The sequence below is a fragment of the Dipodomys merriami genome, unplaced genomic scaffold (assembly GCF_024711535.1).
Source record: "Dipodomys merriami isolate MVZ:Mamm:240054 unplaced genomic scaffold, mDipMer1.0.p SCAF_1115, whole genome shotgun sequence".
Classification (NCBI taxonomy): Eukaryota; Metazoa; Chordata; class Mammalia; order Rodentia; family Heteromyidae; genus Dipodomys; species Dipodomys merriami.
The window spans coordinates 90,469-162,557 of NW_027202400.1; the positions used below are offsets into that span (position 1 = coordinate 90,469).

General features: G+C 40.1%; 2 long non-coding RNA genes across 2 annotated transcripts; both read right to left on the minus strand.

Moving 5' to 3' along the window:
- Positions 1-10,053: 10,053 nt before the first annotated feature.
- On the minus strand, positions 10,054-48,691 carry LOC138822513 (uncharacterized). The gene is made up of 3 exons (XR_011370535.1): positions 48,462-48,691; positions 15,251-15,338; positions 10,054-10,506 (listed from the first exon to the last, which is right to left on the minus strand). It is a non-coding gene; the product is annotated as an uncharacterized lncRNA (long non-coding RNA).
- A 123-nt stretch (positions 48,692-48,814) lies between these two features.
- Positions 48,815-52,370, minus strand: LOC138822514 (uncharacterized). Its single transcript, XR_011370536.1, has 3 exons — positions 52,337-52,370; positions 49,015-49,315; positions 48,815-48,907 (listed from the first exon to the last, which is right to left on the minus strand). It is a non-coding gene; the product is annotated as an uncharacterized lncRNA (long non-coding RNA).
- Between the last annotated feature and the right edge of the window lie 19,719 nt (positions 52,371-72,089).

Sequence of the window (72,089 nt, forward strand, 5' to 3'; positions counted from 1 at the left end):
GTCACTCTGGTGTCAGCAAGTGACAGAGGTCAGTGCGTGCTGACAGAGTTGTGACTCCAGGCTTAGATCCTTCTCCAGAAAACTTTTCTTTTTGTCGGTTGTGGGGCTTGAACTCTGGGCCTGAGCACTGTCCTTCAGCTCTTCAGCTCAAGGCACAAAAACAAGTACAAGAGAAGAAAGTTAGGAAGTTAGGAAGTTGGAAAGAGGGAAGGAAAACTCTCGAAAGAAGATCAATCATACAGTACCTTAGAATGCTCATACAAAATATTGCAAAAATAGCAGGATACATCACCAAGAGCCGTAAAAAAGTCCTCTCAGTTAATAATTTATTATTCTGTAATTACACAGATTGTGTTTTCAAATAATCCGCTTTTCAAATATAATGCAGCCACAGAGGGCCATGACTTCATTTGTTTAAGACTAAAACGTCTGATTCATGTATAATGTCCCATTCATAAATGAGTGGAATCAAAGTCTCTAGTGCCCCTGATGATGAGGCCCTCCCTTGCCAACCACTGGGAAAAATAAATACTACAAAATTCAGTAGGAAGCCACCTTGTTTGGCCAGCTTCACTCTTCCTAGCTCTAAATTTCCCAGGATTTTCCATTTCATGAATCTCGTATTTTCTCCCATAAGCCCAGCCAGGATGGTTACAGCTTCTCAATTCTTCTTTGCCCACATCCTTATAAAAACAAGTCGTTTAAGGATACAGGTGGACCCGTTGCAACAATGAGAAGTACAAGTGGTCATGTTGAAAACGAACTTTATAACTTTGGTGGGGGGGAGGATTGGGTGGGGGGCAGAGGGAGACTGGGAAGGGATGTGAAGGGTAAACAAAGGAGGAGACTGCAATGCTTGATAAGAAATGTATTCATTATCTTGCCCATGTAATTGTAACTCCTCTGTACAGTGTGTTCACAATTTTAAAAAAAGATTTTTAGAATACGTTTCCCTGAAGTATCTACATCATAGGAAATCTCTGTGTGTGTGTGTGTGTGTGTGTGTGTGTGTCTGTGGGTGGGTGGGTGAGAGAGAGAGAGAGAGAGAGAGAGAGAGAGAGAGAGAGAGAGAGAGAGAGAGAGAGAGAGAGAGAGAGAGAGAGAGAGAGCACCATTCCAGCATTAAAAATCAGTCATAGATGCTGGGTGCCAAAGGCTCATACCTGTACTCCTAGCTAATCAGGAGGCTGAGATGTGAGGGCCACAGTAAGAAGCCAGCCCAGGCAAGCAAGTCCATGAGGCTCTCCAATAAACTACTCAGAGAAGGCCAGAAGTGGCACTATGGATTAGGTGGTAGAATGCTAGCCTTGAACACAAAGAAACTCAGGGACAGTGCCCAGGCCCTGAGTTCAAACCCCACAACTTGCAAAATATGTCATACAAAAGTCATACAAATTCAGTAGTCATACAAATTCACTGAACACTATGTTGAAAATGAACTATACAATTTGTTGGTGAGATGGGAGAGAAAAACAGAGAAAGTAAGGGAAGGGGAGATATTGTCCAAAAAATGTATTCATTACCTGACTTATACATCTGTAGCTTTTCTGTACATCACCATTATAATGATAATTTTAAAAAGGCATAGACCTAAAGATATAGAAATTATGTCTCAGTTAAATAGAATCAATAACTTCTGGCATCAATGAGAACATATAAAATCCATATTACAGTTTCACAAACTGTTTTTTTAATGGGGGAGAGCCAGACTCCTTGTAGAAATGACTAGGTCTAGGGCTGGGACAAAACACACAAACACACACACACACACACACACACACACACACACGATCTTAGCAAAATAATAGAAAACTCCAGGAAGTCAGTGGGACACAGGACCCAATACACAGACTTGCTACTGACCAATAGACAGAATTTTCTAGTGATAAATAAAAAAGACAGCAATGTCAGGTTATAACCCACAGCATTTCCAATACATAGGTATAAATACAAAGAAATAAGTAATGGAATAGCTAAGTAATGAGGGAGAAAAACCTATCTACATATAGAAGAATCCCTCCTAGCTCTGCACCTTGAGTAGTGGGATTACAGTTATGCCCCACCACGCCGACTCCCTGGGTTCATGATACAATGGATGCTGAAAATAAGTATTGCTGTGACTTTTTTACCCAACACACAAACTCAATCAGATTGTAACAAGAATATTGGATAAATTCTAATTGAGGGCAGTGCTATAAAACCCATGACAAATATGCCTCCGAACTGTCAAAGTTACCAAAAGCAAGGAAAGTCTAGGAGACTGTCAAATCAAGAAAGCACGATGCTGAACATAATGTAGTCACCTAGATGGGTGCTGGAGTGGAAAAGAATCAAGGAAAATGTGAACTATGGAACTTAGTTAATTAATAAAATAGGTTTTCAGCATTCTGGTTCTTCAGCCAAAGACACAGAAGCATTTTCTAACTAAAAACATTTCAAGATACTGTGATATAAATGACCAAGATGGCATGTGTGTGTGTTTTGTACTAATGTCGTTAGGAGAGACAGCCCAAGAGTGCACTGTTAACTTGGAGGGAGATTCAGACACTCACCCTCTCCCAGAAAGCTTCAAAAATCATTTCTCAAGTGATTTGCCTTTGCACTTCTGTGCTTTATTACCTTTTAGTGCAAAGTACCTTTCAAAGTTTGAACATTACATTTCTTAAGAGTTTCTGCACATTGAGATATTTATTTCACCCAAAGTGAGCAAGCTAATTAGTCCCTGTTCCAGCAATGCTATGACTAATGCAGAAACATTAATGCAGCCAACAATGTGCAGGAGACAGCAGGAAAGATTAACTGACAATCTTCAGTTGGAACAACAAACATGTTTGCATATACATCTATGAATATGCATAAATAATGACATGTATGTGAAAACACAGGAATATATAACCGAACCACAATCATGGTGATGCATTCACTCACATGGTATGTATGTGTGCATAATAATAATTTATACACACAAACGCATATAAATACTGACACACAACCATGTATGAACCATGAATGAGCCACACATATACAAATTCATACTCACACACAATGTATACATAGTCCTATGGGTCATGTGTGCATCACTTGTGTCATGTAGGTCTGAAACAGACAAGCCTTGAGGATACTTTGTCAATGTACTAAGCTTGAGTTACTGTATGATTTCACTCACATATGGTAACTAGCATTGAAAAATTCTTAGAAAGTGAAATGGTAACTGTCAAGGGCTGGGGAAAGGGCAGGAGGTATCATTATTTAGTGAATTTTGATTTTCTGTTTAGGGGTAGAGGAGAAGATGGGAAGGGAGGAGAGAGGGAGAAGAAGAAAAAGAAGGGAACAGTAAAGAAAGGGAGTGGAAGGAAGAGAAAGAAAAGGTCAGGGCAGCACAGGGCAGGGGAGGGAAGGGAAGCAGAAAGCCAACATCTGGGAAGTCCACTGGCGCGGATCCCTAGCCTTTCTTCATGGAACATACCAAGTTCCAGACTCCAGACTCATGGCCACATTCTTTGGACATTCAATTAAAAACATGGTGAGCTATGCTACAAGCGAATGACTACTAGGAAGACATAGTTCCCTGGAGAATTGGACAAAGCTCTCCCAAGATCCAGGATCCCAGATTATAGCCAATGCTGAGCCTGCAGTAGGCCTGCTTTGTTAGCTCTTCCTTGCTGGCAGCAGCCTTGCTAAAAGGCTCCACTGTTTCTCTGAAGCTCACTTCATACCAGAGATAGGTGTGATCTATAGATTTGGTCTGCAGAAGGGTAATGCTTGGTGTATCCTGTAGAGGTGGGACCTCGATGGACTGTTAACCATCAGTTCACCTGCACACACCTTGCCAATCACAGGTGGCATAAGTACAAAAATATCTACAAGCAAAGGTAATGTTGAAGGGGATAATGCTGTATAACCTGATGAGTATCCCTGCTGGTAATTAATCAGAAATTTATGTTATAATTAAGGCCCAAACTGACTTGAATAAGCAATCATTACATTATTACGTGAAAAATCATTACATTACACACAATGAAAAACCGCTTCCAGATGATTTGCCTAATTGAGAAATGATTTGCTCTGTGTGTCTATTCCCTATGGATGGCCAATCATCATCCAGTGTGGGGGCTGGTTACACTGAACACAATCCAGGAGTGCCAGCTTTGTGTCTCTGGTGCCTCCTTCATTCCACCTGCCTCATTCAGTCCAGCAGAGGCCTGTAGTGTTCACTGGGTTCCTAGGCAGGCAACATGGAGGGAAATGGTTTCCATTTTGCGTAGACCAGGCCTTTCCACTTAGTGAGCAGACAGATGGAAAAAGCCTGCCACTGATTGGGCAGAGAGGAATGGCTATCCCCTAGAGGAAAAAGCATGGTTCTCTTTAGAGATAACAAATAATAAAGAAGGCCAGAAAGAATATGCCTGGGATTAGGAGTAGACAAGTAGGAGCTTTAGGCAGAGTAGCGTGAGTCCCTACAGGTCTGAGCCACTCAATTATAATAGGGGCAGAAGAGCAGAGAGAAGTTGGGGCAGGCCTCTTGCCCGTGGTGGAGCACACACTGGGAGCAGATCCCCCAAAACCCAAGGACAGAAGGACACTAGACAATTTAGGAGGTATCCCTTGCCCTATGGGGTCCCACTGGAACCAACCTCAGCTACCCATGTTCGTCTTAACCTCACCTTTAGCTTGCTCCTTTTGCTCCTTCTGTCTGCTTGGAGGCTCTAGCAGAGCTCTTCAGGGATGTGTCTAACACAACGTGGGCAGCCATTGCTCCTCCCATGACCCTCCCTGCCTGATCCCATCCAGCTTTTCTCCAGTTCCCCCAGGTAACCTATCAGGATCAGGGAGGACAGCAACAAATCCATTTCATTGTTACGTGCATGATGCACCACGTGAACTGAGGCAATAGATTTGTATTTTACCCTAGTTAAGGAAATCAAGTGATTTTCAGCTTTTCAATTCCAGACAACTTGAGTGGGTATGTGAGGTTAGGAGATTGTGGGAGAAGTCAGCCTGTAAATACCCAGAATCCACCAAAGCCAACACCAGGAAATTTTGTACACAAACTTGCAAGAACCTGTGCTAATGTCCACTAAAAATGGCAAAGGAGGGCTTGACCTTTACACAGCATGGTTTCCTGGCAGACAGTTGGCACTGTGCTTCCCAAAGTTCTACATATATATGTATAAAGCGTATATAAAGTATATAAATAAATCTGTATAAAATGTGTATATATTATATATATATGTAAAATATAGAGTAGATCTGAAACATTTTAATACATATATTTTATAATATATAACTAGTATAATAAAATATATGTTATATAATATATAAACATATTTTCTACTATTTATTTTTCTAAATTTTTTATTGTAAAAATGTACAGAAGGGTTACAGTTACATGAGTAGGGTACAGAAGGGTTACAGTTACATGAGTAGGGTAATGAGCACTTTTCATAGTAAGCATTGTTACCTCCTCCTTTATTTTCCCCCTACTATTACTTCCCTCCCCGCCTTCCCAACTCATCCAGCCCCCCCACCCTGACCTTGTAATGTTCATTTTCAGTATAGTGTCCTATACATCTCATTGTCACAATGGGTCAGCCTGCATCCCCATTTTAAGCGGTTCTGTAATATCCCTTCCCCTCCCCAAATTACAAAAATGTTTATACAAGGTGCAGAACACCAGCATAAAATCCAGTGGAAACAGAGGTTATACCATCGGGAAAGGACGTACAATAGAAACTAAAGAATCACATAGTGCATTGTAAGTACATTAATAACACTTGCAAGAAAGGAAAACAAACCTCTTGACCCCATCTTAGGGTTCATTTTGCTTAACATTATCTCATGTGGTCTTATGTATATAGCCTTCGATTTTCTCTGCTTGTCCTAGATATGTACTAGTCACTGCAAATAAGGGAAACCTTGGGATGTATATTTCTTTGGGCCTAGCTTACTTCAGTTAATACAATTTTTTTCAAGTCTTTCCATTTCCTAATGAAAGAGGCAATGTTATTCTTTCTGACGGAGACATAGAATAACATTTTATATAATTATATCTATCTATATGTATGTATGTATCTATCTATATATATCTATGTAAATATCTATGTATCTATGTATCTATCTATCTAGATAGATAGATAGATAGATAGATAGATAGAGATAGATAGATCTATATCTATAGATAGATAGATATATAGATAGAGATATATCACATTTTTATTGTGAAAATGCCATACAGAGGTGTTACAATTACTTGGACAAGATAATGAGTACATTTCTTATCAAGCATTGTTGCCTCCTCCTTTGTTTACCCTTCCCATCCCTTCCCATACCCCACCAACCCCCATACCAGATCCTGCCCCCACCCCTGACCGAAATTTTAAAATTCGTTTTTCGACATAATGACTTGTACATCTCATTGTTGCAATGGGTCTACCTGTATCCCTAGTTAAACGATTTATTTTTCCCCTTACCCTCTACAAATTAAACCAACATCAAATACAGTGAAAGCAGGGTTTATAGCGTGAGGGAGGTACATACAAAGCAACAAAGAAATCATCTTATAAATATGTTAGAAACAATCACATTTTAAAAAACATTTGAATACTTATTTTGGGGTTCATTTCCCTAATATCAACTTGTCTGACCTTTTCTTATTGACACAGACATATACTAGATATTGCAAATAAGGGAAACAATGGGACCTATGTTTCTTTGGGCCTGGCTTACTTCACTTAATATAATTTTTCCCAAGTCTTTCTATTTCCTAACAAATGGGGCAATATCATTCTTTTTTTCTTGATCAATTCATCTACTGAAGGGCATCTGTGTTGGTTCCATATCTATGGTGATTAATGCTGCAATAAACATGGCTGTGCTGGTAGCTTTGGTATGACCTTGTCTTTGATCGTTTGGGTTAATGCCCAAAAGTGGGATTACTGGGTCATAAGGGAGCTGTATGTGGAATCTTTTGAGGAACCTCCATACTACTTTCCAGAGTGGTTGAACAAGTTTACACTCCCACCATCAATGCAGTAGGGTTCCCTGTTATTACAAGACTTCTTGATTATAGTCATTCTAGCTGGGGTGGATGGAATCTTAGCGTTGTCTTGATTGGCATTTCTTGAATGGCTAGAGAGGTTGAGTATTTCTTGATGTCTATTGGCCATTCGTATTTCCTCTTCAGAGAAGTCTCTCTTTATGTCTGTAGCCCATTTGTTAATCAGACAGTTGTTTCTTTGAGGATTTGTTGTTGGGGGATTTAGTTTTTTGAGTTCTATGTATATTTCAGATATGAGATCCTTGTCCTTTGTATGGCTAGTGAAAATATTCTCCCAGTCCTTGGGCTTTCTGTTGATCTTGCTAGTTATGTCCTTTGCCTTGCAGAAGCTCTGCAGTTTCATGCTATCCCATTTGTCCAAACTTTTTTTGATTTGTTGTGCTTCTGGATCTCTATTAGGGTTCCTGTGCCAAGGAACCCTAAAGTTTCTCCTATTCCTTTCAGTAATGTTTTCAGGGAGTCTGCTTTTATTTTGAGATATTAGATCCATTTTGGAGTTGATTCTGGTGCGGGTGATATATATGGATCTAGTTTTAGTTTTCTACAAGTGTTTAACCAATTTTGCAAACACCATTTACTGAGAAGGTTATCTTTTTTCCAATATAGTTCTTTAGCTCAATTACTGAAAATTAGGTGGCTATAGGTCGGTGGGATCATTTCTGGGTCTTCAGTCCTATTCCATTGGTCCTCAGGTCGGTTCTTGTGCCAGTACAAGCTGTTTGGATTTCTATGGTAGAGTAGAATTTGAGTAGAGTAGAGTTTGAGTAGAGGAGAGTTTTCTATGGTAGTTGAGTTTGAATTTTGGTATTGATCTTCCTCCAGCACTGCTCTTTCTACTCAGGATTTTTTTTTTGCTATTCGGGGTCTTTTATTCTTTTTTTATATTTTTATTTTTTTATTGTGAAAATACTGTACAGAGGGATTACCATTACATGGGCAAGATAGTGAGTACATTTCTTATCAAGCGTTGTAGCCTCCTCCTTTTTTTACCCTTCCTATCCCTTCCCAGCCTCCCCCGCCCCCCCCACCCAAACCTCCCCCACCACCAAAGTTGTAAAGTTCGTTTTCGACATGAGAATGTGTACTTCTCATTGTTGCAACGGGTCCACCTGTATCCTTATTTAAATGACTTGTTTTTCCCCTTCCCCTCCACAAATTATACTGACATCGGGGTCTTTTATTGTTCCATATGAATTTTTGGATTGCCTGTTCTATTTCATTGGAGAATGAGGTTGGAATATTCATAGGTATCTCATTTAATTTATACTTAGCCTTTGACAGTATTGTCATTTTCACGATGTTAATCCTCCCAATCCAGGAGCATGGGAGGTTTTTCCCTTTGCTTAGTTCTGCTTTAATTTCCTTTCTCAGGTTTTAAAGATTTTGTCATAGAGTTCCTGTGAAGGTGACTCTTTTGTTAAGTTCACTCCTAGTATTTTATTTTTTGTGGAACTATTACAAAAGGGGGTGCTTTCCTAATTTCAGCCGTGCTCTTCTCTTACTGCTGTAGCTAGGCATTCTAATACTAGTTTAAAGAGGAGTGGGGAGAGTGGACACCCTTGTCTCATTCCTGAATTTAGAGGAAATGGCTTTAACTTTTCACCATTAAGTATAATGCTGGCTGCAGGTTTGTCATATATAGCCTTTATTATATTGATGAATGTTCCATGGATTCCTAGTTTTCGAAAGCCTTCATCATAAAGGGGTGTTGGATCTTGTCAAATGTTTCTTTTTTTGCATCTATTGAGATAACTATGTTGTTCTCATCCTTGCTCTTGTTAATGTGATGAATTATATTGTTTTGCATATATTGAACCAGCTTTGCATCCCTGAAATGAATCCTGTTTGATAATGGTGTATGATTCTTTTCATGACTTGTTGAAGTCGATTGGCCAACATTTTGTTGAGAAGTTTTCTGTCAATAATCATCAAAAAATAGGTCTATAATTCTCTTTTTTGATGAGTCCCTGCCTGGTTTGGGGATGAGGGTTATGCTGGTTTCATAAAAAGAGTGTGATAGTGAATTTTTGCTCTGCATTTCATTAAAGAGATGGAGAAGTATTGGTGTGAGTTTTGCTTTGAAGGCCTTGTAGAATTGAGCTGTAAATCCATCCAGTCCTGGACTTTTCTTGGGTGGGAGGTCTCTTATTGCTGCTCTATTTCGATGCTTCATATGGGTCTGTGGTTTTAAATCATCTTGGTTAAGTTTGGGCATGTCAATATTTGCTAGAAACTAGTCCGTATCTTTTAGATTCTCAAACTTATTAGTATAAAGGTTTGAGAAGTATCCCCTTATATATTATGAATCTTGGCTGTTTCTGTAGTTATATTTCCATTGTACTCTCTTGAGTTTGTTTATGTGGGTGTGTTCTCTTTTTTCCATTCCATAGGATTTGTTAAGGGTCTGTCAATTTTATTTTTTTGAAGAGCCATCTCTTTGTTTTGTTAATTCTTTCTATAGTTTTTTTTTGGACTCTAATTCATTTAATTCGGATTTAATTTTATTTGCTTCCATCTACTGGATTGGGGTTTGGCTTGTTGTTCTTTTTTTCAAAAAGCTTTAGTTGCCTCATTAAATTGTTGGTTTCAGATCTTTCCAATTTGATAATGTGCAAACTCAGAGCTATAAACTTGCCTGTGAGTACTGCCTTTGCTGTGTCCTAGAGGAGCTGGTAATTTGTGTGAACATTTTTGTTGAATATCATGAACATTTGATTTTCCTTTCTAATATCTTCCATGACCCACTGGTGGTTCAAAATTGTGTTGTTCAGCCTCTATGTGTTACAGTATTTACTTTGGTGGCTTTTGGTATTGAATTCTAATTTTTTTCCCTTCTGGTCTGAGAGAATGCAGGGTATAATTTCAATGTTTCTGAATTTAGACAGATTTTCTTTGTGGCCTAGAATATGGTCTAATTTGGAGAATGTTCCATGTGCTACTGAGAAAAAGGTGTAATCTGATGGGGCTGGGTCAAATATTTGGTAGATGTGGGTTAAGACTAGTTGATCTATGCAAATTTTAAGATCCGAAGTTTCTCTGGTGACTTTTTGCTGGGTGGATCTATTTAGTGGGGATAGTAGTGTATTAAAGTCCCCCACAATTAATGTCTTTGGATCTATGTGAGATTTGAGAGAAAGTAGCACTTCTTCTGGTGCTCCATTATTTGGTGAGTAGATGTTTTAAATCATAATATCCACCTGAAGGAGAGTTCCCTTAATTAGAATGCAGTGACCTTCTTTGTCAGTTCTCATTGATTTTAATTTAAAGTCTATTTTATCTGACATTAGTATAGTAACTCCCATCTCTTTATGGCGGCCATTTGCTTGATATATTTTATTCCAGCCTTTCACTTTCAGAATGTTCATTTTTGTGGGTAAGTTGTGTCTTTTGAAGAAAGCAGATAGAAGGATATTGCTTTTTGATCCAACTGGACAATCTATGATGCTTAACTGGAGAGTTAAAACCATTAAAATTGTGAGTTAGAACTGAGAGGTGTTTGTCTGTCCCTGCCTTCTTATACATTTTTTGGGGGAGAAGCTGTGCCTTGGCTGTTCTTGTTGTGATTACGTACGTGTTTTGTACTATTTATAATATGTGTATATCATACATAATGTATGTAATACATACTATATCTATAAATATATAAGATATATATATATATATATATATATATATATATGAGGAATTTTGCTGAGTGGCTTCATTCAAATGGAAAAACCGTTAGTGCATTTCATGTGTGCAGCAGCTTGATGAGAGCTGATTTCATTTTACAAATCATTGAGAAGCCAAGGAACCTCCTCTATGCACACAGAATAATAAACAGTAGGGCCAGTTTTCAAGCCCAGAGGCTGGATCCTCAACTACTATACCACCTTGTCAACCAATGCCAATCTAAACAAAGGAGTGGAAAGAAGGGTGCAGCTGTAAGGGATGCAGCTGGTGCTTAATGCAGGTATAAATCAAGGTGTAGACTAAATATGATGCCCTTTTCCACTGTGTTTCTCCTCCTACCAACTCCTACTTTTCAGGAATTAGGTAGTGATTCTTGCATTCAAACCTGCTCTGGAACTGGAGCAAGTGTCAGGCTTGACCACATGCCCAGGAAAAGAATAAAGACTGGACTTTTTTCCCACGCCGCCATCCCCACCCCCTTGCCCTCTGGCTATTACCTTTCATACAGGTAATTTCTGTATGAAAGGTAATTCCTGTATGGATAATTCTCAGCAGCAACGCTAGAGGGTAGTCAAGTTCCTTCTGGCAAACCACCAATGGGCATGTATAGCTTTGAAGCCTCTGACTGGCAAAGAGGTTATGTTTTAGCTTCATGACAAAAATCAGCATGTTAACATTTTGAAGTGTTTGACATTGAGGAAGCACTTACTCCTGCTTAACCCGACGCTTCCCAAAATTATTTGAACACAACACACTCATTTTGTGATTCTTCCTGAATTGGACAGGATTATTCAGGACAGCCTAAGTGGAATGCCCTGAGGAACCCATACTTCCTGCTTCCTGGTGGCCATCCAATGGAATTCCTGGAATTCTGAAGCAGAGAAGCCTCCATTGTGTAATGGACAAACCCTACAGACCCAGCCCACCTCAAGAAAGCAGGTGATCTCCTTTGGTTGACCCTATATCTAGTAACTGGCTCCAAGATGGGCCTCCCCTCCTTCCACCCCACTCTTCCTTTCTTTTTTTATATTTTAAAAGTGCCAAAATACACAGATTATCAATTCAGAACCCATCCATATCCTCCCATATCTAAAGAAGTTAAAATGCTCCATATTATATAAATGCTTCACAAGTAGTATTTTTATTGTTTAGGAAACCCTGAGAAAAAGAAATGCATGTACAGTTTCCTGACAGATCAAATCACTCTCTTAAATCATTGTGATCAAAAGTGAGTTGAATTCATGGATATAGAACGTGTACATGAAGGAGCTAAATGTTTTATCAGAATATTAAAGTCAGATTTATTTTCTATGTATTTGAAACTTATAATGGGACTGTAAGCTGAGTACATCTGACAAATTATACACACCAGGAAAATAAACAGTCTCACAAGAACTACATGACACTGCAAGAGCTGACACCTGAGATTTGCAGAATCAAAGTCTGCAACTTAAATGGCAAGAAATCTTAAAGTTAATTAATTTTCAAAGGTGAGTCTTAAGGTGAGTTTTAGAAGAGAGATTGGAAATGCTTAGCTATGTCCGAGTTCAATATTGAAAGAAGCAAATTCAAAGAGGCACCACCTCTTTCTCATGAGTCATTCAAAAGAAAAGACATATTCAGTTTACAAAATGCAAAAAAAAATCTATTAAAATGGTATAGAATTGTTTGTAATGTCCAGCACACTTGACAATATAAAGAAAATTATTTTAATTCTATAAAGACAGGAGTTCTTATATTAAGCCTAGTGATAAACTCCTGAACTATTAAAGGACTATGATAACTAAATCCAGAGACATTTAAAATGGGCATAATCATATTGCTATTGCTTTCATCAAGAGGAAAGTAAGTCATCTTGAAAACATACATGTGAATTTCTGAAAATTATTTTCCTTTCACATTTTTACACACTGCCAAATTTCCATAATGTGTGTGTGTGTGTGTGTGTGTGTGTGTGTGTGTGTGTGTGTGTGTGTGTGTGTGTGTGTGTGTGTGTGTGTGTACAGAGACTCGAATGCAAAAACACAAGGCCTAAGGTTATCTATTGACTTTTTCCCTCAAGATTTGCACTCTACCCACTTGAACCACATCTCCACTTCTGGCTTTTTGCTGGTTAACTGTAGAAAAGATTATCAGATTTTCCTTTCCAGGCTGACTGAATCTAAATCCTCTGATCATAGCCTCCTTCATAGTTAAGATTAAAGACATGAGCCACTCGTGCCTTGCCATAATCTTTTTATACACAGACACTGAGACATTCGAAATTGTTGAGTAAGAAACTTTACCACAAGGCACTACTTTTCTTGTAACTTTTAAAACTGCAAATGTATCTTGCTGGATTGATTTTTGTTTGAACCTGATATTTTTTACACATTTCACATTGCTTTTGTCAGGGTGAAATAGGAAATAGGCTTGATTAGATACATAAAAAAGTCTTAAAAATCTTATGATCTTTCCTGCCCACCCTGGCTTTGAACCATGATCCTCAGTTCTCAGCCTCCTGAGTAGCTAAGATTACAGGCATGAGCCACTAGCACCCAGCTGAAAATTACTGCTTTAAAAAATGGCAAAACTATTCTTGACAAATATCATGAACAAATGTGGCCCCATTGGGAAGAAGCCCCTTTGCCTCCAACCATTGTCCCATTCGTTGTAAGTGGATCCAACTACAGTATTGAAACCCACCTATGTAGACTAGACTGAAGTGCACAATAATTGCTGTTACTCTAATCAACCATTTTGGGATGCCACAGGCACTCTGCTCTGCCCAGTGCCTTTCTGTTCCCTTCACTCTATATCCTGGGTTTAGGCCCCAGGTCCAATCTTCTCAAAAAGTCATGGACTCTTGTTAAATAAGTCATTACAAGGGATTTCATGCTTTGCTGGCTTTATACTTCATGCCTGGAAAATACACCAATGGTGTATTTGTGGGTGGTCACCTGAATCAAAATTGGAGTACTGTTTCTGTGACAGGTAATAGCAAAATCAACAGTTACCAGAACTTTTCTGCACCCCTCTTCCGGTACCTGATGGAGAACCAAGGCTTCCTCTAACCATCTGGTACTCTTTGGTCTTCAAGATGCTTAAGCAGCCCTCCAGTGCTCCTCCTCTGCTTTCCCAATAGATGTAACCACCATTCTCAGGACTGGAAATGTCTAATGATGAGTATGCCACCAGCTACCCCAAGTGGTATATCCCAAAGCTAAAGGTTTTAAGTCTTGATGTAACTTATTTTCATGTATGGAAACAGAACAATGAAAATTGCTGAATTTTTTGTAAGACAAGGGAATTGAATCTCATGGAATGAGAGTTATATGAGAGAGAGAGAGAGAGAGAGAGAGAGAGAGAGAGAGAGAGAGAGAGAGAGAGAGAGAGAGAGAGAGAGAGAGAGAGAGAGAGAGAGAGAGAGAGAGCTCGGCTAGATGAGGAAGCAAAGGCAAGAAAGGGCAAGGCTCTGATTTCAAAAACTGGTATTTGTGGGGGTGCAAAGAGCTATTTTTGGAGCTGCAAGAATTGTATGCATTGGGTATCATCTCAAATCCAATTCATAATTTAAAAGTTATATTTTATCCAGTATTATGAGCTGTTTTACCTTGTGGGATCAACTTGCAACAAGAAAGTGTGATCTATCATCTTCTATTTATTTGACTGTCTGCCTGGATGTCATCTACATATTTTGCAACCACTTAAACTAAGAACATGAACTCATGTTCTTTAGGATTTGTTTGCTTGCTCACAGCTGACACTCTTCCAACTGAATCAGGCCTCCATTCTGTACTTTGATTAGTTAACTACAGATGGAGTTTTGTGGACTTGTTTTTAGGAGTTTCTTCAAACCATGATTCTCCAGTTCTCATCCTTCTGAGGTAAGATTATAGGAATGGGACAATGGTGGAAAGCAAAGGGGCTTCTTTCTGATGAGGCCACAGTTGTTTACTTGTCAATAATATTTGCTATGTTTAAAAACCCCAGTAATTTCCAGCTGGATGCCAGTGGCTCATGTCTGTAATCCTAGCTACTCAGAAGGCTGAGAACTGAGGATCACGGTTCAAAGCCAGTCTGTGCAGGAAAGTCCGTGTGACTCTTATCTCCATTAAACCACCAGAAAACAGGTGCTGTGGCTCAAGGGACAGAATGCTAATTTTGAGCTGAAGAACTGAGGGACAATGTCAACCCAGAGTTCAAGCCCTATGACAAACAAACATTAATTTTCAAATGCAAGATTATAGTAATGGAGAACTAGTTTTGAAAAGAAAATTCAGGACAGCACCTTGGACCTCAGTTCAAACCTCAGGACATACAAACAGGGACACACAGGCATAACTTCAAAGTCATAAACACTATGCAACCCATCTCAGGACACAAGGCTCTTTTACATAGCTGCTGACTGTTCCTCTCATATACAAGCATCCAAAGAAATTATTTTCTTTTATTATACAGTCTTGGCGGTTTCTTTGAATAATCAATTCAAGGTTGGAAACCATACAACATAGAAGATAAAATAAACAGATGGATACACACCTATAATACTTTCATTCAGGTGTTGGTAGGAAGCTTGGAGGTATGACTCAACTGTGGCTGGCACAGCAAGACCTATGGCAGAACAACACTGAAACATCAAAAATGAATGAATGAATGAATGAATACATTTATTGTCATAGTCTGAAACCTTATGGCCCTCACAATTGTCCTGATCATGATAAGCATCAAAGAAAGTGTTTTTCTTATGGCACACAATGAAACAAGTATACTGATAGCAAGGAGCCTAGCATGGCTGACCTGAGGCTGAGCAATCTGAAATAAGCCAGTACTCTTACCCCTGCAGGAACATTCTGGTGACAAACCAAACCAGTCATTGTTCAAAGTAGCTTGGCCTATAGCTTCTGTAAGCACACTTACCTTGCTGGGCCATTTCCTTCACAGTCTGCAATTGCTGAGAAACTGTCACAAATCTCTAATTTTCTTAGGTTGTTCACTTCCCTGAACATGCCCTTTGCAGAATTACTTCTTCCTAGAAATTTATTCCATACCACTATCTCTCTCCCCATCTAAACTTGCTTACAAATACCATGTACAAGTCTACATTGGGTGATTAGACTTTAGAGGGGGATGCCTCTGTGTAAGAATATTTTACCTTCAATAGCTATATATACAACTACACATCCACATGTGTCTTTCCTCATGGCTATTTCTACTTCCTGTGCAAACCACATGTTTGGGACCAGCCTAGGCAGAAATGTTTGCAGGACCTCAGCTGAGAAATGAGCACATTTGGAGGAATTACTCAAGTGGAGGAACACTAGGAGCACAAGGCCCTGAGTTCTGTCTCCAATATCACACACACAAAAAGGCAGAGGTTTGTTTGGTTTTTTTTTTTTTAGAAAATCGAGGAAATACAGGCTTAAATGACAATATTAAAGAACTGCTATTAACTTAATAGAAAAGATGAAGAATAGTAAAGTTATAAAGAAACGTCCTTATTTCTTGGAGACTTATACTGAAGTGTTAGGAGTGAATTCTTTAATTAAATTTAATTAAATTCTTTAATAGCAACAGTAAAGTGGATAAGAAATAAAACAATAAAATTTGCACAATTTTTAAATGTGCCTGCTGATAGGTAAATATTCCTTATATAATTTTTCTCTACTTCTGCTAGGCTAAATTTTTTTTTTATAATATGTATGTAAACATCTCTAAACATCCAGGAAAGCCAGAGAACACACCAAGAATATTCTTGGTGCAGAGGCACAACACCAAGAATGAGTCTCCACATCTGCAGAACTGGTGTCAAGAAGCTACCGATTGCACAGTGCCAGGGGCAGACACCTCAGCTGGAGCTGCCACCCACATCTGCCATGGTAGCCATCATTAGGAACACTGCCCACTGTCACTGCTGATATCTTTGCCAGGCAAGAGTCTAAATGATCCCTTCCTGAAAAGCCTTTACCTGACATTTCAATTGTGTAGAAAATGAAACAGGCACAGATTTGTTGATGTTAAAATTAAAGTGTATCTTTATCATCAAACACTTTCCAGAGAGCAAAATGCAAAACCATGAGTTAAAAGAATGACCATAAAACATACTTAACTGGTATTGGTATAAGCAATGAAAACATAGATCTAGAAATATAAAACAAAGAATTTAAAAATCTATGTTTGAGAGTAGATTCCTTATATAAGTGCTGAGCTTCTTTGAGAGTGTTATACAACTTGATATATAGCATTATTGGTCAAGAATTAAATTTCACTATTTGAAACAGAACATAAGGACTAACACATGGATACTATTTTATAGCTTATCAAATACTTCTTAAGGTATTAATATTGATCCTTTAATCTCTTTACACAAGTTTAAACAAGAGGTGTGAAGCTTCAACAGTTTTTTGTAAAAGATATAAGAAGATAGCTAAGTGACTAGATATGTTAATCATTAACATTAATAAAATGGCTTTTATCTTAAATAGATACTGCTTTAAAATGTTGATCTTCTCTAAGAATAGGGGACTTGAAAAGCCAAAAAGAATGGCAAATGTAAGACATATATGTACAACAAACACAGACAATTTAGAGACATTGAGCCCTCTGTGGTCTAGTTCTTGCTACTAATAGCCAGGACACAGCCTGCTATAGAACCCACACTCCAAAATGTTACCCCAGTAGTTAAACACTGAGCTGAAGAACAAAATGGCTTCTGACATGGAGCCTCATCATTTTGACCTAGTAAACTCAGACTTCATTCAGAGAAGCTTCCTAGCAATAAGCCACTAAGGACAAGAGAGTCTTGAGCTGAACTAAATAGAAAAGAATGGAGATCAAGGGGAAAAGGGAACAAGAGTGAGATATACCTAAAATGATCATGTGTTCCTGTTCTCTGAGTCCAACCAACTTGTGCCATTGTCCCAGAATAATTATTAATAGGGTCCAATTTTCAGTATTTAAGTAATTCTGATTGGGACAATGAATACCGTGGAGAAAGCCTAGAAACAATGAGAGTCTGAAGATGTGTGCATGTGTGTGTGTGTGTGTGTGTGTGTGTGTGCGCACGTGTGTGCGTGCGTGCTTGTGTGAGTGTGTGTGTGTGAGAGAGTGTGTGTATGTAAAGGCTAACCTTAGCCAAACAGGGCCCAGAAGCCACAGGGAAGAAATTTACTTCATCCCGTGTGTATAAGGGCTCATTGACAATTCATAAGCTCAATAATCACAGGAGTAGGAAATAGTATTTTATAGCTTGTCTTTAAGCAATAAGACAGAAAATGTGAGTAGAACAGGAAAGAATTCAGGTGTCAAAAGGTGTTCTGTCACAGGACTACTAAAGGCAACAGTATCAGATGTAGAGTGAAGGATTGACTCCCACCCTATTGTCCCAGGTCCATACAGATGCCAGACAAATTCCCAGGTATGTTTGTTTGATGTGCCTGAACCCAGCTGTGAACATCCCATGTGAGCTCATTTGAAAGGCACAATTCACTAGACTAGGCCCTTTCATTCATCTCTGCCTCCTTGCTCAGATGAATAGCCAAGCTCCTAAACACAACCTCCAAACTGTAGGAAGGTCTGTGCCCCTCGGTGTTCCTCAATAAAAAGTCCTCACCTATTGACAATTGAGTCAAGCCTATCCCCTTTCAGTCCTCCTCCCTTTTCCCAATATTGAAGGTCTTAATAAGAGCCCGTAGAGGGTCCAATGAGAAGGAAGTTGTACAAACAAATGACTGGGAGTCACCTCTTTGTAAACCAAGTCTGCTGTACTCCTGATTAACTCTACTACTGAGTACTTACATGCTAAGACTTGACATTGAGAGAAGAAAGACAAAAAGCCAACATAACAAAACACTCAGAAAGTGCTCAGAATTGTATGAACATGATCCTGCCCTTAGGAAACTTACAAAATTCACTCCAAAGATTCCCTCAGTAGGTTTATAAGGCACATCTCTAATAACAAGAGGTCTCTGAAAATAGTTGTTCCTTCATAATTACGGGACTGTATCCATTTTGAAGGCTATGGATTATTTTGCTTTTGAGACCTCAATTTATATGCAACATTGATCAGTGACTGACAACAATTTGAACAGAGAAGAATGAGATCTTTAGGAAAAATGAATGTAATACTTTCAGCTTATCACCAGAAGTATGTTGTTAGATCACAGAAAGTGATTTATCGAAGACCACTCTAAAGTCCCAGTAAAATCAAAGGAAATGCATAACAGAATTACCTATTTTGTAATTTCTAATAAAGGAGAGAATTCAAAATTTTAGAAATCCTAGAAACAGGAGACCTGGATGAAATAATTAAGAGTCTGTGGGAAGCTGAAATGCTGAAGATTCTGGACTTCTAAAACCTGCCAGGAAATATGCATACCCAGATTGTCATAGATAAACATTTATTCAAAAAGAATATGGATGGTTTCTCTAAGATATAGCTCTTATTCCTTCAGTAGACATTAATATCCTTTGTTGAAAAGCAGAAACTTTTAACTCCACCCAAGGAAAAGCTAAGCAAAAAAAAAAATCAGACCAATATTAAACACCTATAGACAGGTGAAAATGAAATACTACCCGTTTGTTCATTCCCCCTTAAAAATGTCTGCTGACACCTGGACACTGATGGTTCATGCATATAATCCTAGTTACTCAGGTGGCTGAAACGTGAGGATCATGGTTCAAAGCTAGCATTGACAAAAAAAGTCCATGAGAATCTTATCTTCAATTAACCACCAATAATCCAGAAGTGGGGGTATGGCTCAAGTTGTAGAGTACTAGCCTAGAACAAAAAAGTTCAGGGACAGTACTCAGGTCCTAAGTTCTACCCCAAGGTTGCCACACACAAAAAAGTCTGCTGACATCTTACATGAACCTAACCAGAGAACAAAATGAATAACATCTCTGTTCATTAAGAAATAGGCACGGTGGGGGAAAATGCCCCCAGAAACAGACAATGACCACAAACAATGAAGAAGTTTTTCAAAGCCAAGGATGGGATGGTGCACGTCTGTCCCCCCAAATCCCAGCTACTCAGAAGGTGGAGATCAAGATGATCAAAGTTGGAGGCCATCTTGCACAAAAAATTGAAACATCATCTCAATAAACTGGGTATGATTGTGCATGTATCCCATCTCAAATCCCAGGAAGCTGTGGACAGGAGGATGTTGGTTCTGCCTAGTCAAGACAAAAAACAGGAGGTCCTATATAAAATATAACTGAAGCTAAAAAGGAGTAGAGATGTGTCTCCAGTGGCTGTGTGAGCATGTGCCCGGCAAACTAGTCTTGAGTTCAAACCTAAACAAGATAAACAAGCAAACAAATATGCAGATGGGAAACACATAAAATATTAAATGATTACCTGCTGTAGCATTTGGGAGAAAAACTATCTTCACACTCAGAAGACAAACGTGAAGTAAACACAGATTACAAGGCAAGAGTTTCTATAAGGTCAAAAACAAGAAAGAAAGGAAGGAAGGAAGAAGATAGCGAGAGAGAGAAAGAGAGAGAAGAAGGAAGCAATGAAAGAAAGAGAGGTAGGGAGGGAAGGGGAAAGAGGGAGGGAGGGAGGAAGGAAGGTAGACAAGACTGGGAGCTGGTCACCTCAGCTGCGGAATAAAAAGGTTGACTCTACCATAGCATGGGGTGTGTTTCTGAATGGTTGCTTGCAGTCCTAGGGATTGAACTCAGAGCTCTATAATTGCTGGACGGCCACTCTAACACTTGACTCGTGCCTCCCTATAATCTTAATATGCTTCCCAATTAATGGGATGACAGGCACAATACAAAATTATGAGGTGATCACTGCACACAGCTAAATGTTCTGCCAGCTTCATCATGGGGTGGCCACAAAGTCTATAACACATGGGCCTTTAGGGAACATTTCAGACTCAAACTTCAAAGATATACCACTTGGTATCACAATAGCTGAATATCACCAACATTAAACAAATTAATCATTACTTCTTTACTATCAGAGAAGTAAAAGGACACAGGGAAAATCCTGTTCCTTTTTATGACACTGGGTATATGCCAGTTATTGGCAAACTAGCTGAGCCTCACATTTCCTGCTCAAATCCTTCAAGGGAGAGGTGAGGTGAGCCACAGACTCTCATGCCTTTAACTTGTCAAGATGAACAGGTGGTACCTGGGTCTTGGACTCCCACTAAGAATGGAGTCCTGGGCAGACTTCAAGAACACACTCATCTCCCCCTTCTGGAGTGGCTGGATGTGAGAACCTGGACACTGAGCAAGTATTCTTTTGTAGCAGGAACAAGTTGGAACTTTTTGACACTCATTATGAGAGGCAAAGAGAAAAAAAACTCTAGGTTTTCTTTTTTTTTTTTTTTTTTTGGTCGGTCGTGGGGCTTGAACTCTGGGCCTGGGCGCTGTCCCTCAGCTTTTCAGCTCAAGGCGAGCACTCTACCACTTGAGCTACAGCGCCACTTCCGGTTTTCTGGTGGTTTTATTGGAGATAGGAGTCTCGTGGTCTCTCCTGCCCGGGCTAGCTTTGAACCGCAATCCTCAGATCTCAGCCTCCTGAGTAGCTAGGATTACAGGCGTGAGCCACCAGCACCCGGCTCTAGGTTTTCTTAAAATCAGGAGAAGACACAGTTTTTTCTGGTCCCTTGTTGTGTACTTTTACTTCCCCACACTGACAAGAAGGTCCACAGAGCCAAGCATTTCCCATGCTATTTCCCAAATACTGCATGTTCTGATGAAACTGTTTCTATAAACATCACTGGAGCCATCTGCAAGCAGTGAAAAGCATCTTCAATGACCCACAAAGTGACAAGTGACAGAGCTGGAGACATAGCACAACTCAGTCCTGACTGTCCTAAAAACTTAGGGCAAGCCATAAAGGGGCCTATCCAATACCATTCCACCAAGGACTCAGAGAAACCTGGTATTTCCTAAGTGACAGAGCCATTCCATCTCCTGTCCTGGGACTACTTAGAAACCCTACTCTAAGGGCCACAGAGCTGTAACTCCTGTGATAACCTCACCCCCACAAGTTTTGTGCTCTTAATAAGGCTAAGAATATTTCTTATTGGGAAGGTGATGACAACAGATCAGCTAAGACTCTGGGAGAGTTGTCAAGTCAATGGGAAACCTGGTGAACCAGAGAGAGACCGTGGCTGTGATGAAAATAAAAAGAAAATACACTTTTAATGCCCTTCTTTTAAAGGTGTTAGTAGGTATATGCTAAAGGTAAGATAGACACACATGCTTAGAGACATTTAAAACATTGTACATTAAGGTGTTGGTAGTGTTCCATCCTTTCTGCTGAGATATGGAATTAGTTTTTCATCATGCTTTATCTCTATTACACACATTTTCTACAATGCACAAATTGTATTTATTCTGAGGAATGTACTACTGTTTTACTTATATGAATACAAAAAAGACTCATATCTATGCAAACACTCTCAAGAGTTTGTGCCCTATTTGTAAAGTCTTTGTAGCAGTTTTGATTAAACCCATCACACCCACAGCTAGCTCTGTTTTAGAGCCCCATGGGAACCATGATCCTTCAGAACTAGAGAAGACAATGAGCCATTGTTCCTCCTTTCAGGCCAATACTGTGGCTCCAAAACTGCTATTTATCCCTTTATGAGTAAGCAAAGAAAACAGGCTTCATAAATAATTTGATGTTTCAGCACTTTCTTCCAAGACAAGCATGCAGGCTTCACACAAAAGACAGATTTAGTAACTAACTCAAAGAGCTCGGCTAACTGAACAAGGAGCTTTTGATGCTGGAACTCAAATTGCACTAGTGTAATAGGATCTGATTGGGGCTAACAGGAACCATTTAGTATTAGACAGGCAATTTGGCACCAAGGAACCAAATAGAATAGTGCACAGCTTGCCAGGGCCTCAGACTCTTCCCAGAGACCACCAAAGAAGATCTCATCCCCCAATATTCAGAACCAATATTACCTTCCTGTGAAGACCTAAATATTTTTCATCTATTTTTGGTATGAACTCAAGCTAACCAATCCTTCTTCCATGTGCCCTCTTAACTCACTTATGAATCACCTACAGTAATTGAGCACTATGTCTACTACTGTGAGTACACAGAGCAGTTCTGTACTGGGCGCCATTAGGTACTCACTGAGTACTCACTCTGAAGTCCTCAATGCTCCAGGGTAACAAGGAAGCTGGACTTGTAGGCTCCAGGCACCACATCCACAAGTATGCACAAATGAGCACTAAAGGGCTGATGAGATTGTCAGGCACCCTAATGCAGCAGCTGTGTGCATGCTATGCTCAGGCTTGAGTTCCCTAGTAAATCAAATGCCCAGAGGGGTGACTGGTCTGGAGCTTCTTGGAGATAAGTTTACCCCCAAGTGAGATAGGGTTCTCAGCCATCAATCAGGAGGCCGGGTTAGTATACCAACACACAAGAGACAAGGAACATTCAAGCCGAGCCCATACTCTCTGCAGCCAAGGGTGCCATCCAGTAAAGCCAGAGGCAGGTAGCAGAGGCTCTGACACAAAGCCAGATTGGAAGCACTATCTACCACATAGACAGACCTCCTTAGGACAAGCTTAGAGAAGGATTCTGTTTCTCACACTCTCTTCTCTTCCTCCTGCCTTCCTTGCCCAGATGAGGGAATCACAGCATCACCTTCTCAGCAAGACTTCCAAGTGGATCTCATAGACACAAAGCAAGACCATCAGGAAAGAAAACCATCCCAATTTCTCAGAGGAGGAAATGCAGGCTGAGGCCTGGACATGTTTATAGGAGACACATCTGGTACCTGATGTTGGCCCTGCCTTCAATGCCAATATTCATTGCCCTGCACTGCACTGTAGAAGCTATAGGAGTCTTCTACAATTACAAGGAACATCTGGGATTCTGGCACATGACCTGAGCCACTCCTGCTTGACCTACAGCTTCATATCTCCCCTATTCTCCATCCATCCATTCAAAGCAAGACCTGGGAACTGGGAGAGGTTAGCTCTGTCTTCTATTCTGCCTAGGCTTTAAGAGCTACTGAAATATCAAATCCCCCATGAGGGCTGGGTGCTTCATAGATAAAGTCACAAGAGAGCCAGGCCTCCAGAAAGGACATATCTAGGTGGGCCAGGGGTATGCATATCAGGAGCACAATGTGTCTCAAGCAATGCAGATCTCTCCTGAGACCTTCCTAGAACTAGTTACTCACAGAAGACCAGGGACCTACACTTTGGGGTCACCCAATGCCTTTTAATGGTCCCTAAACACTTCCTTACAACTCTATACATCCACCATCTCATTTGCACTCCAAAACTCCACACGCAACCTCATTAAGAGTCAGTAATTGGTGAGAAATATTGATACTTCAAATTAATTGTGTTATTAATACTATAACCAATCATAGGGTCCTAAAATAACTCTATTTTCTCTATATAAACTATACTATTAGTGCCATTAAAAAACAATTGCAAATAGACTTGTACTATATGTGGGCAAAAAAAGCAATTAAGTGAAACTCTTGAAAACTAAATGTATAACCAACAGCATATTATCAACATTTACATAATTCACATTAAAATAATGACATCCTAAAATATATTACTTTTTTTGAGGGGGGTCCCGTCGTGGGGCCTGAACTCTGGGCCTAGGCGCTGTCCCTCAGCTCTTCAGCTCAAGGCTAGCACTCTACCACTTGAGCCACCACGCCACTTCTGGCTTTTTTCTTTTTGCTTATATGGTGCTGAGGAATCAAACCCAGGGCCTCAGGCATGCAAGGCAAGCGCTCTACCACTGAGCCATGTTCCCAGCCCCAAAATATATTCATTTTAAGGGATAGACTTATCAATAAAATATTACATACCTGGCTGGGAAGTTGGCTCAGTGGTAGAGCGCTTGCCTTGCATGCCCGAGGCTCTGGGTTAGATTTCCTCAGGATCCCATAAGCAAAAATAAAAAAGCTGGAAGTGGCGCTGTGGCTCAAGTGGTAGAGCACTAGCTTTGAGCTGAAGAGCTGAGGGACAGTGCTCAGGCCCAGGTTCAGGCCCCTCGATGGGACCCCCCCAAATATATATATATATATATATTATATATTATATATTATATATATTATAAATTATATAATATATATATATATATTACATTCCTTTTAATACTCTGCTACAGTATCTCAGGGAAATAAAATGTAGGTCTATTCATCAACTAAATACACAATCCTTTCCCATTAGCTTTTATTAATAAAGGAACTACAATTCAGTCATAAATAGGCAAATTATTACATGATTTGAGGATTAGGATGAAAAATTTGATACATAGCAGAGGTATATGATGCAGTAAAACCAGCTGGTTTATATTTTGGTCATGTGTGAACTGCCCATAGAGTAAAAGGAAGAACTTTTAGTGATGGAAGTTAAAATAAACTCTATTTTGGAACTTATTTTTCAAGAGGAAAAAGGGAAAGTATTTCAACAGAATTAAAGAGTACCAGACCCAATGAAAGGCTCCTTAAATCATGGAGGCTCTATGTTTGCTGTGTAGAAACCTCACCCCTACTTTCCCATAATCCCTCTTGTAGAGAGCTGCGAGAGGCCGCACCTGGAAGATGGTGCCGGTTTCCGCCCTCCGCCTTCCCGATGGCGAGTGCTCTCGTGGTAAACAACTCCTGATATGGCTAAGGCAAAGAATCTGGCTTGCTTCCGCGCACCTGAACCTATTGGTGGTTCCCACGTGGCGTATCAGGGTTGGCTACCCAGCGGGTACTTAAGGCTGTGGGGAATTCTCCCCGGGGTTGGGGTCAGAAGAAGATTAAAAAGGTCCTGAATAAACTGCGGAGAGAAGAGTCCGGTGTCGCGTCGTCATTACCGGCCGAGGCGGTAGCGACACGTGGTGGCCCGTACGGGGACTCAGCCACAACCCCAACGAGGACTCAGAACTCTCTGTGGTCAGGGTGGTGCACCGGTAAGTTCCCAGGTAAAAGGGGAATCCGCCACAAGAGCGGGGATAAGTCCCCAGGTAAAAGGGGAATCCGCCACAAGAGCGGGGATAAGTCCCCAGGTAAAAGGGGAATCCGCCACAAGAGCGGGGATAAGTCCCCAGGTAAAAGGGGAATCCGCCACAAGAGCGGGGGGATTTTTGCTCTTCTCGGTAGATAAAGAGAGAGTGAGAACCCGGGGCTAGTCAGTAGAGTAGCCAAACGTGAAAGTAAAAGCTTGTTTACCAGCTTTAAATGTTTGAAACATGGGCGCTTCTTTTTCGCACCCAATTTTTTTGGCTCTCAATGAGCTACTGCACTCAAAAAAGTTAAAAATAAAAAAGAGTACTTTAGAGAGATTTTTGAATGAATGTGACACCGTTGCCCCATGGTTCGCTGTCTCTGGAAGCCTCACGGTGGCCTCTTGGGAGAAACTAGGGAGGGACCTAGATTTTGCCTCTGAACAAGGAACGCTTAAGAGCGGAGTGAGACCAATATGGAAACTGATAAGTGGCTGTCTCGAGGACCAGCGTTGCAGTGAGGCGGTAGAGAATGGTCAGGCCGCCTTAAAAATGCTACAGGAAGAAAGATCAGAAAGGGCAGACAGCGAAAAGGAGGAGAGCAGGGGGGGGTCATGCCCTGATTTTGCCGAACTAGAGACCTCTGAGTCTACAGACTCAGAGGAATTACAATCAATCATAGAACAAATAGAAAAAACAAAGATAAGAAAGAGGAGGAAATGGAAGGAGAGAGAGGACCCAGATAAAGACAAATGCACGCCCTCCGTGCACCGCCCCACACCTTCGGCCCCTCCGCTCTATGCGGAGGACCCTGGAAGTGGCAGCCCCGGCTGTTCTTTCAGCCCAGGAGTGTGGAAAGCGGTCAGAACCGAGTTACATCTAGCCTGTCCAATATTTCAGGATCCACAGGGACAGCGGTATCATGAACCCTTAGATTTTAAGGTGATAAAATCTTTAGCTGAGTCTGTGCGGACATACGGAATCACGGCCTCCTTTACTGTAGCCCAGGTGGAGGCCCTAAACAGACACTGCATGACACCCGGTGATTGGAGTGGGCTCGCACGAGCTTGTTTGAGCCCAGGTCAGTATTTAGATTGGAAGGCCTTTTTGATTGAATTTGCTAGTGAAGAGGCTGCGGCCAATCAGGCTGGGGGAAACCCAGCTTGGGACAGAGATATGCTGCTTGGACAGGGGAGATTCGCCAATCAGCAGATAGGCTACCCGGTTCAAGTTTATGAACAAATCAATAAAATTGGCATAAAGACATGGAAGGCCTTACCAAATAAAGGCGAGGTGAGTGGCAATCTCACCAAAATCCTGCAGGGCTCTATGGAGCCGTTTTCGGACTTTGTTGCTCGTATGGTTGAGGCCGCTGGCAGAATTTTTGGTGACCCAGACGCAGCCATGCCATTAATTAAACAGCTTATTTACGAGCAGTGCACTAAGGAATGCAGAGCCGCCATAACCCCATATAAGAATAGGGGACTAAAAGCATGGATGAAAGTATGCAGAGAGCTGGGCGGACCACTAACTAATGCTGGATTAGCTGCTGCTGTGGTGCAATTAACCCAGAAGAAAGGAGGAGGCTCAGGTGCGTGCTTTAGATGCGGCAAGATGGGACACATAAAGCGTAATTGCCCTGAAAGAGGAAGTGTGATAGAAACAAGAAAGGGACAACAGCCTAAGCGGCTTGGGCTGTGCCCTAGATGTAAAAGGGGGAAGCACTGGGCAGTTGAATGCCGATCTATGAAAGACATCAACGGTCGAACCTTAACGCAGGCCCATTCAAAAAACGGGCAGCAGGGCCCCCGCCCTCAGGGCCCGCAAATATATGGGGCAGTCGAGAACCAGGACAGGAACCCAGAACAGTGGCCGACCCTCCGGCACCCCAAGGACCACGGAGAGCCACTGCGGGCTCAACAGGACTGGACCTCCGTGCCACCACCAGACTCGTATTAACTCCCCGAATGGGGGTCCAGTTAGTTGACACAGACTTCCAAGGACCCCTTGAGCCTGACACGGTGGGATTGTTGATAGGGAGGTCATCCACAATTCTGCGGGGCCTTAAGGTGCATCCTGGTGTGATTGACCCAGACTATACTGGAATTGTAAAGATTATGGTTGAATCTCCTAAGGGAATTTTAGCCATCTCCCCAGGAGACAGAATTGCTCAGCTTTTGATTTTACCCAGTTTACATGACCATTTTGCGGCTCAGCCCAAGCTAAGAGGAAAAGGGAGTTTTGGATCCACGGGAACAGACTTAACATTCCTGTCTCTTGATTTGGACCAAAGACCAGTTCTAGAACTCAATGTTGATAATAAAAAAATTTTGGGCCTTTTGGATACTGGGGCAGACAGGAGCATTATTGCCAGAAAAGATTGGCCATCAGGATGGCCTGTACAAGCGTCCTCCCAAACCTTACAAGGTCTGGGATATGCTAAGGCCCCTGATATGAGTGCGAGACAGCTGCACTGGAGTGATAAAGAAGGACATTCTGGTATAATACAGCCTTATGTGTTAGAGCTCCCGGTTTCCTTATGGGGCAGAGACCTTATGAAAGAAATGGGATTTAAATTAAGTAATGACTATTCCCCTGCATCACAGGACATGATGGTGCGTATGGGTTATCACCCCAGTTTTGGACTGGGTAAATTTCTACGAGGGAACAAGGAGCCTATTAAAGTGTACCAGAGAAACCACAGGCAGGGCTTGGGTTTTTCCTAGGGGCCACTGGGGGAGGGATCCCCATATCCTGGAAAACAGAGGAGCCAGTGTGGGTGCCTCAGTGGCCACTTTCCTCTAAAAAATTAACTGCCGCCAGGACATTAGTACAGGAACAGTTAACCCAAGGACACATTAAACCATCAGTATCCCCGTGGAATACACCCATTTTTGTTATTAAAAAGAAGTCTGGAAAATGGCGTTTATTACACGATTTACGAGCCATCAATAACCAGATACAAATTATGGGCCCCGTGCAACGAGGCCTACCTTTGCTTTCTTCCCTGCCGGCCTTTTGGCCCATTATTGTGATTGATATAAAGGATTGTTTTTTTTCCATTCCCCTGCATGATCAAAACAGTGTGAGGTTTGCTTTTACTATTCCCTCCTGCAATCATGAGGAGCCAGATAAAAGATATGAGTGGGTAGTTTTGCCTCAGGGGATGGCCAATAGTCCTACTATGTGCCAACTTTATGTGGATAAAACTCTTGCCCCTCTTAAACAAAAATATCCCAAATTAAGATACATTCATTATATGGATGATATTTTACTAACAACAAAGAGTAAACATATGCTGGAAAAGGCGTATGTGGATTTAATTGAGATGCTAAAGCACAGAGGACTGTTTATAGCTCCTGAAAAAGTACAGCAGGACCAGGTTATAGATTACTTAGGAGCAAAAATATGTAAAAATTGCGTTACTCCACAAAAGGTAGAGTTGAGAAAAGATAATCTAAAAACCTTAAATGATTTTCAAAAATTGTTAGGAGATATTAATTGGGTTAAAAGCTATTTAAAGCTACCAAATTATGAGTTGAGACCCCTTTATGCTATATTACAAGGAGACTCTGCTTTGGATTCTCCTAGACAGTTAACCAAAGAGGCAAGAGAGACTTTACATAAGATAGAAGAGAGATTACAAAATGCCTGCTTACAGAGAATACAGGAAGACAAGAGTATTACCCTGTGTATACTCCCTACCTTGTCTCAACCTACTGGGTTGTTGTGACAAGAAGGCCCGTTGTTTTGGATTCACCCGAAAATATCACCGGCCAAGTCCATTAAATATTACCCTACTGCTGTGGCTGGTGTTACACTCTCTGGAATTCAACAATGCTTACAGTATTTTGGAATTGCCCCGTCTATCATTATAGTTCCTTACACCAGCCATCAAGTTCAAACTTTGTGTGCTACTATAGATGATTGGGCTATTTTACAATGTAGCTTTACTGGACAAATAGACAACCACTTTCCAAAACATCCCCTTTTGGGGTTTTTCAAGGAACACCCAATTATCTTTCCTAAGGTAACGGCTTCTCAACCTATTGTAAGTGCCCCTAATATATTTACTGATGGCTCAAAAACGGGATGTGGTGTATACATGGTTGAGGCACAACGACCGGTACAACACCAGTTTCAGCCCGGTGCTCCTCAGATGGTAGAGTTAAAAATTGTTATAAAAGTTTTTAAAGCATGCCCGTTTTCTTTTAATTTAATATCTGATTCTGCTTATGTTATTAATGCTCTCAAGGTTTTAGAGGTTGCCGGACCTATTAAGAGTTCCAGTCCGGTTGGTCCATTGTTTCAACAGTTACAACAGTTGATTTGACAGAGAAAATCATGCTTTTATCCCTTACATATTCGGGCTCATACGGGCCTGCCAGGACCCCTGGACAAAGGAAATGATGTAGTGGATCAATGGACCAGACAAGAATGGATATTTATTAACTCTGCCTTAGACAGAGCCAAAACCTTTCATAAAACATTCCATGTTAATACAAAGGCACTACAACAAAAATTTCAAATTTCTCGAGCCGATGCGAGACAGGTGATATTAGACTGTCCTCGATGTGTAATTTATCAGCATCCGCCTAGTGTTGGGGTTAATCCCCGGGGTTTGCTCCCGCTAAAAGTTTGGCAGATGGATGTGACTCACATCTCTGAGTTTGGACACCAAAAATATGTACATGTGTCTGTGGACACCTGTTCAGGTGTTATACATGCCACGCCCTCGGCTGGAAAAAAGGCACGCAATGCTATTGCCCATTGTTTGGAGGCCTGGGCAGCCTGGGGAAAACCTTATCAACTTAAGACTGACAATGGACCTGCGTACACAGGACAACAGTTTGCCTCCTTTTGTCATCAAATGGAGGTGCAGCTTATACATGGTTTGCCTTACAATCCCCAAGGCCAAGGCATTGTAAAACGTGCTCACCGCACGATAAAAGAGTGCCTACAAAAACAAAAGGGGGGAATTGGCCATGGCCGTACCCCAAAGGAAAGACTTTCTCTTGCTTTATTTACTATTAATTTTTTAAATTTGGATGCTCAGAGTCAATCCGCAGCAGATAGACATAATGAACCTTATGGCCCAGCAAAAGGGATGGTAAAATGGAAGGATGTCTTGACAGGGCTCTGGCGTGGGCCCGATCCCGTACTGACATGGGCACGAGGCTCTGTTTGTGTTTTTCCTCAGGACCAACAAGATCCGGTGTGGGTGCCTGAACGCCTCACTAGAAAAGCCCAGTGTGAAGAGGCACGAGATGCGGGGGGTGATGGTCCTCCTGCTCATCTTTGCGATGGTGCAACTGGGAAGACCAGTACCGAGATGGGGAACCCTGTCTGTGTTCCCGAGACCGATGCCCGTATGACATGATGCATAACTGTTTCCTTGATTACAGCCTCTTCGGGTTCTGGTGCCGTGACTGGTGTTGTGGCAACTGCTACGGGTTGCGGCGGCCAAAGTGTTAAACCTAAATCTTCTATTGCTCACAGGCCTACCTCTGTGCGTGTATCCCCCATTTTTGTTCATTGTGAGTATGGAAGAACTTACCTTGTGCATTAACCCAATGCTGGAATGCCTCAAAGTTTAAATATGCTTTAGTTACCCGAATGCCTCGTTGAGTGTCTGTGCCTGAGGATGCTCCTAATGCTATTGACCTAATCATCTTAAGGAGAGGGGCTGGGAAGTTGGCTCAGTGGTAGAGCGCTTGCCTTGCATGCCTGAGGCCCTGAGTTCGATTCCTCAGCACCACATAAGCAAAAAGAAATGAAAAAAGCTGGAAGTGACGCTGTGACTCAAGTGGTAGAGCGCTGGCCTTGAGCTGAAGAGCTGAGGGACAGCGCCCAGGCCCAGAGTTCAGGCCCAAAAAAAAACCTATTTAAAAAACGCTACAAATTTGTCTAAACAGTTGTCTAGTTATCTTTTAGGTAATTGAACTGGGGAGTTCGACAGCCTGATGGAACAGCTCAGGATTGCCATCGTCGTGGTGAACTCGACCCGAGTGGATGCCGGATTGGCGGAGGGGTTATCTTCATGGATCTCCACTGCTATGAATCATCTTACAGAGGGGGCGGGTTTGGGAGCCCTGACAGGCCTCCTGGTGTTAGCCTCCTTGGTATGTCTGTGGTGCATTTACCAAATTAGAGGTTCTCAGCGTCGCAGTACAGCCATGGTTATCCAAGCCTTTACAGTCATTGGAGCAGGTCAGTCCCCCTAAGCGTGGCTTGCCACCCTAAAACAATGAACACAGATTGCAAAGCCAAAGTACTGCAGTCAAGAGGCATGAGTTTTGCCCTCGAGGAGAGCATGTTTGATTGCACACGGGTTCGATTCGCCTTTTCCCGTCCTTGTGAAAAACGAATCAATGGACAGGCTGAGTCATCCCTAGAGAAGGCGCCCTCTGGGAAAAGGCTTGTATACAGTCCTTGCAATTGCACAACAGGGATCAGACCTCTGTTCTCATCTGTGTTCTTTAAACAAAAAAGGGGGAACTGTAGAGAGCTGCGAGAGGCCGCACCTGGAAGATGGTGCCGGTTTCCGCCCTCCGCCTTCCCGATGGCGAGTGCTCTCGTGGTAAACAACTCCTGATATGGCTAAGGCAAAGAATCTGGCTTGCTTCCGCGCACCTAAACCTATTGGTGGTTCCCACGTGGCGTATCAGGGTTGGCTACCCAGCGGGTACTTAAGGCTGTGGGGAATTCTCCCCGGGGTTGGGGTCAGAAAAAGATTAAAAAGGTCCTAAATAAACTGCGGAGAGAAGAGTCCGGTGTCGCGTCGTCATTACCGGCCGAGGCGGTAGCGACACCCTCTTCCTAGAAATGATTCAAGAATTCATAGTACTTTTCCAACTCTCTCTTTCCCAGCTCTCCCTTTCCCAACTCTCTGTCTTTCCCAGCTCTCTCTTTCCCAGCTCTCTCTCTTTTCCAGCTCTCTTTCCCAGCGATCTTTCTCACTTCTCTTTCCCAGCTCTTTCCCAGGTCTTTCCCCGGCCTTTCCCAGCCGCGTGGAGGGCCAAGATGGCCTGGTGCCAGCCAGAACAATGACTAAACCTACCCCTTACCTGAATACCAAGTGCTTGGTGCTGTTCTTACTCAGCTACCTCTTTTTAAAAATCTAACATAAATGGTGTCGTGACTCGGATAAAGGGCTTAAAGTCAGGATAGGTGGGATTCCTCTCTGTTTTTTTTCCTCTTTTTTCTTTTTTTGCTTGTTTTTCCCTTTTTGCTCTGAGGAATACCCACAGTTCTGATGGCCTTTTGCGAATTGGTCTGTCTGCTGTGGACACATCACACCGATACCATTACTGGCCTTCACATCCACGTCCACACCACTTCTCTACTCTGGTGAGTGAAATTACTCTCTACAATTCTCAGTTGCTCAGTCTCTGTCCAGACATGGCACCATGCCAGAGAGCTCCTACAGCCTTTAGCTGAAAGGCCGCTCACCTCTGAAGCCGAGGATGCTTGGTTTTGGGACATGGCCTTTTTTCTCTAGAGGGCTCTTGGGGAAGTCAGGATTCTGCTTCTGCCTGGTGAGCTCTGGGGTGCTGTGAAACCCCTTTGAAATGCCTCCTGCACTCCCTGGAAAGCCAGAGAGCCTAATTTTTTGTCATTCTCAGATGTACACACTTTTTGCTACTTCAATGGTAAATGGTCCGAAGTCAGTTTAATTTCAGGCTCTCTTTGCTCTCTCTCTGCCATTCATGTCCACCTTCCCTATCTCTCCACTTCTCTTTTCTACAACATTTTGGCTTGTGCCCTGAAGAGTGTGATGCAGGCTGGGTCCTGGGGAACCCCTCCTCTAGGTTCCCTCTCAAAGGCTAGCCAATGTAGGCTTGATGTATTTGTTCAGGGTTTCTTTGCATTCTTTCAGAAATTCACCGTCTTTAGTTCGCCATCTTGGCCACATTGTGACCCTTAAACTTCCACCAAGCTTACTACTCCATCCATCTATTCTAAGGTGTCTTGCTAATAAGTTGCTCTTTTTCAGGCCCTGGTAAGTGAGGCCCAACCATCTGATGTGCTTTGTTACCAAAGATGTATACACACTATTGTCAATGCTTGATAGGAAATGTACTCAGTATCTTGCCCATGTAATTGTAACCCCTCTGTACAGTATTTTCACAATTAAAAAAAAATTCAGGTTTTGAGTTTTGCCTTTTTTGTTTTATGTTGAGTATTCTACTACTGACTACGTGGTTTTAAAATACTGGGCCTATCTGTGCTAAAATTTTCATCACATCTAACAAGTTTAGTCATTGCAGAATATTTGTTGGTCAATTCTTGATAAGGACCAGGTAAGCTCTATTCTCTATTCTATTTGATCTCCTTGTTGACTTATTTGAAATAATAAAGGGCCTTTGTGGCAAAGATTGCAGTTCAAAGCCAGCCTGGGCTGAAAAATCCCTAAGACTCCATCTCCCAACTAACCTGCAAAGAGACAGGTTGGAAGCATGGCTCAAGACTCTTATCTCTAACCAGCCAAACACTGGAAATGGTACTGTAACTCAACGTGATAGAGCACTAGCCTTGAGCAGAAGTGCTCAGGGATAGTGCCCAGGCCTTGAGTTCAAACCTCCTTGAATACCAACTGTGACAAGCCATCCCAGCAACGAGCACCTAGACTCAGCCAGTCTGGGGAACAAGGGACCATGGATAGGTGTAAGAGGAGATGTTGTCAAACAGCTGCTTTGTGCCTGCCCTTTCAAAATTAACCACAGTTGGGAGGTCGATAGAAGTAAGAAGCCTGCCCATCCAATGTCTATACCGGTCTACGTATTAACTGAACAGGAATTTATATTCTTGTCTTTGTCACTTGACTTATCCTCTACCTAGTCGCCAGATGTCATAAGTAGCTAGGGACATTTCGACCAACATTTTCAGCCCCAAGTCCTTCCTCTTGCCATTTATTTGCTCTCTAGTATTTTTTTCCAGCCCCTCAATGCGTCATGAGACCTCTCCAGAGTTCACCTAAGAATTCACACCACCAAGGGACAGCAGCTGCTCACTGCCTTCTCTGGGAGGGGACCAAATTTCAGACTTTTATCCCTAATGTCAATGCCCCTTGTCAGCAGGAAGTAGCCAGAGAGAATCCGTGCCCCATTTCATGATTATTAAAAGACTGGAATGTAAGGTCTGCTCCTGGATGGAGAGCAAAGTCTCCACTGAGTACCTGCATTACCTAGGCGCCTGGAACACCTGGAAGAGGTCACATTTGCATTCACTGAGGTCACATCTGAATTTGATGTGGCCACACCTTTCTCCACCCATACCCCAGATAAGGCCTAACCCAGGCCCAGATGCTCTCTTTCCCAACTCTCTCTCTTTCCCAGCTCTCTCTTTCCCAGTTCTCTTTCCCAATTCTTTCCCAACTCTTTCCCAGGCCTTTCCCAGGCCTTTCCCTGCCTTGTGGAGGGCCAAAATGGCCTGGTGCCATCTTGAGTAAACCTACCCCTTACCTGAATACCAAAAAAAAAAAAAAAAGAATTCATAGTAGTTCTTAATCTAAAAACATAATATGGACAGGTTTCTCAGCAGAGGAAGCAGGAAAACCCAGACAGCCCTTCCAATATTCCCATGTGGTGTTTCAAAAATCACTAATGATGAAGGAAATGGTGGCCTTGAATTTCAGGAAGGCCATTCAGTGGGCATGAGGGGTTTATTTAGATTCATTCTCTTAATTTGTGTACTTTTGGCATTATTGGCATCTGACTCAGTGTTTCATTCTTGATAATCAAATGCTCTACCACTGTAGCCCTGCCACATCCCTTTGTGTGATGCTTTATGCCAAGACCAGACATTCTGTTATCCTCCTACTTGCATGTCATGCCACACTGCGATGACAGATGCATGCCACCATCCTCAGCTTTTCAATTTTTTCCCCATGCTATCCTGAAAGGTCAATGCTCCTGATTTTAGCTCTTCCATGCAGCTGGGATGAAATTTTTATTAAAAACAAAATTAAGAGCCTAAATTTGGTTTTTAAAATGTTCAATACATGTGTTACAATTTTCTCCCAAAACATAAAATCCTGTGCTTCTAACTTTAAAATACTTAGCCAGCTAAGGGGTATTATGCATTTTGAATGCCTAACAACCACCCCAAAGTAGGCTGGCTACACACATGCCCATCACATCTATGTTCATGATTTGCCCAATAGTGACTGCTCTGACCCTGAGCCCCTTCACTTTCTCACAGTCCATCTCTAAGCAATTCTCAATAAAATCTGCACGTCAAGTACCCCATTTCCCAAACCCTACCTGCATCATGACATATAGAACCCACCTCACCTGAGAACCTGCAATTGTTCTCACCAAATACCTGGCAGACTCACCTATGAAACCACGAGCCTGGTTTGGTCATTCACTTACATAACAACGTGACAGCTTCCTGGCTTTGTGGAGGGAACCTACACTGAATCATTGTGAAATAGCAGTCAAAACCGTGAAATCAACAACAGATACATGCTTTGTATCTGGTGAAAGACTGTGCTCAGGGAAGACTCAAAACAGTCCCTCCAAACAGACAATTCACTATGACAAGTGTAGTGACCATTGGATTCACAATCCTGTGTGCACATACTGAGTTGGAATCTCCTTCTCTACAGGCTTGATAAGCAAATAGTCACTACACCCCCTAATATGGTGACACCTTCTCTGAAACCATTTGAGGTCTGAGCGACATGGGAAGAATTGGACATGGATCAATGGAAGCCACTGCACAGCCCAAAGTTCCTCAGGGGTCTGGAAAGGGACCTCTCCTGATGGTGAAGGATATCAAGGCCTTTCTTTCAGGAGCCAAGGCAAGATAACCCTGACTTCTCTGCAGGTGCAGACACTTACTTTGAGATACTCTCGCTGAATGACACCACCACACAAGTGGAAGAGTGAGGTCTCCAGAGAATGCACTTAGGGAAGAACAGTTGCAAATCGCACCATAGGTTGGATCTGACAGGAGCCTGCTGTTCACTGGCACCGAGGTGACAGGATAGCATCCCATTTTCCAGGCTCTATGGTAGCACAGGAGGGGGGCTCTGCCTTGGAATGCTCTGTCCCCCATACTTTATTGGTTCAACAGATGTGAAATCCACGAATAGAATTCCTCAGAACCTTCTTGAAGGCCCTTGGTGTCTTTCTCATCCAATCGCTGCCTCCAACAGTGACTGGAAGTAGCCTCAGCTTCTGAAGGACCCCCCAGCTTCTGTCTGACTGGTGGCTTCCAGTCAAGCACACAGGCACTGGTCCTTTTCTTGAATTAGATGGGCCTCACTTGTCTCATCTGAGGGCAAGCCACAGAATTATGGCTTGAGTCTGAAGAAGGTCTAGTCACTGCCACCTTTGAGCTGCCATGTGTTGAGGCCACCAGAGACCATGTATACACGACAGTCTCTGAGGACTCCACACACAGAAGCCCAGTTATTCTAGCATTTCAGGTGCCCTGCCAAACACTTAAGGGAATGGCTACAGGACCAGAAGACCAACTCAACAGAACCAGCTTAGACTAACTTGTGATATTTCAAGATCATGATGTTTCCTTTGCTCTCGACACAAGATAATTATGCCAAATGCAAAAACAGAGCAACTGCTATCCTGTCACAACTAAAAGTGTGGTGTTCCCACTATCTGTTTCAGTGGTGCTGTCCTGGGACTGGTTGCTCTGCCACAAATTGGGTGTCTCATGCAGTCCCTGACATCTGCTCAGGAGGTGGGAAAATACAACCACCTACATAAAAGGGAAACAAATCACACTACTTTGGCTGAATTTGAACCATGATCCCTCACATCTCAGCTTTCTGAGCAGCTAAGAGTATAGCTACGAACCCCAGCTCACCAGAAAACACCAAGTGTTTATTCTTAATAGCAAAGTGTATGCCCTTAGAGCAAGGCATGCAGGCTGGTGGTGAGGGCCTGGCTTTGAATCCTGGCTTGTTTGATCTCATTGGTAGAATATGGTGGTAATGGGATTACCTTCCTTAGCTGGGTACTGAGGGGGAACTGTGGGAAACTTAACATATTAAAGACATTTGGGACAATGACCAATGTCAATGGTCAATAGACAATGGCCAGGGCGTGTGGGCATGATCAGTTTGAAGGGCAAACATTCTGCAAACAATTCTTATTGCAAACACATTGCCTTCAAAGCCGTTGCATGATTTATTAAAAAGGGAGTAAGGGATGCTAGTCTGGTTCTGGAAACAGACATAACCCAAATTGCTGCCAATTCCTCAGTGAGACCTGGGAACGCATGATCAATAGGCAGAAAGTGGACCACAATATGTGGGTATGGACAAAGTTTGTTGACATATCACATGCTGATTTACAGCATACAGACCTAAAAGTAGATCTTCAGACAAAGAGCAGAAAGTTAACTTTACACAATTTCATACGAACACAGACAATTAGAGGTAATTTTAAGTCAGTAAGCAGGAAGAATTAAACCTTGTCAACAAATGTGAAGTAGCTCCAGTGATCAAAGGTTGCAAAGAGTAAGCAAGGCACAGGTGAGCTTCCTTAGACACACAAAGAGAGTCTCCGGGCATTGTTCTATAGAATTACCAGGGGAGAATAATGGCACTTCCTGCAAACTTTCACCTGAGTCTGGCAGCTGGGCATCAGGCCTTTGCCCTGACATGGAGAAAGGGAAGTCCCTCTTATTTCCCCCAGAGGGAATACATGCAGGCATATGCACCCTCATGGCATGTAAGACTTCAGATGGGGTCATGAGAATCAATGCCTCCAACTAACTTGCCTACTTGGTTCCTACAGCTGTAGAGCTCCACCTTCCTCACACCAACATTTTCTCCTTGTGACTGCCCAGAGACAAGAAAGTTTCCAGACAACTGGAAAGGGTTGCCTTCCTGGAGGTCTCTGATTGGAGAAGAGGCTTGGTAATGAGGACTTCCCATTGGTGGGTTCCAGTGCTGATGTTCTGTGACCTTCCCAAAAATCTTACACCTTCCCTCCCCTACCTTTCAGAATGACAGCACAAAAGCCATTGTAAACACCTGTCTCTACTTTACCCTAACCCACTTTCTTATTTCAAAGGGTAGGGGTTGGGGGCATAAGTTTGCATCAGGAAGCTAAGCCAGGAAACAACAAAATAACTTGAGTTTAAAAAGATCTTAACCCCAGGAATACCTCCCTGAGAAGGAGGAGAAGTGCTTTTATGGACTTCTTCAGAACTATGGTATTCAAAATGGAGTGCTACAGACAAACCAATGGGGTAAAGAAGTAAGATGCAGGCTGAGCATCTCTAATCTGAGAATCTTGTGTTGTGATGCTGTCTCAAGTGAGAAGATTCCACATTGGGCTTCATGTGACTGTGGCCATCAAAACAGGAGCACACTGCTACGGGCTCATGCCTGTAATGATAGCTGAGATATAAGGAAGTCTACAGTTCAGAGCCAGTGTAGGTAGAAAAGTCTCTGAGATTCTGATCCCCAATTAACCACAAAAATGTAGACATGGAGCTGTGTCTCAAGTAGTAGAGCACGAGCCTTGAGCAAAAAGCTCAAGGTAAGTGCTCAGTTCCTTAGATCAAGCCTCAGGTACAACACAAAAGGAAATGAAAACAAAAAACATCAAGGCAGAGGGGGGTTCCGGGAAGATGGCGGAGGAGAAGCTGGAATCTGAACAAGCTCTCACATAGAAAGCAGTTTTAGAGTTCCAGTGAACAGTCCTAAGCCAGAGAATCACACCAAGTGTGCCATCACAGGACAGAGAGTTAGACAAGAGAGGGGAAGCCAAGGAAAGAAGACACATCTGAGCGCTTGCCAGCTGCTGCCTCAGCGGCAGCGGCAGGGTCGCGGCGGAGACCACAGCCGGGACCATACCTGAGCGCTCACACAGAGAGTCCGGGACGAAGGAGCCAGACGCAGCGGGCGAGTGGATTCTACTAAACACCAGCAAGAACCGACAAGGAGCGGACATCTTCATCCTGCAGTTTGCAGACCAGAGACGACCCAGGATCCAAGACTTGGCGTGAGTAGAAGCTCGACGTCCTCACTCTTTCTCAGGGAGCAGAGGAGGGAAGGCCACCCCTCCCCCCTTAGCACCAGTGATCTCCATCTTGGATACCGACAAAGTTCGGAGGATCTGCCAGCTCCAACTCAGGCCATGGAATAAAACGAGTCATTTAGCAGGTCACAAGAACTTAATGGTGAAGTAACCTGCCAGACTCAGCTCCATCCAGGGAAAAGTCAACCAGCTCAGGCGCCAGCCATTGGAGTGCCTTGCCTCACTGGGTAACCAGAGCCAGAGGCTGCCCCTCCCTCTAGCAGCCTCCACAATCAATTGAAAAACAGAAACCCTAAGAATGGCTCCAGGCTGGGCTCTGTGAGTTTTTTCACAAAATAGCCCCAGGGAAAAGCTACTGATTGTTGAAAGGCCTAAACTCTACCCAGAAACTAGCCTCACCACTGCATCCCCCTCTTTTGTGATTCTCAAAGCAGATCACCCTCCCATTAAACTAACCTGGGAGGGGGATCTCAAAATCTTGGGTAAAGCAGAGCATTTTTCTGCCTGTTGGAACAAACTGACTTAAGAAACCAATCAAGCCACAGGACCTCAAGCTGACCAGAGACTCCAACAAGAGGCTGGTTACAGACAAAAGGGAGATACAGGATTCTTCCCAACCCTGCCCCCTCCAAAAAAATCAAAGAACTTTTTTTTTTTCTTCTTCTTCTTCTTTTCTTTTTTTTTTTTTGGTACCTTATATATATATATATATATATATATATATATATATATATATATATATATATATATATATATATAAATTTTTTTCCTTTTTTAAAATTTTATTAATCTTTAATTTTTGCCTTTTTTGAAAAAATAATTGTTTTCCAGTAACTTTTTTTTCCTCTTATAATTTTTATTTTAGGAATACGTGAATGTGCATTTTCCTTTCTTTTCTTGTCTTCTTTCTCTTTTTTTTCTTTCTTAACTATCTTTTTGTTTTTTGTCTAGCTCTACTGAACTTCTGATCTTTTTTTCTCCCTTTCTTATTCCTCTCACCTTTTCCTCTCTTTTGATCTTCTTTATGTGACTTAACTCTTGTCCTGCACATCCTCAGATAAACCCGTACTTAACTAGTAGACCCTATCCCCCATTGTGTACACACTTAATCCACAAATTTATTACTCAATTCAAAACCTCTGAGACTTAAGTTCCTTAATAGCAGTACTACCTCTTTATACCGATATAATATTTTAAGCATTTTTTTGAGTTTTTCACTTCTCCTCTATGTCCCTTCCCTTCTGTTAATATACTCACATTCCTCTCTAAATAGATGGTTTTTTGATCTCCATAATAATATTAATTTTTACGTTTCTTTTTTTTTCTGGTCTCTTTTCATTTCCCTTTCCCTTTCTTCTTTTTCTCTCTCTCTCTACTTGCATCCTACCCAACCTATATCCTGCATTGGGATTAGGACATAGTTAACTCTCCCTGTGCCTCCCCACACCAATCTATTCCAATTTTTTACCCACATCTCTCCCTAACCCTAATAATTTCTGGTTTTCCAAATTCTTCTCTGCGGTTTGAAGCCCATTAACATTTGTTGAATAGATGTATCTGTTGAACTAGATTGTATCTGTAGACTATTGACTGTAAAAATGCAAACGTTGGTTGATGGTTGCCTTAAGATAGTGTTCTAGTACAAAACTGGTGCTATTTTCATCTCAAATGGGCAGAGTAAGCCGGAAAAACACAAGAAAAATGGCAAATCTGGGTACCTCAATTCCCAATCTTGATAATGAGGGCTCAGAACAGATAATGAATAATCCAGAGGAGAGTTCCCAAATAGCTCTACAAACACTGCTGGCAAACATGATAAATGAGAAGTTTGACAACTTACAAACGACTCTGTATGAGCGTGATAGGGAGAGAGAGGAGGCATCCCAAAAATTTATACAGGAATATCATAAGCGTGAGGAAGCTACTCAAAAAATGATACAGGATTTGTGTGAACAAATTGAGAATACTCAAAGAGAAATGGAGGAATGGCATGAGCAGGCTGAGAACACTCAAAGAGAACTGCAGGAATCCCATGAATGGGAGGAAAGAGAACTGAAGGAATTCCACGAACGGGAAGAAGCTAATCAAAGAGTAATACAGGAATTGAGAGACCAGGTAGAGAATACACAAAGATCACTAAAGGCATTCATGGAATCCATTAACAAAGAGCTGAAGGAAGTCAGGAAGATCACAAAGGGAATGCTGAATGGAATCCAACAGAAGGAATGGGTGTCCAAAGAAACCATAACCAATCAACTAAGTGATTTGATAACAAACACTGAACACCAAATTAAGGAAGTAAAGAAATTCATACAAGACCTAAAACAAAGCTTCGACAAAGAACTTGAAGCCATCAAAGCTGACCAATTAGAAGGAAAAGAGATTAAAAACAAAGTAGAGAGTCTTGACAGCAGGTTAGACCATGCAGAAGATCGAATCTCAGGGATTGAAGACAGCCTAGATATTATAGAGAAAGAACATACAACCATCCAAGACAAGTCAAAGAAATATGATAGATCTATTCAACACCTGGAAGACACCATCAGAAGGCCTAATCTAAATAATGGGTGTAGAGGAGCATCTAGAAACAGAAGTTAATGGTCTAGGAAATTTGTTTAACAGGATCCCAGCAGAGAACTTCCCAAACATACAAAAAGATAGGCCTATTCAGATACAAGAAGCTTTTAGAACCCCAAATAGACCAGACCAGAATAGGACATCATACCGTCACACTATAATCCACACAGGATCAACTCAGAACAAGGAAAAGATCCTTAAAGCTGTCAGGGAGAAAAGGGTAATCACCTATAAAGGGAAAGCAATTAGAATCACCTCAGATTTCTCAGCAGAGACAATCAAAGCAAGAAGAGCCTGGAATGATGTATGCCATGCCCTAAAAACAAACAACTATTAACCAAGAATACTGTACCCAGCTAAACTCTCCATCATAACTGAAGGCCAAATAAAAACCTTCCATGGCAAAGAAAAATTGAAACAATACATCTCCACCAAACCAGCCCTACAAAAGATTCTTAAAGATGTCCTACACATAGAAAACCAACAAGACCTCAATAAAGGCCAAAAAACTGCACCCTAACTGAGAATCCGAGAACCATAGGAAGAACCCAGTTTTCACAGCCCCCATGAAGGTGGATAACATGGCAGGAACTCCCAAATACCTCTCAGTCTTATCTCTTAATGTTAACGGACTGAACTCTCCAATTAAGCGACATAGACTGTCTAGTTGGATTAAAAAACAAGACCCTTCTTTCTGCTGCCTGCAGGAGTCACATCTTGCCCGTAAAAAAGAACACATTTTCAATGTTAAAGGCTGGAACAAAATCTACCAAGCAAAATGCCCCCATAAACAGGCGGGAGTTGCAATCCTAATATCAGATAAAATAGACTTCAAATTAAAATTCATGAGAAGAGATAAAGAAGGTCGCTACATACTAATTAAAGGATCTCTCCTTCAGGAGGATATTACAATTCAAAATATCTATTCGCCAAACAATGGAGCACCCAAATTTATCAAAGAAACACTACTTTCCCTCAAATCCCATATAGATCCAAAGACATTAATTGTTGGGGATTTTAACACACCACTCTCCCTACTAGGTAGATCAACTTGGCAAAAACTCAACAGAGAAACCGCAGATCTAAACAGCTGCATAGATCAACAAGACTTAACAGAAATCTACCAAACATTTCACCCAGCAGCATCAGAATACACGTTTTTCTCAGCAGCACATGGAACGTTTTCTAAAATAGACCATATTTTACGCCACAAAGCAAACTTGTCTAAATTCAGAAACATTGAAGTTATACCTTGCATCCTCTCTGACCACAATGGAATAAAATTAGAACTCTACACCAAAATCCACCAAAGAAAGTCCAGCATCACACGGAGGCTGAACAACAAACTGCTGAATCATGAGTGGGTCATGGAAGAGATTAGAAAGGAAATTCAAATGTTCATGCTATTCAACAAAAATGAACACACAAATTACCAGCTCCTCTGGGACACAGCAAAGGCAGTACTCAGAGGCAAGTTTATAGCTCTGAGCTCCTACATCAACAAATTGGAGAGATCTGAAACTAACAATTTAATGACACATCTAAACCTCCTTGAAAAAGAACAGCAAGATAAACCCCAATCCAGTAGATGGAAAGAAATAATCAAAATTAAATCAGAATTAAATGAATTAGAATCCAAAAAAACTGTAGAAAGAATCAACAAAACAAAGAGTTGGTTCTTCGAAAAACTTAACAAAATTGACAGACCCTTAGCAAATCTTATCAGAAAAAGAAGAGAACACACCCAAATTAATAAACTCAGAGATGAGAATGGAAACATCACCACGGAAACATCCAAGATTAAGAACATTATAAGGGAATACTTCTCAAAACTTTATGCTAATAAGTTTGAGAACTTGACAGAAATGGACCTTTTCCTAGCAAATATTGACATGCTAAAACTAAACCAAGATGAGTTAAACTATCTTAACAGGCCCATATCAAGCATTGAAATAGAAACAGCAATAAGAGATCTCCCAGTTAAGAAAAGTCCAGGACCAGATGGTTTTACAGCGGAATTTTACAAGGCCTTCAAAGCAGAGCTCACACCAATACTCCTCCAACTCTTCAATGAAATTGAAAGAGAAAGCTCACTACCCAACACATTCTATGAAGCCATCATAACCCTCATCCCAAAACCAGGCAGGGACTCATCAAAGAAAGAGAACTATAGACCCATTTCTTTGATGAACATTGATGCAAAACTTCTCAACAAAATTTTGGCCAATCGACTTCAACAACTCATCCAAAAAATCATACACCACGATCAAACAGGAATCATTTCAGCGATGCAAAGCTAGTTCAATATACGCAAATCAATTAATATTATTCATCACATCAACAGGAGCAAGAATAAGAACCACATGGTTATCTCAATAGATGCAGAAAAAGCATTCGACAAGATCCAACACCCCTTTATGATGAAGGTTTTGGAAAAATTAGGAATCCATGGAACATTCCTCAATACAATAAAGGCTATATATGACAAACCTACAGCCAGCATTATACTCAATGGTGAAAACTAAAGCCATTTTGTCTTAACTCAGGAACAAGACAAGGATGCCCACTCTCTCCACTTCTCTTCAATCTAGTAATAGAATGCCTAGCTACAGCAATAAGACAAGATGCAGACATAAAGGGGATCCAAATAGGGAAAGAAGAAATAAAACTCTCCCTCTTTGCAGATGACATGATCTTGTATTTAAAGAATCCCATAGACTCCACTCCCAAATTACTCAAGCTGATTCAAAACTTTGCAATGTAGCAGGTTATAAAATTAACCCCCCAAAATCAATGGCTTTTCTGTATGTCAACAAGGAGAAACGTGTGGCTGAAATTAGGAAAGCAACTCCATTTGTAATAGCCCCACAAAAAATAAAATACCTAGGAATTAACTTAACTAAAGAAGTGAGAGACCTCTATGATGAAAACTTTAAAATCTTAAAAAAGGAAATCAACACAGAACTTAAAAAATGGCAAAACCTCCCATGCTCCTGGATTGGCAAGATTAACATCGTGAAAATGGCAATACTTCCCAAGGCTATCTACAAATTCAACGCAATACCTATCAAAATTCCAACCTCATTCTTCAAGGAAATAGCAGAGGCAATCCAAAAATTCATATAGAACAATAAAAGACCCTGAATAGCAGAAACGCTCCTCAACGGAAAGAACACTGCTGGAGGAATATCAATACCAAATTTCAAACTCTACTATAAAGCCATAGTAATCAAAACAGCTTGGTATTGGCATAAGAACAGACCTCAGGACCAATGGAATAGAATTGAAAACCCAGAAATGAACCTACAGACCTATAGCCATCTGATCTTCGATAAGGAAGCTAAAACAATAGAAGGGAAGAAAGACAGCCTCTTCAGTAAATGGTGCTGGCAAAATTGGTTAACTACATGTAGAAAACTAAAGCTAGATCCTTATATATCACCCTGCACCAGAATCAACTCCAAATGGATCAAAGACCTTGAAGTCAAAGCAGATACTCTGAAAACATTACAGGATGGAATAGGAGAAACCCTAGGTCTCCTTGGCTCAGGTCGAAATTTTTTTTTTTTTAAGAAGACAACTTAATGTTTATTAAAATTGAGTATTCACAGTACTACTAAAGGCAGCTTTTAAATTGCTCAATATATACAATGAGGTATATGGAAAATGATGTAGGTACAGAAGGCTCTCTAATTCTGCAAATTCTTTTTGCTGTCTTTGGCAAATATATGTAAGAGATGTGCCTATCTTCAGACTCTGATTTGTTAGCACTATATAAATAATCCCCTTATTACGGTATTTGATGGGAAAGACAGTAGAGATAAACAGATAAAAACAATAATTATTTACATAGCCTTATTTAATGATTATTAATATCCCTAGTGAAAACATAGGACTTCTACCAGTTAAACAGCATTCTAGCAAGAACAAATACATCATCACACAGATACTGTTAAACGAAGATCCTCTTTGTACACCCAAATTCATGAACAGGCCTGGATGGCAGTACATATTGCTCATTTATTATGGATGGATTTCCCATTTTACAAACAAAGCTCTCATTGTGGTTTGAGAATATTTTTTGTATGTATTTTCTGACCCCACAGAAGGCCGAAATTTTTTGAATAGAGACCCGGAAACACAACAAATCAAAGTAAGGTTGGACAAATGGTATTGCATAAAGTTGCAGAGCTTCTGCAGGTCAAATGACATAGCTAGCAAGATCAATAGAAAGCCCACAGATTGGGAGAAGATCTTTACTAGCTATACAACGGACAAGGGTCTCATATCTAAAATATACTTGGAACTCAAAAAATTAAATCCCCCAACAACAAATCCTCAAAGAAACAACTGCTCAATAAATAAGTGGGAGAAAGACTTAAAGAGAAACTTCTCTGAAGAAGAAGGAAGGATGGCCAAAAGACACATGAAGAAATGTTCAACATCCCTAGCCATAAAAGAAATGCAAATTCAAACAACATTCAGATATCACCTCACCCCAGTTAGAACGGCAAAAATCAAGAACTCTAACAACAACAGATGCTGTAGGGGATGTATACAGAAAGGAACCTTACTTCATTGTTGGTGGGAATGTAAACTTGTTCAACCACTTTGGAAAGCAGTATGGAGGTTCCTCAAAAGACTTCACATAGAACTCCCCTATGACCCAGCAATCCCACTTTTGGGCATTTACCCAAATGTTTACAAACAAGACCACACTAAAGCTACCAGCACAACAATATTTATTGCAGCATTATTTACCATAGCTAAGATATGGAACCAACCCAGATGCCCCTCAGTAGATGAATGGATCAAGAAAATGTGGTATATGTACACAATGGAATTCTATGCCTCCATCAGAAAGAATGACATTGCCCCATTTGTTAGGAAATGGAAAAACTTGGAAAAAATTATATTCAGTGAAGTAAGCCAGGCCCAAAGAAGCATAGGTCCCATGGTTTCCCTTATTTGCAATATCTAGTATATGTATGAGTCAAGCGGAAAAGTTCAAAAAAGTTGATGTTAGGCGAAATCAACACCTAGAGAACTAGTGAAATAATTTTTCTTTCTTGCGATTGTTTCTAACATATTTATAAGATGATTTCTTTGTTGCTTTGTATGTCCCTCCCTCTCGTTATAACCCCTCTTTTCACTATATTTTTTGTTGTTATAATTTGGGGTGTGGAAGGGAAAAAAGAAATTGTTTAAATAGGGATAAAAGTGGACCCATTGCAACAATGAGATGTACAAGACCTTATGTCGAAAAATGAACTTTACAATATTGGTGGGGGGTTGGGATGGGGGGAAGGGAAATGGGAGGGCAGAGATGGTAAGGGGATACAAAGGAGGAGGTAACAATGCTTGATAAGAAATGTATTCATTACCTTGCTCATGTAATTGTAACCCCTCTGTATGGAATTTTCACAATGAAAAAACATTAATAATAACCAAAAATGAAACAATTACAGGATAAATTATTTTTGAGGCTCTGGCTTCCATTCTCAACATAAATAGAAAATGCAGGAAGTAGCACTGTGTCTCAAGTGGTACAGTTCTACTCTTGAGCTGAATTGCTCAGCGACTATGCCCAGGCCCAGAGTTCAAGTTGCATGACTAAAAAAAAAAAATGGAAAGAACCATTTCTTCCTTAGCCACAAACATAAGGGTGCTCTTTAAAGATTTTTGTAATTGAAAAATTCTCATTGTACAAATGAGTTAATGCAATTTCAAAAGGAAAGTCTAGAAAGTCAAGAAAAGCTCAATAATCAAATTCAAAATCTAGTTCTTACTTTTTAATGCAACAGTCTCTCTCATGTCTCTCATGGGTAGCTTCTATTGTAATTTACTTGGGAGTCCCAAGAGAATATAACTCAGTTTCAAATAACTCAAAGAACATCACTCCTGTTATATTACTAAGCTACATTACATCTGAGGCCTAGTGACCACATGAAATCACCAACTTTACTCGGGATGACTTCTGCCCTTGGGCAATAATAACTAGACTCCTTCACTGGTCTGAGACACCAAGATACTTCAAGAGACATAAGCCCCTCCTCTTATCAGACTTGCCAACCCAGAAAAACACCTGTTCTCAATATATGCTTAGCCATGAGTGGCTCACCCCTCTCATCTCTCAGCAATCTTCTCTTTTCCCTCAGAAAGATGAAAAGTAGTTCGAAAGTCTCTTCAACTCTTGTACAAAACATACCTATAGCATGAGATTCTCAGCATTGAGAAGGATGTCGTAACTACACCTGCCTTCATACTGCTGGTTCACCTTCTGAAACTTCTCAACCCTTTCTTCAATGATACTGCTGTCTGCTGTCTGTAGAACTGTTTTCCATCAGTACCAGCTATCCACACAGCTCCTTATAGTCTTCATTCAACAGGATCCATGAACTGAGTGTCTTCAATCTCCTCTTTTAGTTTTCTTTTTGTCGGTTGTGGGGCTGGAACTCTGACCCTGGGTACTGTCCTTCAATTCTTCAGTTCAAGGCTAGCGCTCTACCACTTGAGCCACAGTGCCAGTTTTTGGCTTTTTCTGTTTATGTGTCTGTGAGGAATTGAACCCTGGGACTCATGCATCTGAAGCAAGTACTATACCACTGAGCCACCTTCTGAGCCCCCTTCAATCTCCTCTTTGCTGATAGTCACCTGCATGGAAAAATGCAATTGGATATTTAAAATTGCCAACAAAAAGTGCCCTTCCCTCCAATTAATGGATTGTGAATTCAGTTTTGTTAGCATCTTGAAGGACTTACATCTTTTTCTTCCTCTTAGAAACCTAAGGTTTAGCATGATCAGATATACTTTTGCTGAAATAACAAATTTAGGTGGCCAACAGATCCTTTACTCATTTCACATCTATTACTAGCAGGTTACATCAAACATAAACAAGAAAGGCTTAATAAATTAAGCACCACATAAAATTCTTCTGCAAATATTCTATCTGTTCCTGTGCCAACATCATGTCCTTCTCTGGAATATGTGGCTCAGGTTGGCCTTCATAGTTGGAAGTTCTTTCAAATGCAGAGTCCTGTGAACCAACGACTTCTCTAGTTCCTACATTTAAACACAAAAAAGAGGGTTTATTTTTTTTAAAACCTTCAATACAAGCTGCTGCTTTTCCCCACACCTAACCTAATCTTTGATTAAACTCAATGGGAGGGGCCCAGCCAAGGAGAGGGATCTTAGAAATGAGAAACAGCCTTAGTCTCCTGAAGACCTACCTAGGTGGTCAGCTTCAACCTCAGTTGCTCTCAAAACAACATTGATTTCTTCAACTCCCCTTATCATTGCCTCAAGTTCGTCTTTCATGTTTCTATAACTCACTGTTATTTAACATATAGCTCAACACTCCAACTTAGTGGATAGTGAAGTTAAATAATTACTTGAAATTTAATTATCTTATATTTATAAGGTTATACAAAGTGAAACCTCATTCTAAACTGAGAAATGCATTCTTGCTAAAGTAGTCATTGCATAATCATTTCTCTTCTACTGGAGTTATTGTTTGGCTTTTTATTTTTATTTTTATTTTTGTTGTCCATGAAGCTTGAACTTTGGGCCTGGCCCCTGTACCTGTGCTTCTTTGAGCTCAAGGCTAGCTCTCTATCACTTGAGCCATAGGGTCACTTCCACTTATTTTTGAGTAGCTTATTGAAGAGTCTCAAGAACCACTATCCTCAATTCTCAAGTTCCTGAGTAGTTAATATTACAGGCATGAGCCAAGCCACTAGCACCTGCCTTGGGCTAACGTTCTAAATGAAATTGTGTAAGAAAAAAATTGTCTGTTAGTAAGGATCAGTAAAAAATTCCCTCTGACTTTGGAAACATTTTTTCTTGGTTTGTGTATTTTTCTTGCTGGTGGCAATCAAATTCAGAATTTCATGCAAACTAGGCATACTATCACTAGCCATACCTGGAGTTATTTTGTGTTCTATTTATTTTACTTTTGGAGGCTGATTCTAGGACTTGAACTCGGGGTCTGGGCACTGTCCCTAAGCATTTTTGCTTAAGGTTACTACTATGCCACTAAAGCTACAGCTGTGTTTCCAACTTTTTGATTGTTAATTGGAGATAAGCCACATAGATTTTTCTCCCTTGGGTCAGCTTTGAACAAAGATTCTTAAACTTCAGCCTCTTGACTGGCTAGGATTATAGACTTGAGCCACTAGCATACACTTATGTCTTTAAAAAATATCCATTAGTAACAATAATAAATGACTTATTATTACTACAGGATCACACCTACAATGCTACCTACTTGAGAGGCTGAGATCTGTAGATCATGGTGTAAATACATCATGGTTAGACAATTCAAAGTTCATTAATTTTTGTATGTGCTGGCCCTAAGGATTGAGGGCTTCAATTCAAAGCTTGAGCACTATTTTTGAGCCATAGTACCACTTCCAGGTTTTTCATAGTAGTTTTTCAAAGTAGTTCATAGGACTACTGGACTTTTCTGCCCAGGCTGGCTTTGAACTGCCATTTGTATCCTCCTGAGTAGGATTTAACCAGAAAAGCCACACTGAAGGTGCATACATGCTCAAATGGTAAATGCTAACCTTGGCTGGAAAAAGTTAAGAGGATTCAAGCCCCAGTATTGGCACATATACACTTATATGAATGCATGTGCATACACACACACACACACACACACACACACACACACACACACACACACACACACACACACACAAAACAAAAAAACCAGACTCCTATACCAAGTACCCCAGGATGAAAAAAAGGTAAAAATAACAAATTATAAGATGGATGATTATTTTAAGTAGCTTCAATAGTTACTAACATGGCTATATTGTGGCTTAGGTGGTAGAATGCTTTCCTCCCATACACCAGTTCAATTCCCCATGTTGTTCAAACCAAACCAAACGAACATAAACACACCAAGAAGCATATCCTACAAAAGATATATAATACTATGTAACAAACATTAATTATTAAAAATAACTGAAAAACAGCTAAATACAGCTATGTCAAAATCATGCATGGGGGGCTGAGAAGGTGGCTCAGTGGTAGAGCGCTTGTCTTGCATGCTTGAGGCCCTGGGTTCGATTGCCCAGCACCACATAAACAAAAAGAAAAAAGCCAGAAGTAGCTCTGTGGCTCAAGTGGCAGAGCACTAGCCTTGAGCTGAAGAGCTGAGGGACAGTGCCCAGGCCCAGAGTTCAGGCCCCATGACCGGACCCAAAAAAAAATCATTCATGGGAATACTCAATATCTAAAGAATGTATTGTTTTCTATCAAATCAATCTATAAATTGAATGCAATTTTCTGAGAAGTCTTATCAGGACTTTTTATAGTTTCAGGCTGGATAGCTTAGGAAAAATGAGACCTGGAAAATGACATCTAGGAACTCTGATAGAAACAATACATTTAGAAACATACATGCACTATCTTCTTTGCTTCTAACTCAGGGTGCGTTCATCATCTTAAGGATAAGCATCTGTTCTATGGCAAAAATATATGCATTCTTTCCTGTAAGAAATACACTAAAGGGGCTGCGAAGGTGGCTCAGTGTTAGAGTGCTTGCCTTGCATGCATGAGGCCATGGGTTCGATTACTCAACACCACATAAGAAAAAAGAAAAAAGCCAGAAGTGGCGCTGGGGCTCAAGTGGTAGAACACTAGCCTTGAGCTGAAGATCTGAGGGACCGCGGCCAGGCCCAGAGTTCAGGCCCCATGACTGGACCCTCCCCCCGATAAAAAGAAATACACTAAAGACTGAATCACCAAATAACCAAGAACTCAGATGGTGTAACCCCAGAGTGATTAAGAGCAAAGATAAACACCTATATATATGGCTTTATGACAGGACTTGCTTTTATTATATAAATGCCCCTGATGTCAAAGAGCTCTTTGCGTCTACCGTTAAGAGCACTCACACTCTGAGTGTGCCTCTGTCTTTCTGTTTATCTGCTTATCTGTTTGTTTGCTTGCTAACTCAATAAAACATTGCCAAGTTTTCTTACCATGGTGACTACTCTGCAAATTTTTATTCTGTGACCAAGGACCCTAAGTCAAGAGTTCCTACTTATAGAGGGAAACTTCCCCAAACCTCACCTGGACCCAGTGACTGTTGTTCCTCAAAGTTATGAGTTGAGTTGCTGAGTGGTAGAGTGCTTGCCTTAAATGCAAGAGACTCGGTGTTTGGTCCCCACTAACAGAGGAGAGGAAGGATTTCTAAAGATCAAAAGACACAAAGAATATGAAAGAACAATTTTGGGGACACACCATAACTCAAAATGAGGATTTGTTATACTAAAGCCTAGTAATCAAGACAATCTGGTATTACAGCTGAAGAAAAAGTATTACATAGGGTAGAGAACTGAGAACAAGCCTATGTAGAATCCTGAGATTTGACATTAGACTATTCAATAAATAGCTATTTGGAATAGCTAGCTATTTATATGGAATAAGATACAAAATAGACCTTAACTTAAAGCCATAGCAAACAATTCCTAAAAACAAAGGTAGAAAGCAACACTTAAAAGCTTTAAGAATGAAATAAGAGTGCATTTTAAGAATGGAGATTTTCCCCAAGGAAATGAATACAAAGGTAGGAAAATATCAATAAGTTTACATTACAGCAACACCTTGGTTGAGTAAGTAACATCAAAAAAAATATAAACATCCTCTCTTAAGACTGAAGACATTTAAATAGTATGTATTCAACAAAGGAACATTTCAATCAAGAAGATGACAGATAGGATACATGATATTGAATAAAATATCTGAGCATGCAATTCACAAGAAAAGGCATATGTGATGTGGCAAGATTTATGAAAAATATTCTGTCAGGAACAATAAAGAGATACCACACTTGTCAGACTAGGGAAAAGTTAAAAATATACTGGACAATACCAAATGATTGGAGAAGGATTATATAAGAATATATGTGGATATGGATACAAACTTTATCATTATGCAAACTGCATATAGAGGAGTAAAAGTTATCAAACACTACTGACTAAAATTCATGAAGAAAATGTTCATACATAATATGAAGGACATCACATTTAATATGCACTGTCATAAGTATTTGTGATGATTTTTAGTACACTGGAAAATTTTTCAAGGAAGAAAAAAGGGGGTAAGAAGCCTTAATAAGGACCCTCATTTGTGAAATAACTTCAAGTACCCCACTACTTACTAGTTCGTAATGTTTTCTTTTTTGTTTTGCAATTCAGTTCCCACAGGGCAAGGGCAGGAGAGGAACAGCTTCCTTTGAATTGGGGTCATCTGCAAATGGTACCTGCATCTAGGACAACACAAATCATGAAGCTAGAGGTTTGCAAGATTAAGAAAAACAGGCTAATGGCCATGACCTCTTTGTGGAAGGGGAAGCACTGGATGGGGTGAGCAACAGTATCCCCTGCTCAGGACTCATAATCCCAGTATATAGGCTATAGTTGGGAAGGGTGGTGGACATACTCCAAGCTCCAATGTGCCATCTCTTCTGCCCTCTAGAGCCCACCCTTAGTCCAACTGGCACCACATAGGCACAATCATGTGTCCACATTCCATGAATGGGTTCCCATAGAATGGCAGGGTGGGAGCAATCTTTACATGAAAATGGATATATCTCAGATGGTACTGTCTCTGAGGCTGACAAATCATGAATAAAGAGTTCCTTTACATGATCAAGAAGAGGTCCTCACTATGAAGTCACTGTACAAGGTAAACGACTAGTTAGGGAGGTAGCAACATACCCAGATCCAAGTTAATAACCCCAGGCTACAAAGGCATTACAGGGGTATGGACACAGGGCCTGGCCCAATATGCCCACAATCAGGCCTATCTGGCATCATGTATGTGCCCTCTTATGAAAGTGTGTACTGGGGCATAGGCCTATCAGAAGGGACCAGCAAGACAGTTGTCCACATGGTGAAGAGCAAGCTACCAGGCATGACCTCTCTTTAGCAGTAGTAAGCACTATTTAGGAAGGTAGGCAGCACCCCAAGTTCCAGGCGTATAAGCCCGACTCCACAGGCCTGTGAAAGGGATGTTTTATAGTCTCCAACCCCAGCCTTTTTCTCTTGGGTCCAAAAACACCTAGGACCTATCCAATTTAAAAATAGGTTAAGTGCTTTCATGGGAAAATGTGTATACACATGCACAAAATCCCTGACCCATGATTTCATTTTCACAGGACAGAGGAGGGAATGGAATCACTTTGAATTGAAGGCCTCCCAAGGCTACACTGAAATTAACCAGCTAAGGAAAAAGGACAAGCTATGGCTTCCCTTCTTCTGGATGCAATATATTGCACAACAAGGCCACTCTGGCACCACATTTGTGCCCTCCTGTGAATGTGTATACACACATGCACAACACATATCACAACTGGATTCCCACAGTTCCAACCGGGAGTGGAACCACTTACTGAGAAGGACATAGGCACATATAGCTGCACCTGGGCTGACTCATACCAGGAAGCCAGAGGTCCCAAAGTGAAGAAAAACTGGCCGCCTTGTATGGCTTCCCTGTAACCGGATAAGCCCTGGTTAGAAAGTGCAGCACCATGCCAAACTCCAGCCCTGTAATCCCAAGCAGCACAGGCCATACTCTGCAAGGGAGACATGAAAGATCTACTCTCTAAGCCTTTCTTCCCTTGGGCTGGCATCAGCACCCAAGTGGGAAAATCTTGCCACAGGTCCTTGTGTTCCACAAACTGGTGTATACACAAGCACAATGATATACTCACTCAACCCCACACAAATATTCAGTTACCACAAAGGGAGAGTGGTCCTATTTGCATAGAAACTAGGGCATCTGGAATGGCACTGTCACCTGGGCCTTCAGAGAAGGACCTGCAAGATGTTAGTCCAAGAGGGAAAGAACAGGGATTTGGGCATGCTCTCCCTGTAGGAGGAGGAGCACTGGTTGTGGAGGGTGGACGCATGCCCACTTCGAATCCCACAACCCTGGGCTATACAGGACACAGCTAAATAGCAAAACAGGACAACTTGTAGTCAAGGAATCTCCAAGTCTTCTTTCACTTGGGTACTATAATATATAGTACACAACCAGTCAAATCTGACACTATGTACATGCCTTAGTGTGAATGTGTGTACATACATGCACAACTGCTCACCAGTGATTTGGTTCCCACAGTGTGGCAGGAGAGGTCTAACATAAAATGAAATGGGGGGCATGTGGGATGGCATCTGTTGTGGCCTGGCACAGATCAGGAATTTAGATTTCCTTAAGGTAAACAAGAGGCTCTCAATCATGTATTCACTTTAGCAGGTGAAGCACTAGTTAGGGAATATGTTGGAAGCATCCCCTGCTCCAGACCAATAATCCTAGGATACACAGGCATATGCTGGGTAGGTATGTGGGGCCACTGGAGCACCGTGTATGTACATTACTTCAAATGTCTGCAAACCCTCTCACACTTGACTCTTTTGGCATAGAGGATGAGTAGGATGAACTTACTTCAAATCACATGTATCCAGGATGGCACCCCCAACTGGGCCCACAGGACCACGAAGAGATCATGAAGCTGAAGTTGAAGGAGCCCTTGGGTATGACTGCCCTGTTAAGAGGTGAAACACTGGTTGAGAAGGGTATCAGCATCTGCAGCTCCAAGCCCATAACCTCAGCCTACACAAGTCATAGCCTGGGAGGCATGAAAAACCATGCCTCGAATGAACATTAGATGCTACATGAATGAGAAAATTTCCATCCATCATAATCACAGCCATATAATGTATATTATCTAACTATTTGAAGTAGGTGGAACATGGGTTTTTCTTGTAATTTTCAAAAATATAAAAATTAAGATCTTTTTTGTTTTTGGTTTGTTTCTTTTTTTCTTTTGTTTTATCTTGTTTTGTTTTGTTTTTGTGCCTGTCTTGGCACTTCAAATCAAGATCAAAGTGCTGTTCCAAAACCTCTTTGTGCTGAAGGTTAGCCCTGTACAACTTGAGCCACAGCAGTATTTCCAGCCTTCTCTGAGTAGTTTGTTGGAGATAAGAGTCTCATGAACTTTTCTGCCATGGCTGGCTTCAAACCACAATCCTCATTTCACAGCCTCCTCACTAATTAGAATTACAGGCCTCATGGATAGTTTTTTAAAACAGTTGTACAATGTATCAATTGGTTTTTACAATGCCTCTTAGACTTTGTCATAGTTTCCATCGACTCTTCTAATCTATAAAAACCCCACCCATCCCCTTTCTTTCCTAGTTCCATTTAGACATATGTGCATTGAATCTTATGTTGTATTTTCCAAGCCATCTACTCCCTATTCCTTTGCCTCTTTCCATGTCTCCTTTAACACCTACCCAAGGACAAGATAAGCTTCATCTTTTTACTGTTCGCATATGATATTGTTACATCAGAGAGGTTACAACATACAATTGAGTCATTATGTCGAAAATGAACTTTAAAACTTTGGTGCAGAGGGGGCTCGCAGGGGAGGATTAGGGGGGGTGGGGGAGGATGGGAAGGGATGGGAAGGGGACAAAAAGAAGGAGCCTAAAATGCTTGATAAGAAATGTACTCATTATCTTGCCCATGTAATTGTAACCCCTCTGTACAATACTTTCACAAAAAAAATTAATACAACATAAAATTTTACTGCTTTCTGTACTATATAGTCTGAACTCATATATAATTAATGGTCATGTGTTTTACTTTTTTCAAATTTCATGTTCATATTTTAGATCTAATATTACATATGAAAGGTTTTACACTCAATTTCTCTTTCTGAGTCTTTCAACATCCCTTGCACATGACCATGCATGTGTGTGTATGTGTATGTGTGTGTGTGTGTGTGTGTGTGTGCGCACACACACACACACATGCTAGTTCAGGTTGACAAATGCAGAGCCTTATTCACTTTTTGCTTTTTTCCTCAAGGCTAGTACTTTACCACTTAAACTACAAATTACTTCCTGCATTTTGATGGGTACTTAGAGATAATTTTCCTTAGTAACTGGTATTATTATGTATGAACCACCCAGTTCAACATATTATCACACTCTAAAGTCATTTTCAACTTCCCAATTTTTAAAGGAAATTATTGATAGGGCTTAAAACTCCAAATAAACCAGTAATCTACTGTAACTTTTGCATTCCCTTTTTCATGCCAATTAGATTATAGATAGCCTATTATCTTTGAATGCATAGTCTTTGATATCACAAAAATTATGTTCCTAAATACACCTTTTTCCTATCATACTTTTTCCTTTTTGGCTGTCATTTATGTGGCATTTATTATTATTTGTACCTGGAAGAAACATTGCATACTTGTACTTTTGTTTTCCAAAAGTCTAAAATATTTGTCTAAAATATTTGTAAGTCAAATACAACTGAGTTATTTCTAACTGCCTTTGGAATATAAAGAAAATTTCATTGTATGTATGTTTATATATGTATATATGGTACGTATGCAGGTATATGTGTATATATATATATATATATATATATCACATTTTTTGATCCATTCATCTATTGAAGGACATATGGTTTGGATCAATATCTTAGCTATATTAAATATTGCTGTTATAATCATAGTTGTGCTGGTAGCCTGAGTATGGCCTTGTTTGTGATCCTTTGGTAAATGCCCCAAAGTGGGATTTCTGGTTCATAGGGGAGCTGAAATGTACTCATTACCTTGCTCATGAACTGTAACCCCTCTATACCGCATTTTTAGAATTAAAAAAGTACAAAAAAAGACAGAAGCAAAGCCAAGAATGTGCTGAACCTGGCTGTCACTCATGAATGCTCACAGATGGCTAGGAGAAGGGCCAGGCTAGTGGTACTATGACAGGCTTGGCTTTGGCTTCTTCTTCAAAATGAGAAGTGAACAACAGGAGACTATTTTGTAACTAATCAACACTCAATTAGCTAGGGGTAGAAAACAAAACAATAACAAAAAAGAAATATAAAGAAAACTAAAATATAAAGAAATCTGTGTTTAAGAGCATAGGGAGTTTTAGGCTCATGATTTGGGTATGATGTCAACTTAGCTCATCTCAGAGAAAACAAATGTAAAAACCCAATGAATTATTTTTAACATACCTCTTAATTTTTCTATCCCCAATTTTCTTGTCTTCTGTTCTTGATTCTTGAACAGATAACCATTTGAGGGGATGTCGTGGATAGATGAGTATGGAGGAAGCATCAGCAAACATGGAAAAGCAAATCCGGCCATACCTATATAGAGTGTCCATCCAAACTGTTCGGCCATTTATGCATAGATAAATCCAACTTTTGCAGAAAAAAGAATAAGTCCTTGAAACATCTGTTCAGCTAGCTTCTTCCCCTTGTAAACCTGGTTGTAACCCGGCGTCCAGCCCATGAGGGCTGTGGAAGTGGTTGAGTCAAGGAGTATTGCATACTCCTGAATGGTTCGCTTTCAGGGTAACTGGAGGCAAGGAGCCAAGATTGGGATCTGGTAAATTGCTCTAAGCCTTGCTTTTGAGGGTTAATGGCTGCGGCTGCCCATACTGGCTGCGTCTCCATGGCGACGGCATTTTATCAGCCTCTTTTCATTCTTTTCTAACACCTGAAATGGCACCAATTTAGACATTTTAAGATATTACTTCACTCATCCCACTTTCACCTATGCAATCTTGTAGAGGTCCAGTAGTGTCCCAATCTGGGCAGATTTTAATCCTGGTGGTCTTGTAAATGCTGCCACAGTTTTACAGTTTCTCATACAAGACTGGTTAAGGATCTCGTACTTCCTAAAGAGGCAAATGAAGGGATTTTTAAATGCTATCCAACTTCCATATTGAACCACATAAATATCAAATCCCAAGGTCAAGTTATAGTTTTTTTTTTCATTTCTTCAACAGAAAAAGCCAATCCCAAAACGAATTATAGTTCTTGAAAATCAAGCTGCATAATGAGCATAGAAATTTAGGGAGTTTTTCAAAACGTAAGATTTTGATTGTTTGAATGCTTACTTCCCTGCCAATGAATATGTTAAAACATTATCTCCAATCAGGATAAATTGCAAATATTGTACTTATGTTTGTAAATAGGAATAAGTAAGGACATGAAGGGAATTTGTCATGCAAGACATAACGACTTATACATCTCAGGGGTGGGGGTAGGCGGGTGGGAGGATTGGGGGGGCAGGTGGAGGATGGGAAGGAATGGAAAGGGGAAACAAAGGAGGAGGCTACAATGCTTGATAAGAAATATACTCATTACCTTGCCCATGTAATTGTAACCCCTCTGTATGGTATTTTCACAATTAAAAAAAAAAGAAAGCAAGACAAGTTGTGAGGCCTCTCCTTACTCATCTCGTAAGCTTCTCCTGACAGAACTGATGTTGGATTTGTCTCAGATAATACAAAAAATTCGAAAATCAGCTTTGCCAATCAAACAGGTACTGTGGATGATTAGTACAATATATTGATTGCACAGTTTCAGTCTGTAGGCCAACACAAGGTGCTACAGCTGGCTCTGGCTTTAGATCTTAAACTAATGTTAGTGTTGCCACTAGAGTGGGCTCCAAAAAGAGTCAAAAACATTCTAAAAGTCTCAAAGTGCCTAACAATCACACAAAAACTTACTTTGTGAGTTGGTCCTAAGGTATGAAGTTCAAACTGGAGTTGGGAAGAATTTCATTGTGTCTAGAGCCCATGAGGACTTCACACCTACTGAACCTGTTTAGGATTTCTAGTGTTAATGACCAACTGTCCATTCCCTGGAGAGCAGCAGAGCTTGGGTTTTCCAGTGCCTGGGGGAATGCTGTTACACTGTACGTGGTTCATATCTATGCAATGTATTAGAACAACGAGCTCTTTTCCAAATAATCCTGTTTGATTAAAGTCTCACAATCTGCTATAAGCTATCCTTGCTCTGTCTATATATAGGTTAGGGAAACTCCTTTCAGATAGAATCAGGTGCCCCCTTCATAAATATTAATTCTTTTTCTCATGCAGCAAATAGTTGAAGTTGGATTAAGAGAATATTTTTTTCATTCAAAAGTAGAGGCACAAAAAAAGATTCCGAAGATACCACAGCTGTAAACAGCACACACTAAAGGGCCAGCCTAAGCCAGCATCTTCATGGCACATAAAATGTGGTGCTGAAAGTAACCAGTGAGGGTGCTTCTCTGATCTGAGCACTCCATTTTCAGGCTCTATTTCCAATGCTTTTCCTGCAGGTCAAGAGTTTCACATTATTAGAATTGGCACTCATATTTTGAACAGATAGTTCAGTGCCAGGTGGATGTTGGCAAACATCCAGTAGATGGTCGGCAGAGTTAGGCTGCATATTTTGAAGAATTCACCAACTCCAACAAGTCTAAGTGTAGGATACCTTGTAAAAGACTCATCTGTACCCAAGTCACAATGTCTATATTTACTCCATGATACCCTTATGGCATTAGGGATATGTAAAATTACTCTAGGGAGATATCTGTTATTCCTATAACAGGTAAAATCTTTCCTCCATTACTTATTGTGATCAGAAATGCATAATGATTCCTATTAGTGTATGTGGACAATTTGTAAATTGTAGCTTTATTTAATATATCATTGATTCTTTTTTTTTTTTTTTTGGTCCGGTTGTGGGGCCTGAGCTCTGGGCCTGGGCACTGTCCCTCAGCTCTTCAGCTCAAGGCTAGCGCTCTACCACTTGAGCCACAGTGCCACTTCCGGGTTTTGTCTTCTTTTTTATGTGGTGCCGAGGAATCGAACCCAGGGCCTCATGCATGCAAGGCAAGCGCTCTACCACTGAGCTACCTTCCCAACCCTATATCGTTGATTCTTAAAAACATCAAATGGATATTTGAATCATTTCACAAGATTACTTTCTGAGTACTTGAAACAACTGCTGGCTTCAGGGAGACTTCTAGTCGATGAGACAAGCAGGATCGCTCTGGCTCCAAAGGCCCCACATGTGTACACAAGGGCAGCACTTGTGGTGAGTAAATATTTCCACTCACAGAGCTTCTCTCTCTCTGACCACAATTCCAGTCATCTTCTCCTGGACACTGTCTCCAGGTATTCCAGTATGCCCTAAGTTGTGAATGGTCCTTGTTTTTCTAGCCCATAAAAATTGAAGAGCTAAAATGTAAAATAAAACACTACATTACAGACAACATAAAAGAAGAAACATCTTATTTAGACAGTAAGCTACTGATTAAAACTTCAAATAAATCAGTAAATAAGAGCAAAATTTGACAAATGGGGTTACACTGAATTAAAAATGTGGCACAACACAATAAACAGTAACTAGGGTGAATAGATGGCTTATAGATTAGCTTAACATCAGCCAAGAACTTAATTATCAGAATATGAAGGAAGGTTAGAAATCTAAACTCTTAAGTAATGTTAATGAACACATTGGCAAGCAAATTTAAAGATATTCCTGACATCTGGAAGTATATGGGGCCAATTAAAATACAAAAATAGATGCTCAACATCCTTGGCATAAAGGAAATGCAAAGCCAAAGACATTGAATTTTTCACACTTCAATGACAATGTCTATCACCAAGAACACAAATAAAAATGCTGGCAAAATGAAGTAAAGTGATCACTTATACACAATTCATAGGAATATCATTTCATACTATGGAAATATATGTAGTTTCTCACAAATTATAAATAGCTGGATGCTTGTGGCTCACGCCTGTAATCTTAGCTACTCAGGAGGCTGAGATCTGAGGAATGCGGTTCAAAGCCAGCCTGAGCAGGAAAATCTGTGAGACTCTATTTTTTTTTTTTGGGGGGGGGGGTCCTGTCGTGGGACCTGAACTCTGGGCCTGGGCGCTGTCCCTCAGCTCTTCAGCTCAAGGCTAGAGCTCTACCACTTGAGCCACAGCTCCACTTCTGGCTTTTTTCTTTTTGCTTATGTGGTGCTGAGGAATCGAACCCAGGGCCTCATGCATGCAAGGCAAGCCCTCTACCATTGAGCTACCTTCCCAGCCCCTGTGAGATACTTATCTCCAAAAATCCACTAGAAAATCAGAAGTGGCACTGTGGCTCAATCTGTAGAGCACTCTTCTTGAGCTGAAGAGTCCAGGGACAGCACCCAAACTCAGAGTTCAAGCCCCATAACTGACAAAAAACCCACAAAAACGATAAATAGATTGAAGATATGAATCAATACCACTACCTTATGAGATTGAGGTTCATTGCATATGTACATGTATGTGTATAAATAAACCCTCTATAGAATTAACATATGCTGCTAAGAATGAAAAAGTAAGTTTTACAATTATATAATATAAGGAGTATACAAGATTAAAGGGCCAGTGGAAACCTCATTAAAAATTTTTCCTACATCAAATACAGTGAAAATGGGTTATACTTTGGGAGAGGGACATACAAAGCAACAAAGAAATCATCTTATGAATATGTTAGAAACAATAGCATGAAAGAAAAACCATTTGAATCCTGATCTAGAGGTTCATTTCTCCTAAAATCAACTTATCTGACCATTTCTGCTTGTCTCAGACATATACTAGTTATTGCAAATTATGTAATTGTAACCCCTTTGTATGATATTTTCACAATAAATAAAAGTTTTTCCTTCTACAATCTATAGTACATTTGCTGATTTGTTTAAACAGCAATGCACATTTTCTGATACGTAGTATGTGATTATGGGCAAGTACATCATCATGTGCATGGAAGGTTTCTACATTTGCAGAGTGTGTACACATCTCTGAAGTAGCTCTGCTCTCAAGGGCCATTGAGGTCTCTGTATGGTATTTGTGTCTAATATATTATGACAAGTAGAAAACATAGAGTCGGTACCGATATTGATTTAGGCTCATGGTAGAGAAGGATGTCTTCTATTACCATATGTTCTCAAAAACATGTCCTGAAAAACAAAACTAGATTGTGAAAGCAGGTTGAGTAAAAATTACCTGTGTAAAGGTGAAAGTTCAGAATGCAAATGTGACATTCAATTTGGCATCAATCTTGATTTATTGAGACTAACTTACTGATATTTTTATGATGTACTAATCTGTGAATTTATCAGAATATATTAGATATAAATTCTAGAGCCCTTAGTAACATTTTGTTGGTTTCAGCATCATCATTGCTTCCAGGGAGAAGTAAGCAGGTACATTTTTGGAAGCCTGTGCAAATGGAAATTTTATGGAACCCTGCCTAGATCAATCAGCAATGTTCTGTGGACATTGAATTTATGAACTGACCCATTGGGTCTGATGCCCTAATAACTTTGGTTGATATCCCACTACAATACATTTTTTTTCTGTCCATTTCACCATGCACCTGACATGGGATCCTCTGATGCAATTCAATTGCATCATTCTGAATGACTTTTCGGCAAATAGACACAGATATTGGAGTAAACATATCAAAGTTAACTTCAACACTAGGGACTCACTGTCTGTGGTCTTGGAAGAAACTGTAGCACCCGAGATGAATAAGGAGAACCTGCAAGTGTGCTTTCCAACCTATGTTTTTCTTCTGGATGCAAGGCCACAGACGCAGAGCTCCAGGGAAGAATTTAATACATTCTTCCTGGGGATTCACAAGAGTTTCCCATGAAAGATGGACTATACTATACATGTTTGTGAATAAAAGGACTCATGTGCACATGTGCAAAGATATCTATATATACACACATATATGTGTGTGTGTGTGTGTGTGTGTGTGTGTGTGTGTGTGTGTGTATACCTAAAACTGTGGGCCTCAGTTTGAACCAGGATTTCAGCTTAGCAGATACTTCAGGGATGTACCTTTCGACTTTCACATTCCTTTTCCTCCAGGTTCCACTCTTTGTTAGTCCTTGGCTGGCATTATGTGCTTTTCTACAATGAAGTACTGAGCACACATGGATGTTGCTGGTGTTTTGGCCCTCTACACTTTAGACAAAGATCGCAGTAACAGGCGATGTTTCCAAGGCGTGAAGAGAACAAGCCCTAAGTAACTCATTAATCTATTTCCATTTGCTGTTTTGTTCTCAGGATAGGCAATGCCTGAGGGAAGTTTAGGTGCACAGATGAGTGTTCTTTTTATTCTCTACCATGACAACCCATCCTTATGCACCAGTAAAAAGCTCAGTTTCATACTTGTACTTTCATCTATGGTTCAGTACATTTCTATCTACTAGTAGGAAATGAATTTGGTTTCCTTCCATATATAGCTTCTCTTTCTAGGGCTATAAGCACTACACTTTACTCAACTATCTTCTTAATCCCAGAAGTCACTTCAGATTATGATGGGATGGCTGCTATTTCAAACAATTTGAGTCAGTGTCACCAATTCTGTACTAAAAGGCTTCAGATACTCCCTTACCTCCTATTATACACACACACACACACACACACACACACACACACACACACACACACACACACATATATGTGTGTATATATATATATATATATATATATAGTCCTTATCTTATACGCCAGTAGTATATTTTAGATATGAGGCCTTTATCTGATGCATACTTAATAAAGATCTTCCCCCAATCTGTGGGCTTTCAATTTATCTTGCTAGCTATGCCATTTGCATTGCAGAAACTCTTCATTTTGAGGCAATCCCATGCATCCAGACTTTCTTTGATTTGTTGTGATTCTGCATATTGACTTCAGACATTTTGAATTGTTTCAAGGATCTTTGGTGTTTCCCCACCTCTTCAGGGTATCAGGTCTTACACTCAGGTCTTAGTTTCTTGTGTAATTGATTTAGGTGAAGGGTGATATATAAGGCTCTATAATTTCTGTTCTAATCTCTTTGAAGTTTTCAGCACATGTTTACACAATTCTCTCTCAACAACTTGTTGAAGATACTGCCTTCCTTCTATCCTATTTTTTTTCTCTCCTGATATATTATGTGGCTATAAGTATGTGGGTTCATTTCATGGTCTTCTATTCCATTGGTCCTCACCTCTGTACTTTTTTTTGGCAGTTGTGGGGCTTGAACTCTTTGCCTGGGTGCTGTTCCAGTGCTCTTCAGCTCAAGGCGAGCACTCTACCCCTTGAGCCACAGTGCCACTTCCAGTATTCTAGTGGTTTACTGGAGATAAGAGTCTCACATACTTTCCTGACTGGGCTGGATTTGAACCGTGATCCTCAGATCTCAGCCTCCTCTGTAGCTAGGATTACAGGCATGAGCTGCTGTTGCCCTGCTTTCTGCCCTATTCTTGTACTATTATCAAACTGTTTATTACTATGACTTTATCACAGAGTTTGAAGTTGGGTATTGATATTTTTCTAGTACCAGTCTTCATGCTGAGGACTGTTTTTGTTGTTCTGGTCTTTGACTATTCTACAAGAATTTTCAGATTGCTTCTTCTATATCATTGAAGAATGTTTTTTAAGATTTTTCTTAGTATTGCATTGAATTTGTAGATAGCTTGAGGCACTACTACCATTTTCACGATGATAATCCTTCCCAATCAAGACCATGGAAGGTTATTCAATTACCTTATAGTTGCTGCAGTTTTTCATATTTTTAAATTTTTCTTTAAATATTGTGTACATCTTTTGTTAATTTAATTCCTAGGTATCTTAAATTCTTTTGTGGCTATAGTAAATCGATTTGAATTCCCGATTTCAGTCTTGAGTTTCACATTGTTCATACAGCACAAAAGTATTCATTTTTGTGGGTTGATTTAAATCCTGCTACTCTTCCAAAGTTCTTCATCAGTTCAAATAATTTGTGGTAAGAATTTATAGCCATCTTTAAATACAGGATCATGTCATCTGCAAAGAAGGATAGCTTTACTTCTCCTTTCCCTATTTGTGTCCCCTTTCTAGTTTCTCTGTCTTTTTTGATCTTGCTAAGAATTCCACTACCCTATTGAAGAGGAATGGAGAGAGTGGGCATTTTTGCTTGTTCTTAATTTTAGAGGAATTGTTTTTAACTTTACATAAAATACAATGAGGTCTATAATTTTGTTATATGTGGCATTGGTTATATTTCGGAATGGTCCATGGCTTCTAAGCTTCTCCCAGAGCATTTGTCATAAAGAGGTGTTGAATCTTGTCAAATACTTTGTTTATATGATTTTGTAGTTGCTGTCCTTGTTTCTGTTGATGTGTTGAATCTAATTCGATCATAGAATACAACTTCTTTGGATAGTTGTTAAATTAGGTTGGCTGGAATTTTATTTAGAAGTTTTGCATTGATGTTACTCCAAGAAATGGGTCTACAGATCTCTTTCATGATGAGTGTATGTGGTTTTTGGATGAGTGTTTTGCTGGTTTCAAAAAAGAACTTTGGTAGTGATCTTTCCCTTTCTGTTTCATTGAAGATTTTTAAGAAATAATGGAGTGAGTTCTCTTTGAAGGCCTTATAGAATTCAGCTATATATTCATCAGGTTCTGGGCATTCCTTGGATGGGAGGTCTTTTATTGCCAGTTCAATTTCATTACTTGTTATGGGTCTATTGTCTTGGTTCCAATCTATTTTGTTAGTTGGAATATATCAACATTCTCTGGAAATTTCACCATTCCTCCCGATTCTCCAATTTGTCATGATAAATGTTTACAAATTATTCCCTTCTAATGTTCTAAAGCTTGATTGTATCTCTCTTGATTTTCCCATTTTTGCCTCTAATTTTCTTTATGTGTGTACATACTCTTCTTTTGGGGATCAGATTTGCTAAGAGTATGCCAGTTTTATTAATTTTCTTAAAAGAACCAATATTTGTTAATGTTTTATGGTATTTTTTTCTCTACTTTATTTGATTTAATTTTTAGTGTTTCAACCTTTTACTTTGGCTTTTGGTTTATTCCTGTTCTTCAAGAACCTTGATTTTCATCATTAAACTACTGATTTGAGATTTCCCCAACTTGTTTTTGTAAGCACAGAGTTATAAATATTCCTCTGAGTACTGTCTTCATTGAGTCCTAGAGGATATGTATTTTATGGGTTCATGTATGTTGTTTAATAAATATTTGAATTCCCATTCTAATCTCTTCATTCTGTGATATATTATTCATTATCCACACTTTACAGAATTTTCTGTCATAGCATTATGTGTTGAGCTGTAATTTTATTCCATTTTGATATGTCAGGATGCAGGGGAATAATATCATATTTTTTTAATTTGCAAGATTTGTTTTGCGACTTAAAATATGATCTACTTGCTAGAGTGTTCATTGAGTTGTTGAGAGGAATTTATATTCTGATGCTCCTGTTTAAATATTCACTAGATATCTGGAAAAACTAGGTGGTCCATACAATCATATATTTATGAGTTTTCTTTGCAGAGCTTTTCCTGGATGATCCAGAGATGACAATGTTGTGTTGATGTTACCAATTATCAATGTGTTTAGATCTATATGCATTGTTAGATTAAGATGCATTGTTTAATAAAATTGGGTACTCCAGCATTTGGTACATAGATATTTAGAATTGGTATATCACTCTGAGAAAGAGTTCCCTTTATTAGTATGTAATGTCCTGCTGTGTTTATTCTCATTAATTTAATTTGATGTCTATTTCATCTGATATTAGGATTGCTACTCCACCCTATATTTTGTGGGTTTGCTTTCTATTTGATAATTTTTTTGGTTGGGACAGCAGGTGGATGTGTTTTATATTTTGATCCAATTTCTCAATCTATGTCACTTAATTGTAGGGTCAAGTCCAATAAAATTGATATTTAAGACTGAGAATTATTTAGTAACTCTTAACATGTTACTCACCTTTCTTCTGTATCTTGATTATCTGCCCTATTGCTTGGTTATACTGTGTATGAAACTTTAATTGCCATTTTCCTGAACTTCTATGGATTCTGTAAGTAATTCTTGAATTACTTATATTTTAATATTGCCTCAATTGTTAACTTGAAAGGTTTCATTGCATTAATTTCTTTAGAATGTGCACACACGAATAACTTTATACACATAAACATGACAAAAGAGAATGAAAAGTACTTTGATCCTCTTTACTTTTTTATAGTCATTCTTTCCAATATCTCAACCTAAATATATTGGGAAGTGATTACTGCATTGTGCCACGGTGGCCTTGGAAATTGGATTTCAATGTAAAGCTTGCTGACATTCTCATCCCCATGTTGGAGGTTACTCTCTCCATAATAAGCATCTTGGAGTTGGATGACTCCCTTTACTATTGTTATATGAATAAGAAATAAAATTCCATCACCTGATGGTTAAGGTCTTGTTTTGCTTGATATTGCATCAAGTGTTTTTTTTTACTCTGTTGGGTCTGTGAACATAACTTGCTATAGAATCTTCCTTAAATGACACTTAGCTTCTGAAAAACATTCTTACATGGAAGATTTGTTAGTTACTCTGACCTGCAATATAACCACATTACACAAACTAGGTGGGCTGAAATAAAACTTTTCTCATATGTGGAGATAGTTACCAAAGATGAAAACAATAGAATATTTGTTGTCTCATGAAAGCCAGCCCCACATTTAATGGAAAATGATTGCTGTGGTTTATGTGGTAGTAGAGATAAAGCAAACTATCTTGGGCCTTAACTAACTTTTTAAATTTCATTCATGACAAATTTCCTTCATGTCTTTCACACATGAAACTATATTCACATTAGATCCCAATTTAGGGTAAGATTTTAACATATATATGGGCAAGAAATTAAGCATTTTATACTTCAACATCCTAAGTTTGAAATACTCGTCTTGAAATTCTATGTTCATTATTCAGGTTGACATTCATGAACTACTAGTGTGTTTTTTGTGGTAGTTGCTATTAAAGAGAACAACAAATATCCTAATCTTTTACATAACTTGACTCTGGGATTATATATATATATATATATATATATATATATATATATATATATATATATATATATAATGTTCAATATGGAATTTCAACAGCATTTAAAGATCCCTTCATTTGCTTCTTGGGAAATTATAATATTCCAAACCACAATCATATGAGGGAAAAAAGTCCATAGCAGCACTTACAGGACCATCAGGAAGAATATCTGCCCAGATTGTTACATTTCTGAACCTTTACAGGTTCACAGATAAGAATAGGAAGGGTAGGCGATAGTAAAAATATCAAATTTAGGGCCATTTCAGCTGTTAGGAGAGTATGATAGGAGGAGATTGGATTTATGAACCTATCAAATTTTGTGATATCAAAGAGTAAGTACTCAAATATAATGGAATAGGATAGTCCCTTTGGTTTGAAAAGAGAAAAGTTAGATATGACAAGAGGGATTTTTTAAAAGTTTTACCCTTACTAATTTTCTTTAAAAAATCAGGAAATGACTTGAAAGTGTAAAGATATGTTCAGCAGAGTGTGCAAGTAATCAGAAAACATTCTGAATCAACAAGAATTAAACAGGAATTAATGTGTGGTTCAAGTTGTTGATTGGTAGCTTTGAAAGGAGTAGTACATGAGTCCCTGAGTTTATAGCCCTGTATTACTACACATATACATATGCTCCTGTGTAAGATATATTGAATGAAGAAAGTCAGGCTCAGAAAGTGAAAGTAGGGGGCTGGAAAGGTGGCTCAGTGGTAGAGTGCTTGCTTTGCAAGCATGCGACCCTGGATTCCATTGCTCAGCAGAAAGATCTGGAAATGGTGCCATGGCTCAAGTGGTAGAGTGGTAGACTTGAGCTGAAGAGCTGAGAGACAGTGCCCAGGCCCAAAGTTCAGGCCCCACAATTGTCAGGAAAAAAGAAAGTAAAAGTAGGTATGTGTTCTCTCATATGTAATATTAGATAAAAATTATGCTCATGAAATATTATAAAGTTATGGAGCCCACATATATTCACTTACATATATACATGATCAATCTGAATAAATTATAGTACATATCAATCTAACCTTTCTGAAATATTAACAGACTATATAAAAAATGAGCACCAGAAGCATATCTTCTTGGGGCGTTTTAAGGGGATGTGGAAAGGTGCAAAGGAAAAAGAAGAATATGGTTGGGCAAATACAACCTAATATTCAATGTACATATGTGAAAATGGAACTATTAAAGTCAGGGAATACCTGTGGTAGATACAAATGAGAGGAGTTGATGTGACAAAGACCAGAAGAGTTGATATGACAAAGACAAAGACAGTGACAAAGACCAAAAGACATTGTACAAATTGATTTGTTTTATACTTAATTAAAAAGTTTGATTTTTTCTTTTCAAAAACTAAAGGAAAAACATGTCTAAGTAAAATACAGTGAAAGCAGGGGTTATACCATGGGGGAGGTACATACACAGCAACAAAGAAAGCATCTTATAAATATGATGGAAACAATCGTAAGAAAGAAAAAAAAAACCCAAATGAATCCTTATGTTGGGGTTTATTTTGCCTAACATCAATTTGTTAAAGAGTTTCTGTTTGTCTCAGACATATACTAGTTACTGCAAATAAGAAAAACATAGGACCTATGTTTCGTTGGGCCTGGCTTACTTCACTTAATATAATTTTTTCCAATTCTTTTAATTTCCTATCAAATGGAGGTGGTGGTGGTGGTGGTGGTGGTGGTGGGATTGGGGGGGGGATGGGGAGGTGGAGAGGGGAAGGGATGGGAAGGGGAAACAAAGGAGGAGGCAACAATGCTTTATAAGCGCTGCTTTCACTGTATTTGATGTTGATATAATTTGTGGAGAGGAAGGGAAAAAACAAATTGTTTAAACAGGGTTAGAGCTAGACCCATTACAACAACGAGATGTACAAGACGTTATGTCAAAAAACGAACTTTACAACTTTGGCGGGGTGAGGGGGTGGGGAGGGGGTAGGGTGGTTGTGGTATGGGGGTGTGGGGGTGAGTGGGTGGGGAGGAGAAGGGATGGTATGGGGAAACTAAGGAGGAGGCAGCAATTTTTCATAGGAAATGTACTCACTATCTTACCCATGTAATTGTAACCCCTCTGTATGGTATTTTCAAAATAAAAAAAATAATAATAAAAAGAGGTGATATCTCAATGTTGTTTTTTTTTATTATTTTTTTATTTTGAAAATACCATAAAGAGGGGTTACAATTTCATGGGCAAGAAAAAAAGAAAAAAAGAAGAAGCAAAAAAAAAAGAAAAAAGAAAAACATGCCTTCCATTTTCTTCACATGGTTATATAAAATATATAATGACTGGGATTGTCATAGATAGAAATGTTCTCATTCATGGAGCATCTTCTATTCCTTCACTTTAGTTTACCTTTGGGCCTTTTGATCATGTACTGAGTGACCATAAAAAGTTTCCTTCTCTCTATTAGATGTCCCCAAAGAACACATCAGTAGCAACTGCCATGGTCTTATTACTACTTCACTTCAGCTGGAATTGGGTAGGATTGTTAACCTTACAAGATGAAAATGGTTTGCGGATTCTTCCTGCATTGAAAGAAGAGATGGCCAAGAATAATTTGATCTGGCAATAACAAACCTGTGATGTATAATTTAAAAATCATGGCACCTTATAACCATATAAGTAAATCATCAGCGTATGTCCTCATCCTATATGTTCATGATGAGTTCCTAATATATTTAATGGTGTGTGTTGAGTAAATTTTAATAAAAGGAAAAGTTGTAGAATGGCATTTAACCATAAGAAAAATATTTCCTGCTTAGTTCATTACATGTACCTGTCATTTTTTTTTACATCATCACCCAGATGTTTTTGGATTCACAAATTTTGTCAAAGTAGTTAACCGTTCCAAATACCCAGGAGACATTTTCCTTGGTGGGCTGTGGTTTCTCCTTTACTTGCTCAGGTTCTGATTCTGATTTGGTAATGGGGAGAACTATCCTCATGATGCCTCTTTGGCTTGGTTGCCTAGGCACATTTTTGACATGACTATGTCTGGAGACAGTTACAGTATATAGAATGCTGTATATTCTGTGGCCCAGGCCCTCCATGACACGCTTCTTCATCAAGCAGTATTATAAACAACGGAAAAAAGA